This window comes from Pelophylax lessonae (assembly GCF_965119305.1).
Source record: "Pelophylax lessonae genome assembly, chromosome: 9".
Lineage (NCBI taxonomy): Eukaryota > Metazoa > Chordata > Amphibia > Anura > Ranidae > Pelophylax > Pelophylax lessonae.
The window spans coordinates 197,877,053-197,949,141 of NC_138776.1; positions in this window are offsets into that span (position 1 = coordinate 197,877,053).

Below are 72,089 nucleotides of genomic sequence, written 5' to 3' on the forward strand. Positions count from 1 at the left end.
ACTGAACGGAATGGACGCGAAACGGATGTCAGCGGATGGTCATCCGCTGACATCCACAATCCCATAGACATACATTATATCCGTTTTTCATCTGCAAACGGATGGGATGAAAAACGGACATACAGACCGCCCGTGTGAAAGAACCCTAATTTTCACACAGACTAAATAATATAAGCTAATTTGGGTTATTTTTACCAAAGGTATGTAGCAGTAAAAATTTTGGCCCAAATGTATGAAGAAAATTACTTTTTTGCAACATTTTATAATAGAAACTAAAAATAAGTGTTTTTTTTTTTCAAAATTTTCACTTTTTTTTCGCTTATATCACAAAAGATAAAAAACCCAGTTTTGATCAAATACCACCAAAATACAGCTCTATTTGATAAAAAATGATAACAATTTTGTTCGGGTACAGTGTAGCATGACTGAACAACTGTCATTCAAAGTGTGAAAGTGCTGAAAGCATAAAATTGGTCTGGGCAGGAAAGGGGTGAAAGTGCCCTGTATTGAAGTGATTAAAGACCAGGAGCAGTGCCATGTCAAGCTGACCAATATTTCCCATAGATGCCAATGAGCACTGAAAACTGGTCTAGGCAGGAAGGGGGTGAAAGTGTCCTGTAGTGGTTAAGAAGAATCCTATGACAACATTTTAAAACAAAACAGCGTGTAGTCTCTCCCCAAAATCTACACCAGGCCCTTTGAGTCTGGTATAGATTTTAAAGTGAACTCCACACCAAAATTTGTAAAAAAAAAAAAAACTGCGTGGGGTCCCCCCTAAAATTCATACCAGACCCTTATCCGAGTATGCAGCCTGGCAGGCCAGGAAAGGGAGGATGAGCGAGCGCCCCCCTCCTGAACCATACCAGGCCGCTTTCCCTCAACATAGGGAGGGTGCTTTGGGGTGCCCCCCAAAGCACCTTGTCCCCATGTTGATGTGGACAAGGGCCTCTTCCTGACAACCCTGGGCTGTGGTTGTTGGGGTCTGTGGGCCTGGGGCTTATCGAAATCTGGAAACCCCCTTTAACAAGTGGGCCCCCAGATCCCCGCCCCCCTATATCAATGGGTATTGGGCCCCCCCCTATGTGAATGGGTACTGAGCCCCCCTGCCCCAAAGCCCCCACCCCCACACCAAAAAAAAAAACGGCGTGGGGTTCCCCTTGGATTCCGGAATGGGGGGGGGGGTCTCTTTGCTGTTATTTTTTTTTTTTTTTTCATTTTTTTATCTGTATTTTCAGGAGCCGACAATACATTACAGCCGCAAGCAAGTTTAAATGACATTTTTTCCTTTAGAAATGTTAGTAATGCAGCAAGATCCATACATCGTACAGATGCAACACTTTGCAGGCACATTAGGAGACTCCCCAGGCACGATATTTAAAGGACTTTTTCATTTTTATTGTTTCACTTTAGGCATCTTTAAAATCACTGTTCCTTTAAAAACGATTGTTTTAAAAAAAAATTGCATTGATACATGTCCTCCAGGGCAGTACCCAGGTCCCCATACACTTTTTATGGCAATAACTTGCATATAAGTCTTTAAACTGAGGACTTTTGATTTTTCATGTTCATGTCCCATAGACTTTAATGGAGTTTGCATGTTCGCTAGTACCTTTCCCCTGTTCAAGATATTCTGGTGCGAACTGAACAGGGGGTTGTTCGACCGTTCTCCCTACTTGGGACCTGCATCTTACCCAGGGCCGGATTAAGAGCATCATGGGCTTGGTGCTGAGGATTTTGAAGGGCCTTAAGGGCCGTGCCTTGCCATGCACCCAGAGGAGGAAGGGTGCAGCCATACATGCCTAATTCAACATGGGATGCTGTCTCTGAAGCCCATAAACACATCCATGCATCAGCAACTGTCCCTCCTTGTCCGGCCTTCGCGCTGTGTGGGGAGGTTCTGAGGGTGCTGCCTGGGGAAGCGAGCATAGAAGCCAGACTTCTGTGTTTACAAGTGACAGAAGAGCGGTAACAGTGAATATGGCCAACCCGGGGCCTATATAAAAGGTAGGGGCCTGGAGCTGCAGCTCCAATAGCCCCTACGTTAATCTGGCCCTGATCTTACCCCCATATTTGAAAGGATTATAAAGATGCATGGAGATCACAGGAACAACAGGCATCCCACTGAACAGGAGAACAGAGCCTCCAGGTGTCTTTATTATCCCTTCACCATCCCATGTTTGGTCTAATGAATAAGTTGGGGACCTATCTTACTCTGAGTTCCAATCTTGGAGCAGTAGTCTTTATGAGGAATTAGAGTTTCCCCTAATACCAAGCTCAGAGCTCATCCCCTGGAATTATAGGTGACTGGCACATTTTAGGGAAAGCAGGAAACTGGAAGCTTTCACCAATGTGTTGTAAGCAAGCAACCTTTGGGCCCAACTGTCCATGCTTCATGACTGGGCTTTTCATTAGCTTTATAGGGAGCTCCGTCTTCCTCTTTCCTGAGGGGTTGGTTATATAGGAGAATTATACACAGTGTTTAGTGTTTCTTGTTTTTCTGCTTATTAGAACACTTGTTATACAGTACTCTTCTTTCCAACCCCCCCTCCCCTCTTTTCTTTTCATCCGCTGCTTACCTTTAGTCTACAAAGAGGAGGACAGGAGTTCTTTCCCTGTCCTTTTTTTTCTCTGTGTTCTCCCCTCCCATTCCCATCCCCTGCACCCACTCCTTTAGTCCTTCACTCCTACACAGACCATATCCTCACGTGACAGGACACACTCAACATTCCCATAATGACTTCTTAACATGCACAATCTCAAAGAGTCACCCCCAAATTACCTACTAAAATACACACCTGGAATGTAAAAGGTCTCAACATCCATGAGAAGAGATCAAGAGTGTTGGGTGATTTATGAAGAGCAAGAGTACATTCTTTCTTCAAGCATTTCTTTAAGAAACTCACTTTCTAACAAGGAAAGTGGAGAAACTCCCTAACATCTGCTACCCTCATGCCTATAATGGGACATCCATGGACTCTAGATCCAGATGCGTGAGCACTGTAATAGGGTGTTTTGCCAAATGGGAGTTCAAAGATTTCCAAGCGGACAATCAAGGCTGTTATGCTCCATGTACACGGGACGTTGTAAATGGCCGTTTAGGAGCAGTTGGGCGTTTTTTTCAGAAGCCCCTGAACCCACCTACATTCTATCTTATCTGTCCATGTACACAGGGTCGTTTACAGTAATTTGCAGGCAGTTGAGTTCATGGACGTTTTTTGGAACGCAAATTGCGTTCGAACGTGTGTTTCCCAGCGTTTCAAACGCAGAAACGCGGCCGAACATGCCCAAACGTGACCGAACGTGATGAACGTACGTTCAGCCACGTTATAAGTTTTTTTTCTTCCATTCAAAATCATTGGTTCCCTATGGGAGCCTATTGATTTGAATGGAAATCGCACCACAAGTCGGATCCGACTTGCGGCGCGACTTGCACTGTGAGAATCTTGAGGGGGAACTCCACGCCAAAAATGGGAAAAAAAACTGCGTGGGGGTCCCCCCCAGGTTCCAAACCAGGCCCTTCGGGTCTGGTATGGAATTTGAGGGTAGCCCCATGCCGAAAAAACGGCGTGGGGTCCCCCCAAAATCCATACCAGACCCTTATTCGAGCATGCAGCCCGGTAGGGCAGGAAGAGGGAGGGGACGAGCGAGCGGCCCCACCCCCCCTGGACCATACCAGGCCACATGCCCTCAACATGGGGGGGTGTTGGTGCTTTGGGGCAGGGGGAGCTCTGCACCCCCCACCTCAAAGCACCTTGCCCCCATGTTGATGGGGACAAGGGCCTCATCCCCACAACCCTTGGCGGTGGTTGTGGGGGTCTGCGGGCAGGGGGCTCATCGGAATCTGGAAGCCCCCTTTAACAAGGGGGTCCCCCAGATCCCGGACCCCCTTCCTATGTGAATGGGTATGGGGTACACTGTACCCCTACCCATTCACCCCATAAAAGGCAGTGTATGTAAATAACGACAGGAGACGTTTTGGAAAGTTTATTAAAAATCTTCATCTGTTCTTCTCTGCTCTGGTCTTCTCCCTCTCCTGGTCTTCTGCTCTTTTGCTGTCCGCTCTTCTGCTCTTTTGCCCTCTGCTCTTCTCTTCTCTTCTTCTTCTTCCTCCGGTCCTCCTCCGACGATGTCTCCGATGATTATGCCAGTCTCCGGTCTCTGCAGCTTGTTATATAGCCATTGCGGGCGTGGCCCCCGATGACGTCATTGGGAGGCCCTGCCCCCTCATGTCACAGATGACTCATCTGTGACATGAGGGGGCGGGGCCTCCCAATGGAGACATCGTCGGAGGAGGACCGGAGGAAGAAGAAGAAGAGAAGAGCCGAGGGAAAAAGAGCATAAGAGCAGGAATGAGCATCGCTCGAGGTCCCCATCAGGCTTCCAGCTTCAGGGGAAGGCATCTGCCTCAGCTGGCCCCTCGCGACACCCAGACAGATTGGGTTGTTGGGGTTGTGGTGCACGTGTCCCTGAAGACAATACGATGCGCGACAAGTGCTCCTCCCAGGCTGCGGGAGAGAGGGACAATTCAGACCAATGACTGGAGGCCCTAGTGAAGAGGGTCATCAAGGATTCCCTGGCAGAATTGGGAATAGGTCGGGCGCAGAGCCCATAAGTGAATCCTCCAAGCCCTCCCCCTGAAAGAGCACAGACTAGGGAGGATCCTAAAATCTCTCAGCCTTCCTGTCGGATAGTGACTCGGAAGTGGAGGACCCTTGCTTGGAATTTGAGTATGCTCTCGTCCCCTCCCTGGTGAGAGCGGTAAGAGAGACCCTGAATTGGGTTTCTCCGCCAAAAGAGAATAAATTCTTCAAACAGCGCTGCAAAGAGTGACTTAATTTCCCATTTCTAGGTGAATTGGGGGATATTATTATGGAGGAATGGAGTAAAGTGGAAAGGAAGAACTCCATGCTTTCCAAAATGTCCCGGCTGTATCCTTTCAAGGAGGAAGATATAAAACACCTAAAATCTCCTCCCTTGGTGGACGCCGCAGTCATGAGGCTGGTCATACATTTGACCCTTCCACTAGAAGATACAGCCTCCTTTTTAAAAATCCTCTAGATAGAAGAATGGATTCTGATCTTAAGAGAATCTATCTGACTGTAGGAATGGCATGCAAGCCGGCACTGGCCTTGGCCGCAATGTCCAAAGCGATGGAGTTATGGTCCGACTCAGTGGATGAGTCCTTTCGGAGTGTTTCTGAGGAGGCTGCCAGAAGTTCCCCCGATTCAGGAACTTGGATGGCTGACCCAGCTTCCAAGCAGATCTGGTGCCGTATTCCCTTTGGGGATTCCTCCCTCTTCAGAATTAAGCTGGACGGGGCTATAACACAGGCTACAGGCGGCAAGTCTGTTTTTTTTTCTCCCTCAGAATTAACGCCCTCTCAATCCAAAGAAGGGGCAGCCCAGGAGGTATGTTCCAGATCGTGCCAAGGTAGCACGCACCTATAGACCTGGCAGAGAGCTTGGTCGTAATTGGAGATTAAGACAAACCTCCTCTCAGGAGCCCTCAAAGAGTGTCCCTTCTGGCGACCTTGATACGACCGGGTCCTTTTAAGATTGGGCCCGCTCAGGCATGTCGGGTGGGGGCTCGGTTGCTACACTTCCCGTGTGTCTGGGAGGCCTCAGTACGGGACCTCTGGACTGTCAGGCTGGTCACATGCGGACACAAGTGACCTTCAGCAAAGCACCAACACCCAGTTTTTCTTCCTACCTCCCTGTCACCCTCAGGGGAGAAGCGCAAGGTACTATTTTTCCTTCATAGAGTTTCTGGTGTCTCAAGGGGCTGTCATCTCCGTACCAGAACAAGAGTGTGGCAAGGAATCTATTACCCTCTCTTTCTCGGTACAAAGAAAATCGTATCGTGGAGACCATTCATCGTTCTGACCTTCCTTAAGCGATTTATCAAAAAGAAAAGGTTCAAGATGGAAACTCTTCTTTCTATTCAACAGGCGGTTCAACCAGCAGGCTGGATGGTGTCCATAGACTTAAGAGACGCATACTTCCATGTCCCTGTTGCACAAGATTTCCAGAGATATCTGTTTTTTTCCTTCAGGCAATTGCACCTGCGGTTTACTTGTCTCCCCTTCGGGCTTTCCACATCTCCACGAACCTTTTAGAAAGTTTTTGCTGGTTGTGGTAGCTCTGTTGAGAACAAAGGGCATTCGTCTTCATCATTATTTGGACGACATTCTTCTCTTGTCCCAAGACAGAACTCAGCTGTAGATGCAACTGGACCAAGTCGTGTCCACCCTTCAAACGTTTGGTTGGCTGCTAAGTTTGGAGAAGAGCCATCTATTCCCACCCAGTCCCTCGTCTACCTTGGGGCCCTGTTCAAACACAGCGACAGCGACAGTGTTTCTTCATTAGGAAAAAGTCGCAGTGGTCTGGGACAGAATTCTCCATGCCCTCTCATCGCCTCACCTCCAAGCATGTCAGGGCTTGAGAATCATCTGGACCATGGTGTACATGGCTCCCATGGTAAAATGGGCTCTATGGAGAATGAGACCCTTACAGAAAGGTTTTCTTCAACAGTGGGATACCTGGCATCTGGATCAGTCCATCTTCCTGACTCCAGCCATGAGGGTGTCTTCCATGGTGGTGACATCGGGAACGTCTTCTGAGATGCCATTCTCTTGTGCCAACCTCATGGATTCTGGTGACCTCGGATGCCAGCAGCACAGGTTGAGGGGCCCATTGCCTCTCGGAAGTGGCTCAGGGCAAATGAAACCTTTCCTCTCGGGGAATAGTTACCAACATTCTGGAGCTACGAGCGGCTCTTCGAGCTCTGCAAATGCTCCTTCACTTGACAAAGGGGTTTTCAGTGATGCTAAGACTGGACAACACCTCAGCAGTCATATATAAGGAAGCAAGGAGGGACACGTAGTTGGTCCCTGCTGCAAGAGGTGGAACCGATTATGGCCTGGGTGCAAAAGAACTTGTCCAACCTGTCAGCAGTGTATGTTCCGGGGGTCCAAAATGTCCAAGTCGATTTTCTATCGCGTGTGCAGTTGGACGACAACAACAAGTGGTCTCTCCAGAAGATGTCTTCAAGTGGATCCTGAACCTGGGTTTCTCCCCAGAGGTCAACCTCTTTGTCTCCCCTCACATCCGCAAGTTGCAGAAATTCTATGCGAGATTCAGAGATCCTCAAGCTTCCGGGGTAGACACCCTCAAGGATCAGTGGAGGTTCCGCAGGGCATATGCCTTCCCTCCGGTTCCAATATTCCTGCAGTTTCTTTGGAGACTCAGGTCAGAAGCAGTGGAAGTACTGGCCGTGATACCACCTTGGCACAACAGGCCTTGGTTCCCTCTTATAACACTCTCAGTATTCAGGATCCAATTCCGCTGCCCTCAGGCAAGATCTACTATTACAAGGTGCCATACTGCATCCTTGCCCAGCCTGACTACACCTGAAGGCTTGGTTATTGAGAGGGGAAGGCTACAGGCCTTGGGGTGCCCCAAAAAAGCTATCTCTACACTTCTGAGTGCCAGACGGAGTTCAACCAACAGAGTGTATGAGAGAATCTGGTCAAAATTCTCCTCACATCTGGCCGCCAGGTCCAACCCTCATTCATCCATCAGGTCCCAGGATGTGTTGAGTTTTCTGCAGTCTGGTCTAGATCTTCCACTCTCAGTAAGCTCCCTTAGAGTCCAGGTTTCGGCTATTTCAGCTTTTTCCGGTTTTCCTTGAGCTAGCCATACTCTGGTCTGACAATTTTTTCAAGGGGGCAGTAAGACTCAGGCCCCAGAAGAAGCCAAGGTTCCCTAAGTGGGATCTCCCCTTAGTTCTGGATTTTCTTTCACAACGTATCCGTGATACAGATGAAACTCTTACCGTCAAGGAATTGACATTAGTAACTGTTTTCTTGGTATCCATTACATCCGCGAAGAGAGTCTCTGAAATAGGAGCCTTAGGGGCGCGGGAGCCCTTCCTAACCTTTTTTCCAGACAGGATAGTCTTAATCCCTATGTTGGAAGCAAGACCAAAGGTTACCTCTGGCTTTCATGAGAATGTGGAGATAGTTTTGCCTACCTTTAGGCAGGAAGAGGGCTCTTCTGTCCATCCGCTGGGTGTTGGATTTTGCCTCAAACAGTATCTGAAAGCTACGGTTTCCTTCTGGCAGTCAGATCATCTGTTTGTCACCTTCAGTGGAAAGATCAAGGGACTTCGGGCTTCTTCAAAGTCTATCTCTTCTTGGTTTATCCAAGCTATCCACTGCGCTTACAGGGCTGAGGGCTTGACTCCTCCAGTGGCGGTTACGGCTCACTCAACTCTGAGTGTTTCCACTTCTTGGGCAGTCTCCAGACATGTCGCGCCCGAAGTGATTTGTAGAGCAGGATCACGGTCCTCTATAATTACCTTTTTGTCTTTATGTTGAGCCGGCGGCTCTTTCTTCTGTTAATGTTGGTTTACAAGTCCTGTCAGTTGACAGAGTAAAGTAAACTTTTGTTCAGCACCTGCCCACCCTGTTTGTGTACGGCGAGTTATTTCCCGATACGTATGCTGCCATGGAGTCTGTCAGGAAAATGGAAAATTGATATCAAATACTTACCGTAATTTTCCTTTCCTGATGGACTCCATGGCAGCAGGAGTTCCCTCCCAGTTTCTATGGAGGATAGTTACAGAACACGTGTGCTGAACAGGTGCAAGGATTTGTGGGAGTGGACGTCCTATAGGGTAGGTTTGGAGGCGGGGCCAAACCCGATACGTATGCTGCCATGGTGTCCATCAGGAAAGGAAAATTACGGTAAGTATTTGATATCAATTTTCCATTTTTCCTGCCATCATCTGTAAAAGTTTTTTCTCTGGACTGGTATATTGTATAAAAATGAATATTGGTGGCTAAAGTGAACCACAAATGGGGTTAATTTACTAAAGACACATAGACTGTGCACTCTGTAAATGTAAATGTGGTGATGTGTTACTTTGTAGATGATACCCAATCAGGTTCAAGGGAAAAAGAAACATTTTTGCTTGCACATGATTGAATTATGCAAATAAGCAGAGCTTCACCACATTTACTAAGCTCTGGGGTAAATAATTGCAACTGCACTTGCAAAGTGCACAGTTTACTTACCTTAACCTCCCTGGCGATATGATTATGTCTGGAAGTTTATACCAAAAGCGGTACAATTTTTTGCATGGAAATTTGGTGTTATGTATTATAGGCCTACAATTCTTAGTAATTACTGACTTAAACCTGACCAAAACAAGACTCTAGTAGACATCCCAGATGTGATAAATTTTGAAACACAAAATCATGAATTATAATCTCATAAATAATGTAATTTTATTCAATAATGTAGTAAATAAGGAAATTTGTCAAAGAAAGAAAATTCAATACACATGCTGCGTGTGATAAATTTTGAAACAAGGAACTACACAAAGTCCGACGTCACAATCAGGACAATGGAACCTGGTTTCCTTTCGGACTTTCTTTCCATTTCTATCGCGTTTTGAGCAGCAAACAACACACATCCTGGTCGGTGCTACCTTTTTTGCAGTTGGCGGGATTTAGTCTGCAAAGTGACGGCCGGTCAGACGTTCTGGGTTGACCACGTCAACAGCGCGACGTCCAGGTCTATTTACAACTCCTGATTGTGTCTGGTGCTTTACAAAAATCTGCTCAGCCACCTTCCAGACAAACTCGGAATGAGCAAGAGGCTTGTCAATGTTGGCTTTGTGCAGGATGTAAGCGTTCCAAAGACATTGTTCCAGAAGGTGTCTGAATATTTTTTTATAATATTTTTTTTGCTGTTTTCGCATAGCGGGATAGAAGGTCATGGCCTGATCGGCTCTGTCGACACCTCCCATTGTTTTGTTATAGTCAATCACGACCTGTGGTTTCAGCACATCTGTCCCACATTTTGTGTGGACCATGGCAGTGGAGGTATTGTGCACAGTGCTCATGAGACACACATCCTTCTTGTCTCGCCATCTCATTGCCATCATCTTACCCTTCTGCCAGGCAACCATTTCTCCGGTTTTTAGTTTTTTTTTGGCAAACAAAGATGGCATGTCTCGTCGGTTAGGCCTAACGGTACCATATGCGTCGGTTCTATTTTGTAGCAAAACATCATATAGTTCCGGGGAAGTATAGAAGTTGTCCGTGGTCACACAATATCCCTGGTTCAGCAATGGCTCCAGAAGTGTCAGGACGGATTATGTGGCCATCCCATAGCCGCTGTACCTGGGGTTGAATTTAGTGCCTTTGCCGGTGTAAATTACCGAATTCCATATGTACCCCGTGGATGACTCGCAGAGCATATATGATTTGATGCCAAACCGTGCTCTTTTGGATGCGATGTACTGAATCCAGCTTAGGCGACCCTTGTAGGCCATCAAACTCTCATTCACACTGACGTCCCTTTCTGGCACGTAGGTCCGCTGGAAATTGGCCACAATAATTTGCCATACCTCCCAGATTTTTTTCAGTTTGGGCGCAGGATGCGTGGCCTCATCAAACTCCTCATTGTTTGTGAAGTGGAAATACTTCATAATCAGGGAGAAGCGATACTCAGACATCACGGTGCCAAAGAACGGAGTGGCCAGTAACCTGTTGGTGGTCCAGTACCATTTCTGGAACGGTTTCCCCACCAACCCCTGAAGAAAGAGGAGTCCCAGAAACAGCCACATGTCCTCTTTTGTCACTGGTTCCCACTTTCTTCTTCTGGAAAGCCTGGCATGCAGCGTAGCGGATTGCTGCTCTTGGTAGCGATTCGTCTCCATGACAATTATTTCAATTACCTCCTCAGTGAGGAATAATTGCAGGTATGCCAGAGGGTTGTCACGCTCGACATCTACCTTCATCCCGGGTGATCCGGTGAACGGGAATCTTGGGGGCGCTACCTGGTCTGCATCGCAATCAATAGCGCACCAAGTGCGCACATCGCTCAGGTCAGGTGCAGGGTCATCGCCGTTGTCACTTGCCAGATCCGTGTCAATGTCAGTGTCAGATGACAAATCACCCCATGACTCGCTATCGCTCACTTCCGCGAGCACCTCCGGGTCGCTGTCACTCAGCTGGTCCAAAAGCGCTTTAGACTGGCGCTTTTTTGATGCCATAATATATATATTTTTGGGCACAAATCACAAGTATAATGTCAGACGGGGCACTGTACTGCCAGATCTGAGGTAATCTTTGGTGATACAGTGTAATCCTCTCAGATTACAGTGTATCATCGCTGGATCGCCGGGACAAGGTAAGTGCATTACTCGGGGAGCCAAGGGGGCTCCGCTGGCACTCTGCAATACTACCCCGAGCGTGACTTGGGGTTACCGCTCCTGATAGAAAAAATTAACCCCCGAGTCACGCTCGGGATCACCGCCAGGGAGGTTAAGTAAATCATCCCCATAGAGTGCTTATGCTCTTAATATAGGTGGCCTATGACTGCAGGTGTACATGTGCATGCATGACCTCAGAATCCTGTTGTGTCATGCATTTTAAAAATGTGAGACTGTCACTGAGAATGTAAACCAAATCTGTGTATGCGAGCCCCCCAAGGTCTAAATCTGGCCCTAGGTGTGAAGTTAGAACATCTATGCAGATACCACACAGGAAACAGCCTTAGCTACATCAAATGTGTTTTGTGACCAGCCTTTACTTAGCATAGGTGAGGTTATTCATCCCACATCCATCCAGCTGTTTACACCCTCAAAATTTTAAATATATATATTTTTTTAAAGGTGAGAAAGCCTGCTATAAGATAATATACGATTATAGGTGTGACACAACATTTGCTACGATCAATGGAATGAAACATTTTATCATCAATCACATTTAGGATCTATGCAATGCATATGTATATTCTGTAACAATGGGTCCCAGCATTACATATGGATTTTGGTTACCCAAGTTTTTAGTATATTGATATTAAAAAATATTTAATTGTGTTTTATTTACATTGATGCAAACTTTATGGCTCAGCAGTTTGGGAAAACATTTTTTTTTTTTATTTACTCTATTACGATATGTTGGTAGGCCTCTTGGGATCCTTCCTGGAGGGATACTTGTCTGCTCTAGGCGTTTAATTATTTTAGCTCCAATTAGTAGCAATATGATTTTCTTGCGAGTGATATGTAGTTATTTTTCACTTCTTATTCCTACATTTTCTATGATCCTACAATTTGGTTGGCCCAACTTATCAAATATGTATTTTTAATTAGGGATAAGTCAGAAAATGTGACCCCCCCCCTCCCTTTACCCCGCCTCCTCCCTATCCCTCTAGCTACACTAAGGCAGCCCTCAGATTAGTCCATTTTTTTTGTTCAACCAGCAGGTTGAACAGAAAAAAACTGACTTGATTCCTCCCCGCTGAGCTATTGTATTCTGACAGTGGAGAGACTTCTCCACTATCCAAATACACTGATCAAAGTTGCAGGCTATAGCCCGCAGTGCTGATTGAGCAGGGAAAATCCAAAACAGCGGTTGTACAGAGGTCGATCGGTAGATTGACTTCTGTACAATCTCAGTGCCCATACATGGATTGAAAGTTATCTGCTCCCTGCTGAACCAGACAAATTTCAAGCCATGTATGGCCAGCTTAAGTCAAACTATCCCTTCCATAGGTATTTGCTTACATCCTTCAACAGTGGTGGCTTCCTGCATTGTCAACATCCCAACTGGTGTAAAAGTAGCATGGATTTCCTTCGGCTGTGCACTAACATCCTATAGACCTGAATGTGAGGATGTTAATATAAAACAAGTACATCCTATTTAAGCCTATTGGATAACAGTGCGCAGGACAACTGTGCACATTACATTTTTATTGGCTGGAATGTAGACAACGTGGGAGGCTGCTGCTATTGGTAAAGGAATGTAAGCACATGATTTGATGACGGAAGTCAGCAGAGCTTCACCTCAGTCACCAAGCTCTGAAGCAAATTTTCCTGTAAAGTGCAACTTCACTTGCAAAGGGAACAGCCTATTTGTCTTTAGTAAATAAACCCCACAGGAGGCAGAGGTCAGTAGCACATGATTCACAAGTAAAGGGTTCAGCAGTATGTGAAAAAGTACAGAGTGTAGAGGTCAGGAGTATGTAATTCACAAAGCACAGGGGTAAGTAGTATATAATGTACAGAGTTCAGGGGTAGGAGTATATAATGTACGGAATACAGGGATCATGAATGTGTAAAGTACAGGGGTCAGAATTATGTATTCCTCCCACCAAGTACAAATTCCCCACCCCTAGCAAAACCACGCCCCTTACCTTCCCAAGTAAAAAATTCTAGCCCCAGCATACATCCTTTGTTTCCCAAGCAAACTCTTCCTCTTCATGAAAACCTTTTCTCATCCACCACATCACTAAACTCCCCCCAAGAAAGCCCATCTGCATTAGCAAATCCACCCCCCCCCCCAATAAACTCCCACTAATCCCCTACTAACCAAAATTCCCCATCCCCCCAAAAAAACCCTTCTCACCCCCTTAGTAAAGTAAAAAACTGTGCCAAGAAAACCCCTCCTCATCTCTGAAGAAAAATCCCTATCACCCAGCACAGAAATCCCTACTCCCCTGCACAGAAATTACCCCTAGCACAAAAATCCTCTCTCCCCAGCATCCCCTTGCCAAGCACTCACCAGGCCTCATGCAGAGCATTGGCTATGCAGAATGGGGGAAGATTCGCCCAGCAGTGCCATATGAACTCAAGAAGAAGTTTCTTTTAGTTCCCTCAGCCCTACCCTGCTGCTGTGACCCGAGGTCTGACGGAGAGCAAGGTAGTTTGCTGCTATGCAGGAGCTAAAAAAAGTGCAACATATAAGTGGAGCACTGTCAATTACTGGAAAAACATGTAGATAACAAAATAAAACTAGTGCTAAATCATATATGTGATAAAAAAAAATTATATATGTCAAATTCCCATTCACAGAATTCCACTGTAGTGCAAATATAGTGACATAAAATGCTTGTATCCAATGTGTTCAGCGCTTACCACCTTCAGGCAAAATTCCTGCTCACCTCCAATATCTGACCCCACCACAGAGTCAAATAAGCCTTAATGTCCTCCACTTAAGATGATACTGGATGATAATGGAACATTTCCACTGGTAGCACCCCTGAATCATTAGTCCTCCGCCTCTTACTCACGATATTTATTGAATATGCCATAAAAACAGAAATGGAGAAATCATAGTGCTCTCTGCTATATATGGGCATCTTGAGAATTTGTGGATTTACTATGCATTAGGGTAAATGAAAATGAATGGTTCTGTATTTTAGTCTGTCACTTTAAATAAATAATTCAGTAAAATAAATAAATTAGTTTAAATAAATAAATGAATTAAAAAAAATAGATTGGTCTATTTATCTATTTAACACTTTCTTTTTTTTTTCTTCTGTGCTGTCCATTCCACTTTCTTTTTATGCTTTTTTTTTTTTTTTTTTTGTTCGTATGATCTTTTTCTAATTATTCAGGAAGTCAGATTTACATGCAACAGGCTACAGTAGTATAGGGGCAAGCTAGGGTAGTATACGGACATGCTACGGTAGTATATAGGCAGGCTAGGGTAGTATATAGGCGGACTAGAGTGGTATACGGACAGGCTAGGGCAGTATATGGAAAGGCTAGGGCGGTATACGGACAGGCTAGGGAGGTATACGGAAAGGCTATGGCGGTATACGGACAGACTAGGGCGGTATACAGACAGGCTAGGGCGGTATACAGACAGGCTAGGGCGGTATACGGACAGGCTAGGGCGGTATATTACAGTGGGATCAGTGGCAGTGCTGGTGAGGGATGGGGAAGGGACTTATTTTCCATGTTGCTCATGAGTAGGGCAGCCCATTGAAATGTATGGGCTGCCCTACATGTGATACATATAAAACAACTTCTGCACTCGTGTGCAAATAAAGCTAAACTGTGTAAATGCAAAACAACAGATTTTCTCTAAATATTCAGTGTTCATAAAACTGCACTACCATGTAAATAACTGTGAACACTGTGCTCTGCTCATTAAAGATGGTTAACTTGTATTGAGTATTTAGTTAATGTGGGGAATTTAGACTTTGATAAAACAGAGTTTGGATAACAGAGGGTTAAATGGAATGGTCATAAAGTGTGTTCACATTATCTGGACATACACAAAGTGTGTAGGGGGGGGTGTTAATATAGTGATATGTGGCGGCTCCAGAGATGTCTGTTAGTTGTAAACAAAGCTCCAGACTCGGCCGGGCCGACTCCCCCACACGCACACTCCCCTGCTCTTCCGATCCTTCATATTAGCTGAATCAGTCTCATCTCCCTGCAAACAAATCCTCCTGATTAGTCCTGATGTAAAACTGCCAGCTTACCTATCCAAATTGACTTTTCTTAGACTTCTAGGGCAGATAGAAAAAAAAGAGTTTGGGAGCTGTAGCGGGACAGTCACTGTCTGCTGTGGGCAATTATGTAACGTGCATTAGATGATTAGGGTATGCATGCCTGTGAGTTGTCTCCGGCTCTGTGGTGTCTGGCACTGGCAATAGTGACACCTATGCCGAGATCAGGAGATGGGATCTCCTCCAGCCTTTCCTTCTTCAGTCTTCACTAGTCAGCTAAGCTTTTAGTCTCCACCCCCCAACCATTCCATGAATTGAATGGGCGGCCGCAAAGAGGCTGATTGGGCGGCTGCGGGCTTCAGAGACAGCCCAGCTGCTGAAGCTGCTTTGTGCCCCCCCCCCCCCCCCCCACTGGGATGCACCATCTGCCCACCTGGATGGGGGAAGACGCAGAGCTTCCCTTTCCTTTTGGTGTCCCTAACCCGCACAGCCGGACAATAAAAAGGGGGCACCTCCGGTGTGATGTGTACTGATAACAGCGACTTTGCACACAACTGCTAGAAAGAAATGTGGTCGGCAATTTGCTGCCCCTTTAAACTGCCGCCTGGGACCAATGGACCCAGCAGGACCCATGGTAGGGCCGGCCCTGCCCCTGTATCAAGAAAGTTGATCCCTACTGTTCGAAGAGGTCTATTCACCAATCTTTTTGCCCAAGATTCACACACATTTCACCCAAGATATTCATATTTTTCCAATGTAATCTTCAGAGAAAGTTGTGTGAATCAGGTGAAAACATTGATTAATAGACCCCTAAGTAAAAGACCAGTCATTGATCATACATATAAATTGCAGCATCAGATAAAAGCAGCTTCAAACGCATTTAACAACCACTGTCTGCTGATGCTACGTTATAATTACAAGAGATTGCTTAACACACAGGGGTAGATTTACTCAAACTGGAGATTGCAAAATCTGGTGCACCTGTACTGTACATGGTAGCCAATCAGCTTCTAACTTCAGTTTTTTCAATTAAGCTTTGACAAAAAAAAAAAAAAAAACATTGAAAGCTAATTGGTTTCTATGCAGAGCTGCACCCTGCACCAGATTTTGCACTCTCCAGTTTTAGTAAATCAAGCTCACAATACAATTGCCATCTAAAGTTATATGCCACCATTAAAAGAGCAAATGGCCTAAATAGACAGTCACGTAAAATCAATGGCAAAATAGTTATTGAATTTGCTTCATTGTCCCATGAGTGGCCACAGTAACATAGTATACAGACATATGTAGAGTAAGACCACAATAAATTGGGGCCAACTATAGCGCTTGCTTCAGGTGAACCACTGCTGGACAATTGCTTGTCAATTCAAAAAAAGGTTAAAAAACGTGTGAGGTTGGTAGGCCTTAGAATATATATAAATGTATAAGTGAGGGTGCGCTGATAGTGGTGAGTTAAAGCCGCAACCTGTATTCAGTGCCTGAATAGAATAAATATAATAGTGATGTGATGGGTAGGTGCGCTAAAACAATATCCAAAAATAATATCCAAAAATAATAAAGTTACACTTGGATATATGTGGGAGGTGTTCGGTGTTATGAACAACTTAATTGTGACAAAATGGAAAACATAAGAAAAGTGCTCAACAACACAACAATATGTCCAAAGCATAAATCTTCTAAATGTCCATAAATGATGAATCAATCAAGTGCTCAAACAAATTGGAATAAAGCAAAAATCTTCAGCTTCAGTGTAGTGAACACCCACCACCAGGTTAAATTCCTCCTTACCAGACGGAAAAGTAAGATGTGCACAACTTAGCATATGTGTAGATCACTGCAACCGTGCATGCTGCCAAAATCCATGTGAACCACCCAGAATGGTCCCTTACCGGATAAATGAACAGAATACGCCTGTAGATATACTCCGAGTCCCTTTCCACTTCCTCCGTATGTATCTCTACACGGGAGTGCCTTTACAATCAGCTGATGGAAAGCGTTGTAGTTCCAAAAGTACCCACTGCTTGCTCCTCCACTCTGAACCTAAAGCTAGGCAGGTGTATGACCAATAGGCCAACACCCAATAGGCCAACTCCACAGCTTCCTTCCTGGTCACATGTTTCCTCCAGATGAAGCAACGTGTGATAGTGGCCTAACGCGTAGAGGTGGAGCCTGGTGGTGGGATCACATCAATAGAACACGTGAGAGCTGGGGGTGTGTGGTTCATTCAGCCATTTAACCCAGGAAGAAATGCGTCAGAGAGGAGGCGTTACCGTCATGAACGACCGCTCAGGACCCGCGCTGCAGCCGGACCTGAGCTCACCTTTAGAAATTCTGGAACAACACTATATGCTCGATTGAACTGCTTAAACTGTAAGTGTATTACTGCGCAAATAAATTGGTTTTAGAAGGTATCACACTATTGCGGCTTATTTTCTACACCCCACGCCTGGAGGGTGTTGGCCTATTGGTCATACACCTGCCTAGATTTAGGTTCAGAGTGGGGGAGCAAGCAGTGGGTACTTTTGGAACTACAACGCTTTCCATCAGCTGATTGTAAAGGCACTCCCGTGTAGAGATACATACGGAGGAAGTGGAAAGGGACTCGGAGTATATCTACAGGCGTATTCTGTTCATTTATCCGGTAAGGGACCATTCTGGGTGGTTCACATGGATTTTGGCAGCATGCACGGTTGCAGTGATCTACACATATGCTAAGTTGTGCACATCTTACTTTTCCGTCTGGTAAGGAGGAATTTCACCTGGTGGTGGGTGTTCACTACACTGAAGCTGAAGATTTTTGCTTTATTCCAATTTGTTTGAGCACTTGATTGATTCATCATTTATGGACATTTAGAAGATTTATGCTTTGGACATATTGTTGTGTTGTTGAGCACTTTTCTTATGTTTTCCATTTTGTCACAATTAAGTTGTTCATAACACCGAACACCTCCCACATATATCCAAGTGTAACTTTATTATTTTTGGATATTATTTTTGGATATTGTTTTAGCGCACCTACCCATCACATCACACTTAGAATATATATGGAGCAGTAAACCTTAATAAAGTGCTTTGTGCTAATACCTTAATTAAGTATTGTGCAAAGATGAATATGTATGTGTATACACACTGTTTGATGAATAACAAATAACCTTATAATAATGCTTAGGGTAGATAACACAATATAGGTATACAAGGTTGGATAATTAGATATATTATAATGCAATTTTAAAATTATAAAGGTGATGGAAGGAGCTGTAATTAAAGTGATTAAATCAAACAGGTGAAAAAAATGTTTGCAATAAAAGTTCATAAATAATAGTTCATATGTGACTCAAGTGCAAATATACAGGTAAAAAAGTTCATAAATAGTAGTTCATATGTGACTTAGGTGCAAAATATGCAGGTAAATCTTGAGTGCAGATAGGGGAAAAAAGGTGCAGGTGCTCTGTGTTGAATCCTCCAATGATCCAGTGCTGGTACTTTTTGGTGTCACCGTGGGGGATAATAGAAGAAAACACTCACCAGATGATGTGGGTCTTATATACCTTATGGTATTAAGACCTGTAAACGTTTGTTTGGCCACCAGGGCCAGAGTAGACACTGCTGGGCTTTGTAGTACCACAGTATTCGGGATTTCCCTCTCCTGGATAACCTCGATCCATGGGGTTCAGTCAGGGTATGAAGGATAAAAAAAGATCCAGATAATGTATCACCATAAAAATTGTTTTTTAATAGAATTGATAGGTAACCAGTACATGAAAAAGTAAAAAACCGCCAGCCGAAATGGTGCCTTGAGTGGAGAGCGGTGAATACCGGCTTGCGTTCCACTCAGGCACCCGTGATGTAAGCAGCGTGCGTTCAACCTTACGCGCGTTTCGTCAATGCGTATGACGTCTTCAGAACCTCCCCCATTAGTGTCCTCAAATATGTGTATTATCTATTAAAGTGCCAAGTGAAATAAAGTGCTTAAAAAGTCCCACAAATCCAATATAAAGCATAAAGTACAGTCCCACAGAGCACTTTATTTTAAGCACTTTATTTCACTTGGCACTTTAATAGATAATACACATATTTGTGGACAGCAATGTCCAATTCGTTGGAAACAAATATTTATTGAGAGCACGGTTAATTCATTTTTTTGGTTTGTTCGTTGCTAAACCTTTGCTTTACAACGTGCAGTTCTCATCATTGTATTTTATTTGTTTATTCCATATTTGCGCAGATGTGGGGTTCATTTACCTATTTTTTCAAAATTAACCTAACAAATGAATTTGAAATGTTTCTGTTGTGCACATCGCTAATAGTATATAATAAAATATAGAACACTTTTTTTTAAAGAAGTTTAAAGTTACTTATTGAAGATCTGCTAACTCTAATTGGACTGGGAATCTGAAAACCTTTGAACAAATCTCATGGTGAAATTAAGCAAAAAAACCCTTTGGGAACTCATTGTGAAATGAAAAAAAAAAGCTTTAGGGAAAAATGAAGGGTTATATGCAAATCACAAACAATATATGAACTCTGCAAAGTAGGCTTTCTTTACAGGGGAGGCTTGCATGCGTCACCTAAAACTCCACAGTGGTCCTTTTTAGGGAAAGCTAGGAATTAGAAGCATAATATCTTGTATCTTATTGCTACATTTCTATATTGTACTGGAGCCTGTTTGATAGAAATGTTAGTATTACTATAGTTCAAATGAATGCCATACAAATACCAAAGCTTTTAGGAATGAGAGAATTTTCTTCATCAAAAATCGCCATAGCTAAAAATGGCATTGTATGTTATGTTGGAAAACTCAAACCCTACAAATGTAGGAAAATTCATTCTTCTTGGACTTTCTACAGTCTACAGTCTGAACGCCGTCTTCTCCTTGTTGCTTTTTTTGATGTACATGGTGACGTCATTAGGAAATCTTTTACTGATCATTATGGTAAAGAATAACCACCAACTTCAGACGCCCATGTACTTTTTTCTGGCTAATCTTGCTGATATTGACATTTGTTATTCTACAACTGTGGTGCCCAAAATGTTGTCGTCAGACAGAAGCATTTCCTTCTTGGGATGTGCAATCCAGATGCACTTTCACTCAGCTCTAGCTGTTGCTGAATGTATAATCTTGGCTATTATGGCTTTTGACAGACGAAATACCGTCTGTAAACCTTTACAATACCATATGATCATGGATCAAAAACTGTGTCTTCATCTGGTTGTTGGATGTTGGATTGTGAGCTTTGCTGTTTCTGTATATCTTACATTGTATACTTTTAGATTGCCTTTCTGCAAATCCAACCAAATCAGTCATTATTTCTGTGAGATGCCACCATTACTTCATTTGGCTTGTGCAGATATTTGGTTTAGTGAGGTCTTAGAGTACATTGTAGCTGTAGCAGTTGTTGGAAACACCTTTGGGTTCATACTTGTATCTTATCTTTTTATCCTTTGGAACATCTTGAATATAAAATCCACAAGACAAAAGCAAAAAGTTTTTTTTACTTGTGCCTCCCACCTTACTGTGGTCTTCCTCTTCTATGTACCAATACTGTTCATGCACTTACGTCCTCCTTCCAGTTACTTCCCAGAGCAGGACAGGGTTGTGTCTATTCTATATACATTGGTGACACCAGTGTTAAATCCAATCATCTACAGTGTACGAAATAAGGAAATAAAAGCAGCTATAGAAAAAACCTTTTCAATCACAGTATCCTGCTGATATTTAATATTTGCTATCACCAGATAAAGATGATCATGGTACACCAGGCTGATTAATACTTAAAGTGGTTGTAAAGCTTCAGGTTTTTTGCTTTTTTTTTTTTACTAAAAATAACAAACATGCCTATACTTACCTGCTTTGTGTAATGATTTAGCCCATCCTCTTCTTCTGGGGTCCCCTGCCGGCTCTTCAGGCCCTTCCTCTTCATCAGGTTGTAATGTTCTGGTACCTTTGGGTACCCTAATTACTCTTTCATAAGTGTATGCGCCCCACCATTCTCTTTTGGTAAGGTGCGCATACACCTTTAAGACTGATGCTGTCATCACTGAGCGCCGGACTGGATGGCTATTTAGATCGCCGGCTCTCACTCACGTGTGTTCGTTCAAACTGCTTTGTGCCTTGATGCTCTCGTGCTTGCAAGCATACCTCGCTGTCGGAACCACGCTGCGCTGATCCCTGTATCCCGCTACCGGATCATCCGCTCTTGCCGAACCTCTCCTCTGCTACATTGCTATTAGTGATAAGTACCCCACAGGGGAAACCTCTATAACCTTTATACTAAAGCTTACACTATCTAGCTCTGCATACTAAGGACTATTACTACATCTGCATTATCTAAGATTGCTAGCTCTTGAGCCTACTACCAGCTGTTCTTGCACTGGGTTGATCTCTCTTGTATGTCCACCTGCTACTCTGTCATCTGCTACCATACATGATTGCTAAACCTATCTGCATCCCATCTGCTACTATCTTACTTTCAAGATGATTTCCTTTCAAGTGTCTGTCATCTACCATCTCTACCCAACCTGTCTCTTCAGCCTATCATCACTGTGTTACTATATACATAAGTCACTCTAGGAAACATCTTATTGAGTGTGTGTATTTACTTGCTGAATTGAGATCATCCACACATGATGAGTCATTGAGAGTTGGGAATGGTGTCTCAGCGTTTCTCTACATGACTACTGAAGTGGAATATTTCTGCAGCTGAAAATCCACATCATACGTAAAACGCAGGAGCGTTACACAGGTGCCCCCAGGGAAAGCCGATTTTCCTAGGGGCAACCATGTGCGCTCGCTCCTGAGTCCCGCTGCTGCGTCCATTGCCCCCCCCCCCCGTTCCAGCGTCACTGAGTTTGATTGACAACAGCAGGAGCCAATCGCTCCCCCTGCTATCAATCTGTCCAATGAGATAGTGGTGGGAGCTGCTGCACTTTTACACATAGAATGCATTAAGGTGAAAAACCTTAAGGCTATAGAACCACTTTAAAGGCTCAGTTCACCTGTCCCAAATTGCAATTATTATGGTCATCCAGTTTATAACCTCCCTGACAATGGTCCCAATTCCCTTGACTGTTTCAGTCTGTCTGTTGGGTCTCGTAAGCACCTTAGCACACCGCTGAGCAACCAAAGCCCTCATTGGTTTGTAGTTCCAGTATTCAATGTGCAAAAGTCCGTCATTTTAAAATGAAAGCAATCAGAGATGCCCTCCTTAAATTTCTGAAAGGCATTGGTCAATGCCGCTATTCCCCTATGCAAACCCACATACCGCTCAAGTGGATACCCAGCTAAATTTTACAAAAACATGGACTATCATTAAGCCCTTGCTCTATTTGTTTCATATTATTGTCACTGTTTTACTAGATTTAAAATCTCAGGCCTGGTACACACAGCCCCCTTAGTTTTAACATTGTATAAATGCTTTTCTGTTGCACGTGAAATAGCCTTGGAGGACCTCAATTACGAGGAACAACTACAAGCACTAAATTTATTCTCACTGGAGAAGAGACGGTTGAGAGGGGACATAGCGATTTACAAACACTTCAATAATGATCCCAGCGTAGGAAAAAAACTTCAGTCTCAGGAAGTGTAAGAGGACACGGGGCCACACAATGAGATTGGAGGAGAACCAGTTTTAAATAAACTATGCACTGTCAGCGGTGGTGTCAGCGGGGATTATTGATATTTTTAAAAGACTCTTGGACATGCATCTTTAGGAACACAACATACAGGGATATGGGAAATTAAATATGGGAAATGATTATAGACACTGACACACGTACACCTACACAGTTTGAATTGAATGGACTATTGTCTTTTTTCAACCTTACCTACAATGTAAATATGTACCCTATAGATGTATTATTCATCAAGCGAGAACGGGCAGCGATGTTGGTTTTAAGAGTTGGTTTCTGACCTCTTTATAATAAAGTCCATCTATTATTAGAGTATTTGTTTGATGTTTTTGTACTTTCCGAGCCGGGGAATGCCCAAAGGCTCTGTATTGTAATTTGTCTTTTACCTTCAAAATTCAATAAAAATAATCTACAAAAAGAAAATGCTAAGTTCACCTTTTCCAGAAAATAGCCTATGCAATAGAGGCCCCAGCAGATCATAAAAAAATGTTCAGCTTTGTAAAGTACTCATACCTGTACGCTATTTGGGCCCCCAGAAGCCCAAAACTCCCAGTTAGCTTGTCCCCATGTCCTGCTTTGGAAATAGTTTTCACATCCTAGCTGGTTGGTGTCAGCAGTTACCTCAGGTTTGTCATCTGGACTCACCTCTGGATTCTCAGTCCTTAGTCTGCCTTATGAATCTTCTGACCTTCTCCACTGCCCACCCTTCCCTTTGCTCTATTTTCCTTTAACGTGATTAATCTTTATGGGGTAATGTCACCCACTTTTTGGGTAGATGGTGATTGGTAAACTGTAGTTTGGTTGGTGTAGGATATTACTGCCTAAGCCTTGGTGACTAAGCATGTTGGACTGTTAAAGTGGAACTATAGGCAAAACTTTTTTGAGATTTTGGACAGAGCAAGGGAGGGTTTTAGCCTCTGTTAGATTTTTTTCACCATCTGTGTCCCATTTGAGAGATTTCCTTTGACTTCCTGCCCCATAGCCAAACAGGAAGTGAGAGGAAATCCCTGCTAATTAGAGGAATTCCTTGGGGACCCCCGGGTCACCAGAACTAGTGCCCCCAATGGAAGATTTCCCCTCTATTACTTTACTGGGATTTTCTTTTACTTTTACTTTCAATGATAATGGTAAACAGGACAAATAGAGAGGATAAATCTCCTTAAAGCGGAGTTCCGGCCACGAAAAAGTATTTTCAATAAAAATACCCCGGGACAGTCAGGGCTAGTATATTCCACAATGGATAGCCTCTGATGTGTCCCAGGTCGCACTTACCTTTTAGAAGAAATACTTACCTTGAAAATTTCTTCTCCAGCACTGCCATCTCGGATGTGGGCAGCTGAAGCCAGCGCGTCCTCTTCTGCGTCCTCTTCCGTGTCCTCTTCTCCCAGAATGCGCCTGCACCGGCCCCGCTCGTCACTTCCGGGGGGGGGCGCGCCATCCCTCCACAGCTTCTGGGCACGCCCAGAAGCTGTTTAGCAGGGAATGAGGCGCCCGCACCGGAAGTGACGAGCGGGGCCGGTGCAGGCGCATTGATTCCTGGGAGCGATGACGTTCAGCTCCCAGGAATCGATGCAAAGAGGAAGTGACGGCGCGGGCCACAGCCGCAGAGGGAGGAAGTGGAAGAAAGGTGAGTATATTTTTCTTCAATAACAAGGTAAGCACACAAAAAAAAATCGTAACTATCCATTAATTTTTCAGGTGACCAAAAGCAAGCGGATGGCCCAAAATCGATTATGTCGATTTTGTGGCCAGAAATCCGCTTTAACTGGGGCACAGACAACAATAAAAATCGAATAAGTGTTCAAACACCTCTCCATTTTATCCAAAACTAAAAAAAAAATTTACCTTTTAGTTATATTTTATTTGTTAACAGGAGTTCTATTTGGTAATAAAAGTCAAAGTTTATTTTATAATTATAATTTACTTAAAACCAATAAAGGGGCCACAACCTTTAATGTGTGTTTATTTTAATAATTAGGTATGGTAATATGGTATGGTGAGTGTTAATGGGGTGTACAACCCCAATAAAAGCAATGGGCTGGGACAAGTTAAATACTGCCAGGGTGTTTAATCACTTCTGGACCGGAAGGTTTTCCCTCTTCATCACCAGGCCATTTTTTGCGATTCGGCACTGCGTTACTTTAACTGACAATTGCGCGATTATGCGATGCTCTACCCAAATAAAATTGATGTTTCCCACAAATAGAGTTTTCTTTTGGTGGTTTTTGATCACCTGTGCGATTTTTATTTTATGCGCTATAAACAAAAAAGAACAATATTTTTTTACTTTCTGCTATAAAAAAAAATTTAAAAATCAAATTGTTTTCATCAATTTACGCCAATTTGTATTCTTCCACATATTTTTGGTAAAAAAAAAATCCCAGTAAGCGTATATTGATTGGTTTGCACAAAAGTTATCACGTCTACAAACTAGGGAAAATATTTATGTAATTTTATTTATTTTATACTAGTAATGGCGGCAATTAGAGATTTTTAGTGGGAACACGACATTGCAGCAGACAGATTGGACACTTAACTGACATTTGTGACAATTTTGGGGGGACCAGTGACATTACTACAGTAATCAGTGCTAAAAATATGCACTGTTACTGTAATATTGACACTAGAAGGAAAGGGGTTAACACCAGGGAAGATCAAAGGGTTTAATGTGTCCCTAGGGGCTGCTTTCTAACTGTGTGGGGGTTGGGCTTAAGGAATGAATACAGGGACTTGAGTTCCTAAATAGGAGGAACACAGGAGCCCTGTGTTCATTGCTGACAGAACAGCGTTCTGCTGTGTTTACAACAGCAGACCGCCGTTCTGTCTCCACGGGGAGCGATTGCGGGTGTACGGCAGCAATCGAGGCTACCGGACCCGCAGATCTGGTTCCCCTGTGGCGAATGGGAGCACCCACTCGCGGTCCTGATGTAGTTTTGTGGGAATATGTACGGCGGCTGATCGGCAAGTGGTAAATGATTTTGTTTTATTCTCCTAGATAGCACAGCTGATATACCTGTTCTTCCTATATTTTCGGATCGTTAGTATGGTGCTTTCAACAGCCGATTATGAATTTATGGACGACAAATACTGGATGTGCAGGCTATAAAATTTTTATCGTATTTGAACACAACGTCCCATTTTCGTTTAATCTGTAAAGTTTTCGGCAGAAAAAAATCGTAAGAGCAAGACTAGGCATGCTTGGAAATGAAAGAATACATACAAAACAATTTAACACATGACATCACTTCTGAAATTGTGATCTGTCGTACGAGAATTTTCATATGAAAGTAACTTCTTCACTTTCGATCTGAGACTAGCGTGCAACAAAAAACAGATGAACACCATTCTGATAATCTGATCGTGTGTACGAGGCTTTAAATTGGGGAAGGAGAGCGAAGAGGGATCATGTGACCACACAGCTGCGGTGTGAGAAAAGGTATTTAGCCTTGTCATTTGAAAAAAAAGACACACAATGTAGTTGATAAACCAGAGGGAATACCAGCAAAGTCCCAATGTACGTATATGTATTATTAAACATGATATTATACATTGATTTTTCATCACCTTTTAGCAGTGTGCTTCATTTAATGTCCGAATCTCCCTCCTCCTTTTTTTGACTTTACAAACACTTACAGTACAGTAGATGTATGGTATGTGTGTATGTATTTTTTATTACTTTATTTAACTTTCACTTTTTTAAATTTAGCTTCATTACTGTGCCTCTGGGTTACAATATACATTGGACTTACTCGAGAAGACATTAACCCATGATATCTCCCATGTGCTGTAAACAGAGAATAAGAAACACAGTTTCACTGATCTCCACTAACATGAACCTGGATCTGCTTGTTCACCTGAATGCAAAAACGTACTCCAGAGTTAGTTTTTCCTTTATTTTCTATTTGAAAGGCATCAGACAGCACAGAAAGTGAGGCAAAATTTCCAAAAACAGAAGTGTATTTATTACTGGTACTTATAGAGTGCTGTTAATTTCTGCACTTTCCATTTACACTGTACATTCACATCAGTCCCTGCCCTCAAGGAACTTACAATCTATGGTCCCTAATTCACATTCATACATGCACATACTAGGGCTAATTAACCTACCAGCATGTCTTTGGAGTGTTGGAGGAAACATGCAAACTCTAGGCAGGTAGTGCTGTGGTTGGGATTTGAACTAATAACCCAAGTGCTAGCTAGGCGAAGTGCTAACCACTCTGTCAATGTGAAATATAAATATTTTTTCAGTAGGTCAAGGAAGGGTTGGAACCTCTGTCATTTTTTATTGTGTCTGTGTCCCTGTTGGGTTAGGTGACTGTCCGTGTGACTGGTGTCCCTCAGGACATGAAATGAGGGGAAATTTCCTTCAAGGTAAAACAGTGAGTCCCTATGATACGGCCTATGAAAATCTTTGAAAAGTTTGTCTATCGTTCATTTCTGCAACTCTGCGTGCCTATTTGCAGCCACATTTGAAAAATGTATTGCCAAATAAAGCTACATATTAACCACTTAAAGCGGAGTTCCGGGCACAAAATCAATCTTTTTTTTTTGTGCCCGTCCGCTAGTTCTCCTTCACCTGAAAAGGAATTGGATAATTAGGTTTTTTTTTTTTTTTTTTTACTCACCTTGTAATTGAAGATCGAAAATACTCACCTCAGTGTACTTCCTCCCTCAGCGCCGCGGCTCCGCCGTCACTTCCTGTCTTGCGATGATTCCTGGGAGCTGAACGTCATCGCTCCCAGGAATCAATGCGACGGCACCGGCCCCGCTCGTCACTTCCGGGGCGACGCCGCATTCCCCTGCTTGCCCAGAAGCTGTGGAGGAATGCGGCGCCGCACCGGAAGTGACAAGAGGGGCCGGTGCAGGCGCATTCTGGGAGAAGAGGACGCGGAAGAAGACGCAGAAGAGGACCGCGTCGGCTTCAGCTGCCCACAAGAGAGATGGCAACGCTGTGGAAGAAATTTTATAAGTGAGTATTTCATCTTGCAGGTAAGTGTGAACCGGGACAGATCAGAGGCTAGCCATTGTGGAATATACTAGCCCTGACTGTCCCAGGGGTATGTTCACTGAAATATGTTTTCTGTGCCCGGAACTCCGCTTTAAGCCCCGGAAGATTTTACCCCCTTCCTGACCAGGGGGTATTTTGCGATTCGGCACTGCGTGACTTTAACGGACACGTGCGATGATGTTCCTAAACAAATTTGACGTCCTTTTTTCCCACAAATAGAGCTTTCTTTTGGTGGTATTTGATCACCTGTGCGATTTTTTGATCATGCGCTATAATCAAAAAAAGAGCGACAATTTTGCAAAAATAACAATATTTTTCAAATTTTTTTTATATGAAATCCCCCCCCCCCCCCCCCCAAAATGTAAAAATCTAAATTTTTTTAAATTTTTGGCCAATTTGTTTTCTGCTACCTATGTTTGGTAAAAAAAAAAAATCACCATAAGCGTATTTTGATTGGTTTGCGCAAAAGTTGTTGCGTTTACTAACTAAGGGAAAGATTTTAGTCATTTTTGTTGTTTTTTTTTAACGAGTAATGGCGGCGATTTGCGATTTTTTTGCGGGACTGCGACATTGGGGCGGACAGATCGGACCCTTGACTGACATTTTTGACACTTTTGGGGTTACAAGTGACATTACTACAGTAATCAGTGCTATACATATGCACTGTTACTGTAAAAATGACACTGGCAGGGAAGGGGTTAACTTTATTGGAGAGGGAGGGGTTAAGAGTGTCCCTAGGGGCGTGCTTCTAACTGTGCAGGGATGTGGCTGTGTGTGTAACAGCACAGATCAACGGTTCTACATAGCAGGACCGTTAGATCAGTGCTTTTACACAGGGGAGAGTGACAGGTGGCTTTGTTTACACTAGCCGCCTGCCTTTCTCCCTTCACAGCGGACGATCGCGAGTGACCGGCGGACATCGGGTCCACCAGTCACACGCACGGAGGTGTCTGTGAACGAGCCGAGGCAGGCGCGCGCCTCTGGCGGTGCGCGCCCGCCCGCTATTGGCGTACCGGTACGTCACTTTGCCTGGCCGGGGCTGACCGCCGCAGTATATGTACTTGCGGTGGTCGGCAACCGGTTAAAGCAACACTTCATTGACCAGACGCCACCAATGTGCTCCTGTGTAAATTTCTCACAGAACAGTCCACTCAGCAGACTGCATGCAGAGGAACTCTAGATCTATTCCTGGACTAATGATGGAATTGTCTCACTGTCTGTGAGGATCCATTCATGTAGATATTCTGCAGGAGGGCAAGTGCAGCAGCTGGTACAGTATTTTATCGAGAGTATTTTTGGACCGGATGGAGTGTGAGACCAGAGGAGATTTGCAGCATATACTACCCCAGAGGGGACCAGGAGTGACGGGAGGAAGAAATACCAATAAGAATATTATCATATGCTATAGAATTTTCAGCATCTGGTAAGAAGCCCTTTTTGAGAGGTGTGGGAAGAGAGTATATATGTTTCCTATCATGAGGGGTCTATTCTCTGGAGGTGGCTGCCTTTTTGCCCTTATTTTAAATCTGCTGGTAAGAAGCCAACTTGCTAGGTGGAGGGATATTGAATTGTCACATCAACACGGGAGCACTGTTTGAATTGTATCCAGCAACAAGTTCTTGCACGTTTATTTTGCACTCAAGGCTTTGGACTTTGAACTGGAAATTTGTTTTGGACATTTTCTTAGGGGAATTTGCGCAATATTTTATGTGGAGCACATATTTATGAATGTATTTTTCACTTTGATGAATATTTGATAGATATTTTGTATACTGTCATCTTATTTATTTATTTTTTGTCACTAAGTTATTTCACTTGGGAATGACACCTAGTATTTAGCGCACCAGACTAATGTTCACAAGTCCACTCAGCACGCCAAAGTGTGTGATGGATGTCTGTGGTACAAAGTTTCTGAGTTCTGGTTCCAGGGCCCTCAACAGATTCTGAGCAAAGAGGCACTCCCAGAAAATGTGCAAAGCAGTTTCCTCATGGATGAAGGGGCAGTGCCTGTATCTGCTCAAGTTTTTGGCAAGCATAAATGTCCTTAGTGGCAATCCCCCTTGGATTGCCTTCCATGCCAGATCATTGTGCCTGTTGGTAAGTCTCTTCTAGCTCACAGTCTAATGTCCAACTCATACTTACACTACATTACCAAAGGAATTGGGATGACTGCCTTTACACGCACATCAACTTTACTGCATCCCAGTCTTAGGGCCCTTTCACATGGGCCGTCCAGTCAGGTCCGCCTGTCAGTTTTTCAGGCGGGCCTGATCGGACCTTCCAATTTCCTCTATGAGAGATCCTGCTCGCAAAATCCAGACAGATGGTGGTCCTATTTTCCATCTGGCGAAATGGATCAGATGAAAACGGACAGGCGATCCATTTCCATCCAATTTTCCCATAGAGGAGGGCAGGACTGTGTCCCTATCTGCTCTGCTCAGAGGGGCTTAAAGGAGCGATCCCCTACGGAGCAAGTGGACTCCGTTGCACGGAGGCGCCTGTGTGAAAGGGGCCTTAGTCCGCAGGGTTCAATATTGAGTTAGCTTTGCATCTATAACAGGTTCAACTCCTCTGGAAAGGCTGTCCACAAGGTTTAGGAGTGCATCTATGGGAATGTTTAACCATTCTTCCAGAAGCGCATTTGTGCTTTGTGCAGTGGTCCAAATCATTTGGTGGAGGGAGGATTATGGTGTGAGGTTGTTTTTCAGGGGTTGGGCTTGGCCCCTAAAGTGGGGTACACACTAGTAGAAAATCTGCCGAAAATTTCCGCCCGAGGTGAAATCGTCAGATTTTCGGCTAGTGTGTACACAACCTTCAGCAGCCGATGCCGACATTTTCAACGAAAAAAAAAAACGGAGGGACAAACGCCAAAATTTTTATCGTCCGTCCCCAGACAACCAATTTTTGTTTAATGTTTATGCAGTACGTCCGTGAAAAATCGGACTTCACACCTAGGTGTTGCAATAAATCATGTGTTTCAATTAGAATGACATCCCAACACACAGAGTAGGAGGTACGCTGGCATTCACTGTCAAAACAAGTGCAGTTTTAGTTCATTTACCAAAATTGCCAGCATATTCTGAATAAACCTAACCCGCTGGCGGCCCCCTTCCTCTCCTGCATTTACCGGTGCCCGGGAATACGTGGCGTGGATGAGGCACAGATGAGCACCCTGACATGGCATGGATGTGGCACGGATGAGCACTGACGTGGCATGGATGTGGAGCGGATGAGCACTGACGTGGCATGGATGTGGCACGGATGAGCACTGACGTGGCATGGATGTGGCACAGGTGAGCACTGACGTAGCTTTGATGTGGCACGGATGAGCACTGATGTGGCAATGATGTGGCACGGATGAGCACTGAAGTGGCATGGGTGTGGCACGGATGAGCACTGACGTGGCACTGACGTGGCATGGATGTGGCACGGGTGAGCACTGACGTGGCATGGATGTGGCACGGATGAGCACTGATGTGGCATGGATGAGCACTGACGTGACACGGATGAGCACTGAAATGGCATGGATGTGGCACGGATGAGCACTGATGTGGCATGGATGTGGCACAGATGAGCACTGACGTAGCTTTGATGTGGCACGGATGTGCACTGATGTGGCATGGATGAGCACTGACATGGCATGGATGAGCACTGACGTGGCATTGATGTGGCACGGATGAGCACTGAGGTAGCTTTGATGTGGCACGGATGTGCACTGATGTGGCACAGATGAGCACAGATGTGGGATGGATGAGCATGGATGAGCACGGATGTGGCATGGATTCAGGTTCAGGAACGGCGTCTCAGAACTATACAACCACTTTGCGGCCGTATTTTTACAACGGCCGGTCGGAAAGTGGTTAAATTGTCATCTATGGGGATTTTTGGACACCATTGTTTTTGGCAATATCGCAGGTGCACGCAATATTAGGACATGGAATATTTGGTATCTATTTACTTGATGCAACCTCATCTATTTTATTTTACCTAAAAATGGGTATTATATAGTGTGGTTTTGCACTAAAATTGCAACCATCACCTTTTTATTCTACATGTCCTCTGCTATCAGAAAATATATAATGTTCTGGGGGTTTAAGAAGTAATTTTATTGCCAAAAATTAGGATTTTTACATATATGCAAACAATTAAAAAATATTGTTCTGGACCCGAACTGGAAAAACATGGATGCTCGACCAAAATAAATGTGCATACACTCAAGGAAAGATATTTTATGAGGAAAAACCTTGCAAAGGCCATCAACACACCTGCCATTTATTACCCAGAACTGGATAGTGATAAACACAAGAAGTGTTTTTTTTTTTCTTTCTCTGAAAATAATCAGTTCATGGGCACTATTATGAGTGTTTAGGAGAAAATACTATATTTTATTAAACATTATAGAAAATAGTCTATACACAAAGTAATGTGAATTGAAATACCTTTTTATTACCCATTATTACACTGTCCAGGCTACAAGCCTTAAGTCTAGGCACTGTAGCCACTCCTGTGTTTGCATTAACTTGGCCCAGCCATTTTCACACCTCTAGAAGCAAGGACAATGCCAAATTTCATGAAGTGTTTATTCACACTGTCTAGATGGCACGCAGCAGCAATGTTGTTGTCTGGAGACACCCATTACTAGCTACTTAGTTAATTGATTGCCAGTCATTAGAGCTAATTAACATATGTTTTCCGCTTTGATACCTCTTAATCATATGTTTGTATGTAATCTAATTGATGGTGAATATCATACTCAAAAGTCAGAATAATATATCATTAAATAACATTTATTTATCCAATATACAGTGGATACAGAAATGCACACATATCACAGCAGTAGTTATTTTAACAAGCAGGGTTTGTAGTAAAGTGTACTGTTTGTCAATAATTAGCAATTTAATTGCCATTTAATATGTCTAATGACTGTATTATCAAATTATCTAAGTGCTTCAGATTGTAACGATTTTGTAGAATGGAAGGTTTCATGTACAAGCTTTTATTGTCAATGCGCTGGTAACATATGAAATAGTTAAGTAATAAAAAAAAAACTAAAAAAAAAAATCCAAATAAAAAAGGTATATATTACTAAAACTGAGAACTAGTTTACCTATGATGTTATAATCATAGGAAACTATCATATGCAACACATCAAACTGATCCTTAGGTAGGTTAAACAATTTGCTTGCTCAATATATTGCTAAAATGTAATGTCCAGTACTGAAATAAATCAAAAAAGCAGGTCATCACTAACACAAGCTTCTGTCCAGCATGGCTGAAACTCATCTAGGAAGTTTTGCAATGAGAATTCCTGATATGCACTTGTACCAGGCTCAGAGGCTGAGGCACAAGCGGATGTGTGCTCTGGACTTTGTGTCTCCAGGGGGCTTTCGACACGGGCAGGTTACTGCTGGGAAACTGTTGTGGTTTCATATATGGCTGGAACTGTGTCTGGATGATGTCACAGGAGTTCCGAAAACAGGATGGTGCTAAAACACCTGTTGCCTCACAATAATTTGGCCACATATAACTGAAAGGTTGGGGACCTGCCAAACTGTTCATATGCAAGTGGATCCGTGTCTGCAGAGGAAGGGCACAGGTCTTGTAGGTATCTTCATATTTCTCAGTATATTCCACCCCATACAGTTTTCTTTCTGGCTGGGCTACTTGGCCTTTTTGGGAGATCTAAGTAAACTGTGGTCTTTCAATATCATGTAGCCGATCCTCTTCTTCCGGACTAATTTCCTTATTCTTTCTGGCTCTTCGGTTCTGGAACCAGACCTACAAATATGAAAAGAAATGGTCTATTTCTTCCTTCAACATAGAATGCATCAGCAGTGATGAGGCACATTTTCAATGTGTAGAGAATTGCTAATAGCTATTAGGGGAAAGCCCACAGTCCATACTTAACCACCGGAGTATTTTGCTGTCTTACGTCCAGGCCACTTTTTGCGATTCGGCGCTGTGCGATTTTAACTGACAATTGCGCGGTCGTGCAACGCCGTACCCAAACAAAATTTACGTCCTTTTTTTCCCACAAACAGAGCTTTCTTTTGGTGGTATTTGATCACCTGTGTGATTTTTACTTTTTGCGCTATAAACAAAAAAATAGCGTTTATTTTGAAAAAATAACATTTTTAACATTTTTTTTATATGAAATTCCCCCCCCCCAAAAAAATGTAAAAATCAATTTTTTTTTAAATTTTTGGCCAATTTGTTTTCTGCTACCTATGTTTGGTGAAAAAAAAAAATCGCAATAAGCGTATTTTGATTGGTCTTCGCAAAAGTTATTGCGTTTACTAACTAAGGGAAAGATTTCTGTCATTTTTGGTGTTTTTTTTTTTTAACGCGTAATGGCGGTGATCTGCAATTTTTTTTGCGGGACTGCGACATTGCGGTGGACAGATCGGACCCTTGACTGACATTTTTGACACTTTTGGGGGTACCAGTGACATTACTGCAGCAATCAGTGCTATATATATGCACTGTTACTGTAAAAATGACACTGGCAGTGAAGGGGTTAATTTTATTGGAGAGGGAGGGGTTAATGTATGCCTGGTGCTTACTGACGTGTGGGGGGGGGAGGTGACTTTGTGAGACAGGGACAGATCGGATGTCCAGCTATGCTGAACACTCCGATCTGTCAGTCCCTGTCACTTAGGAGATCCGCCCGCTCTGTTTACACAAGCGGGCGGATCTCCTCACTCGATTTCCCGACGATCGGGGCAGAGCAGCGGCGATCGCCGCTGCTCCTCCCCTGGCCCGACTCCCGCTGTGAATGAAAACAGCGGGAGCGCGCCTCCGGCGGCGCGCGAGCGCCGCCTACAGGGGGAGGAGTCCAGCGACGTAGGTCTACGTCGCTGGACGGATCGTGCCACTTTGCCGCAGTACGCTCAATGTGAGCGGTGGGCAAGTGGTTAAAGGATAAGTCCACCCTAAAACTAAAATCCCTGCATCTTTAGACATCCACGATCTAACATAGACCTATCTAGCCCTCTAAAGAAGAATTCAGTATACATACTTTATTTTAAGCCAATCTGATTCAATCTTAGGCAGAAGCTCTGCAGAGGACATGGCTAATAACGGCTGTAAAATGAACGAGGAGTGACGTCACCCATAGACTTACTATGGGGCTTCCTTTGTTGGATGTGTCCTCTGCACCCGCCTCAACAGCGAATCTACTACTGACAGCTCAGCGTGGGATCGAGTTGGATCGGCTTAAAAAGAAACTTTTTACAGGGTTAGATAGGTTAGTGTTGGATCGTGGATGTCTGTAGATGGAGGGATTTTAGTGTTAGAGTGGACTTCTACTTTAAAATGAAAGAACACAACTTTTTTTTTTTTAGTTTTGGATTAAGTGGAGGAAGGTTGGAACATCTCTCAAATTTTTACTGCTGGATGAGTCACTGTTGGAAAGACTAAATGGTTACCATTTTCACCAGCACAGGAAGTGAGGGGGAAATCTAAAAGTTTGCAGAAGTAAAGAGGCAGTTTTTCCAATAGGATAGCTTTGGAAGGTAGAATGACCTCATCCTTTCTTGCCTCTGGGACAAAAAGTAAGGGGAATAAATAAATAAATCCTATGTCAAAGCCTTTACTAAGTTCATATTACTTATAAAAGACCAATATTAATGGATTGTTGTCATACATCATAAAACGTCAAACTTACTATTTAATCAATGGAGCATGTGCACTACCACAGATCTGGGAAATGCAACAGCACTAGCCCATGTTTTTATTCTCATTATTCTCATGACAGCCTAATTCTTGGTTAATACAATAGTGAGACAGAACTGTAGCACTAGTCATTGGATGGTGGCATGTGCCTTTGTCCACGGAAGAGTCTTCCAGCACTGGTGACTTTATTTTACCCAGCAGTAAACATCAGCACTGTGGACATAACAGAAACTAGTACTGTAAAAAATATTGAAGTTGCCATTATTCCCCTTCATCTGAAAATGCTAGCCTCTGACACAGAAAACTCTGTCACTGACCTAGATCAAGGATGCAAGAGTATAGTCTGAAATCATTAACTACCAACTTATTCTGGGTAAATGACTTAACATATTGAAGCCAGTGGAGTAGCATGTCAGCCAAAAGACATTTTTCGGAAAAGTCTGCAATGGAAACTTCCATATTTGGCTTAGCACAGGTTTCCTTTAAGTTGATAACAAGCTACATCTGTGAAGAGACAGCTGTTTATTGGGCCTTTAGAGAAACTTTGTCTAAATGGTATAACTTATCCAATCGGCTGAATTTACAGAAGGTGTAGCACATTTAAGTAGCTACAAATATTGTCATTGTAACAATCATTCTGATTGCCAAACTATCATAAACAGAAAGTCACCCTGAACTTGCACTAAAGATGATATAAATATGAGCTCCATACCTGAATTCTGGATTCATGTACACCTGTGAGTTGGGACAGCTTCTCCCTCACTGAGATGCCTGGATAGGGGTTGGTTTCAAAGGTTTTAAGCAACAATTCCAGATGGGATCGGCTGTAGACAGTACGCCGTCTCCTGACTTTTCCAGTGATGGAGCCCGTGCCATTTGACAGAACACGATCCTTATCTAAAACAAAGCAAATTCCAAGTTAGTTACAATATACACTTGAAAAAACAATCAATATTAATGTGCAAGTAAATTACAAGCAATAATACAAATAAAAGCGGTTTGGAAAAATCTGATTATTTATCTATGTGACTTATTTCTCCAATGAACTCACCTAAATTAAAGAGGAGTTCCGGGCACAGATGTCATTTTTCAATAAGCATACTCCCGGGACAGTCAGGGCTAGCACATTCCACAATGGCTAGCCTCTGATCTGTCCCGGTTCGCACTTACCTTTTAGAAGAAATACTTACTTATAAAATTTCTTCCACAGCGTTTCCATCTCTCTTGTAGGCAGCTGAAGCCGGTGCGGTCCTCTTCTGCGTCTTCTTCTCCCAGAATGCGCTGCACCGACCCCTCTCGTCACTTCCGATGCGGCGCTGCATTCCTAAACAGCTTCTGGGCATGCCCAGAAGCTGTTTAGCAGGGGAATGCGGCGTCGCCCGGAAATGACGTGCGGGGCCGGTGCCGTCGCATTGATTCCTGGGAGCTATGACGTTCAGCTCCCAGCAATCATCGCGAGGCAGGAAGTGACGGGGTGAGCCGCGGCTCCGAGGGAGGAAGTACCCTGAGGTGAGTATTTACGATCTACAATTACAAGGTGAGATTTAAAAAAAAAAAAAACCTAACTATCCAATCCCTTTTCAGGTCATCCAGAATTAGCGGACGGGCACAAAAAAAAAAACGGAATTTTTGTAAAATCTTACCTGTAAAATTCCTTTCTCTGAGTCCTCCGACAGTCGCCGCCTCTTCATATTCGTCACAATGGGGTTATGACCTTTGCTCCGTAGGAGTAGCTAGGCAACAGAATATGTCAATATTAAGGCTTTTAACATATCCCACCCCCAGGGGGTGGTCCCCTCAGTCAAAAACCTCCTACTTCCTGTATCCATACCTCAGTTTCAGTGGAATAGCAGTAGAGTATACAACCAAACCCCAAAAGAGGGGCGGGGGCGGGGGCGGCGACTGTCGGAGGACTCAGAGAAAGGAATTTTACAGGTAAGATTTTACAAAAATTCCGTTTTCTCTTACGTCCTCCGACAGTCGCCGCCTCTTCATATTCGTCACAATGGGGACGTCCCAAAGCAGTGCAAACATGAGGGGTGGGAAACGCATTCGCGCCTAAGGCAACGTCGTCTCCACATCAGAGAAAGGAACCTTACCAAGGGAAGGAAACCAGCTGGGCAGCATGAAAAAAGGTGCTCAACAGGAGCAACAGCCCAGGAAAAAACAAATAACCTAGGGATAAAATTATATCCCAAACAGCCAAGGGCCCAAAACAAGGGACCCTAAGGAACTGCCGCACTAAGAACCTTGCGGCCAAAGGAAGCATCAGCCGATGCCTGAACATCCACCTTGTAGAACTTCGTGAAGGTGTGAACGGACGACCAAGTCGCCGCCTTACACACCTGGGTCACAGAAGCCCGATGATGACAGGCCCAAGACGTACTCAGAGATCTGGTAGAGTGCGCCTTCACAGGCATAGGAGGAACTTTTCCCTTCAAAGCATATGCCTGTTCAATGGTCCGTCTGATCCATTTGGTAGAAGCCGACGCCGCCATGCCCTTCCGAGGACCCTCTGGAAGGACAAATAAGGAATCCGACTTGCGAAAAGAGTTAGTCGATTTCAGGTAAACCCTGATCGCCCGAACAACATCCAGGGAGTGCAAATCCACCTCCTTCGGATGCTTAGGCTTCGCGCAGAGCGAAGGTAGGACAATATCCTCATTGAGGTGAAAATCCAAAATCCTCTTCGGAAGAAAAGAAGGGTTAGGTCGCAAGACCACCTTATCCAAGTGAACGACCAGATACGGAGACCTGCAGGACAAAGCTGCCAGCTCCGACACCCGGCGAGCCGAAGTGATCGCCACCAAAAAGGCAACCTTCTTGGACAACGAGATCTTTCTGATCTGTTCAAAGGGAGCATGTTGTAACACGGACAGAACAAGATTCAAGTCCCAAGGAGGCAGGGGTTCCCTCCTAGGAGGGACCAGACGTCGCACCCCTTGGACAAAAGTGCTAACCAAGGAGTTAGATGCCACAGGACGTTGAAAAAGAACGGCCAAAGCAGACACCTGACCCTTGATCGTAGCCAGCGCCAAACGCTGGTCAACACCCGTTTGAAGGAAGGACAACACCCTAGACACCGAGTACGTGCGAGGGGAATGCCCCCTGGACTCACACCAGGCAAAATAGGCCTTCCAAGTACGGTAATAGACCTTCCCTGAGGAAGACTTCCTCGCGTTGATCAAAGTGTGAATGACCTCAGGGGAGAGACCCCTATCCCTCAGGACCTCGGTTTCAACAGCCAGGCCGTCAAAGCCAGCGACTGTAAAGCAGGATGGAATATCGGTCCTTGAGACAGGAGATCTTCTCGAAGAGGCAGACGCCACGGGGCGTCGACCGCCAGATTCACGAGGTCTGCATACCAGGACCGGCGAGGCCAGTCCGGTGCCACAAGAATCACCGTGTGCGGTTCCGAGTTCAACCTGCGAAGGAACCTGGACAGCAGTTGAATCGGTGGGAATGCGTACAGCAGTCGGTATTGATGCCACGGAGCTACCAACGCGTCTGACGCGTCTGCCCGAGGATCGCGTGTCCGTGCCACGAACCTTTTCACCTCGTTGTTCAGATGAGACGCGAACAGGTCCACATCTGGAAGACCCCACTTCGCACACAACATCTGGAAGACATCCAGGTGAAGTGACCATTCCCCCTGGTCCAGGGTCTGGCGACTCAGATAATCCGCCTGCCAGTTCTCCACCCCCGGAATGTGAACTGCCGTTATCGCCGGGACGTGTGTCTCGGCCCAAGACAGAATGTCGGCCACCTCCCGAGCCGCCCGGGCACTCCTGGTGCCCCCTTGGTGGTTGATGTAGGCCACCGCTGTGGCATTGTCCGTCTGCACCCGAACCGGACGGCCCTGCAGCCTGTCCGTCCAACGTCGAAGGCAGAGATTTATCGCTCGTAGTTCCAGAATGTTGATCGGAAGAGAGGATTCCTCCACCGACCAAGTTCCCTGGGCGGACAGAATGCCCAGAACACCACCCCAGCCCGACAGGCTGGCATCCGTGGTGACCACTGTCCATGATAGAGGACGAAAAGACTTGCCCCCCGACACCGTCGGGGACTGGAGCCACCACAGAAGATCCCTCCTGGTGCGATGACTCAAGGAAATCTGGAGTTCCAGAGATTGCGGTCGCCGTCCCACCTGGACAGGATCTCCGCTTGGAGACCCCGCGTGTGAAACTGGGCGAAGGGAATCGCCTCGAAAGCTGAGACCATCAATCCCAAACAGCGCATGCACGTCCAGATGGACGAGCATGGAACGTCCCTGAGGGACCTGACCTCTTCCTGAAGAGACCTGAGTTTGTCTTCCGGCAGGAAGACCCTCGCCTGGACTGAGTCCAGAATCATCCCCAGGTAGGGAAGACGAACCGATGGGCACAGCGTCGATTTTGGAAAGTTTATCGTCCAACCAAACTCCTGCAGAGTCTGCATTGTGACGGACAGGTCTGACACCAGACCCTGGTTGGTCGCTGACCGAACCAGGATGTCATCCAGATACCCCAGGACAGAGATGCCCTGGGCTCTCAACAAAGCCAGAACCGGTGCAAGCACCTTGGTGAACACCCGTGGAGCCGAAGCGAGCCCAAAAGACAGCGCCACAAATTGGTAATGATCCTCCGCAATGGCGAATCGAAGGTACCTCTGGTGACCCTCGAAAATGGGGATGTAAAGATACGCATCCTTCAAGTCGATGGAGGCCATGAATTCCCCCGGAACCAGGGCAGCCACCACCGACCGCAGGGATTCCATGCGGAACTTGCGAACCCGCACAAAGCGGTTCAGAGCCTTCAAGTCCAGAATCGGACGCACCTTGCCCTCCTTCCTGGGCACGGTGAACAGATTGGAATAGAACCCCCGAAATCTGTCCCGATGAGGCACCGGAAACCACTACTCCCTGAGCCCGCAGGTCCCGCACCGCCAGGTGCAGATCCCGCAAACGCTCCGGAGACAGTTGAAGATTTGAGGGAAAAAATCTGCTCTCCAGCCGAGAGAGAAACTCTATCTTGGAGCCAGATCGAACGATTTCCTGAACCCACCTGTCCCGAATATGGGCCAGCCAGGGTTGAAGAAAACCGAGCAAGCGTCCCCCCACCCCAGAACCGGGTGAGGGCGCCCCTTCAGGCCGCACTGTTGTGGGCAGCGGATCCAGACTGGCCGGACTTCTGCTTACCTGTCCACGGCTTCTTCTGGGAGCCTTGGCCTTTGAACGGCTTGCCCTTATGGTGCGACCGAAAGGCACGAAAGGAACCCTGAGAGGGCCGAAAAGAAGCAGTCTTCTTACCAGGAGCCGCCTTAGCCTTGTGGAATTGGGGCAAGAGCGTGCTCTTACCACCCGTGATCCCTTTAATCAGTGTATCCAAGGAATCGCCAAAAAGGCGAGATCCGTTATAGGGTAGATTAGCCAAGGTCTTGCGCGAAGACTGGTCCACAGACCAACACTTCAGCCAAATCAGGCGGCGTGACAACACCGCCACACTGTGCATACGTGCAGCCAATGGTACTATATCCAAGTCCGCATCACACAAATACATGACACCCTGATGGATTTGATTCACCATAGCTAACGTCTCTGGAGGGGCAGAGTCAGCCACCAGGACGCGTCTAAGCACCTGCGTCCAATTTGCGACAGCCTGAGCTGCCATAAGTGAAGCAAAAATAGCTTTGAGCATAGAACCGGTAACCGAATAAGTATGACGGGTAAGAGACTACAGCCTCCTGTCAGTGGCATCCCGAAACACCGGCGTATCCTCAGCAGGAATTGCAGTAGACTTATTCAAAACCGCTACCGCGTGATCCACCGGAGGTGGCACACACCAACGTTCATCAGTAGCGGGCGTGAAAGGATAACGCAGCTGTGGGATTTGTAGTCCTGTGTTCAGCCATAACTGGACTCCTGAGTCTCTCACAAGCTGCTAAGGGCGATTATGGGAGAGGCTATTTAATCACTTGCGGCAGGTTGGCCCTGTCCCGCGAAATGACATAGCTGTACGTCGTTTTGCGGGACCGCTAGTGGGGGCGCGCACACGCCAGTTGACTACAGAGGGAGCCAAGCAGTGGGTCCGGTGGCTGCGATGTCCACTAGGCACCCGCGATCGTTTCCCATGGAAACAGAGCGGCGGTCTGCCGTTGTAAACACAGCAGACCGCTGTTCTGTCAATAATGAACACAGGGATCCTGTGTTCCTCTTATTTAGGAACACAGGTCTCTGTGGTTATTCAGCAAGCCCATCCCACACACAGTTAGAAAGCACCCCCTAGGGACACATTTAACCCTCTGATCGCCCCTGGTGTTAACCCCTTCCCTGCCAGTGTCATTAGTACAGTAACAGTACAAATTTTTAGCACTGATTACTGTAGTAATGTCACAGGTCCCCCCAAAAGTGTAAAAAATGTCAGTTAGGGGTCCGATCTGTCTGCCGCAATGTCGCAGTTCTGCTACAAATCGCTGAACGCAGCCATTACTAGCAAAAAAAATAAAAATAAAAAAGACATAAATCTTTGCCCTGGTTTGTAGACACAATAACTTTTGTGCAAGCCAATCAATATACTCGTATTGGGATTTTTTTTTTTTTTTACCAAAAATATGAAGCAGATGACATATTGGCATAAAATGATAAAAGAAAAAGGGGATTTTTACATTTTTTTGTATTGGGAATGTTTTATAGCAGAATGTAAAAAATATAGTTTTCTTTTTTTTTTTTCAGAATTGTCGCTCTTTTTTTGTTTATAGCGCAAAAAATTTAAATTACAGAGGTGATCAAATACCACCAAAAGAAAACTATTTGTGGGGGAAAAAAAAGCACATCAATGTTATTTGGGTACATCGTCACACAAAAGTATAACAGCCCGGAGTTTGAATTTTTATAATCTTTATGACTGCAGAAGTATAAGGGTTAAAGCCAGAACTGAACATTCAGTTTAACCACTTGCCGACTGCCTAACGACTATTTACGTCGGCATTCAGCCCCTCACAGGCAAAGTGACGTAGGGGTATGTCACTAGCCTGTGAGGCTCTAGGGAGCAAGCGTGCGCCGCCGGAGGCGCGTTCCCGCTCGCTCACGGACCCCCCCGCGCGTGTGAGCGGCGGACCCGATGTCCGCCGGTCACTTGCGATCGTCGGTTACACCGGGAGAAAGGCAGGTGGCTAATGTAAACAAAGCCGCCTGTCATTCTCCCCTGTGTAACAGCAGAGATCATACAGTCCTGCTATGTAGGACCATAGATCTCTGCTGTTACATGAAAAGCCACATCCAATCACAGTTAGAATCACGCCCCTAGGGACACACTTAACCCCCCCTTCTCCAATAAAGTTAACCCCTTCCCTGCCAGTGTCATTTTTACAGTAACAGTGCATATGTATAGCACTGATTACTGTAGTAATGTCACGGGTACCCCCAAAAGTGTCAAAAATGTCAGTCAAGGGTCTGATCTGTCCGCCGCAATGTCGCAGTCGTGCAAAAAAAAAAAAAAAAAAAAGACAAAAATCTTTCCCTTAGTTAGTAAACGCAATAACTTTTGCGCAAACCAATCAAAATACGCTTTTTGCGAATTTTTTTTTACCAAACATATGTAGCAGAAAACAAATTGGCCAAAAATGTTAAAAATTTTTGATTTTTACATTTTTTGGGGGGGGGGGGGGGGAATTTCATATAAAAAATGTGAAAAATATTGTTATTTTTGCAAAATTGTCGCTCTTTTTTTGTTTATAGCGCATGATCAAAAAAAAAAAAAAAATCGCACAGGTGATCAAAAACCGCAGAAAGAAAGCTCTGTTTGTGGGGAAAAAAAAGGATGTAAATTTCATTTCGGTACAGCGTCGTACGACCGCGCAATTGTCCGTTAAAGTCACGCAGTGCCGAATCGCAAAATAGGCCCTGGTCAGGAAGGGGGTAAAATCTTCCGGGGCTTAAGTGGTTAAGGCCCCTTTCACAACATCAAGTCTGCCTGTCAGTTTTTCAGGCAGACCCAATCAGACCACCCATTATTCTCTATTGGGCAGCGGATGTCAGTGGACATGTGTCTGGTGACACCCGCCAGGCATCTGATCCGATAAAGCTCCCTAAAAATAGACATATGGCGATACATTAGCCATCCGTCCAGCGGATTGGATGACAATCAGATGGAAATGGACATGCAGTCCATTTCCATCTGACAGCCCCATAGAGGAGAGCGAGCTTTGTCCGTTTACGCCAAAAACAAAAAAAGGATGGTGCAAACGCCTAGTGTATTACCTTTAACACCATAAAAGATTTATTGGAAATGCCAAAAACATACCTATAAACATGAGAAGATAAAAAGCATATCAGTCACAACTCCAGCATTGGGGAAATGAGATCACTGCAGTTGGAAAGCTGACGCGTTTCGGGAGACATGCTCCCTTTCTTAGAGCCCATGTGTCTGTGTACACTCTGCATAGTGGAGTGGACATGGACCTGTCATCCGCCCGCTCAGAAGGGATCAGTGGAGAGATCTCCCGCTGGGCAGGTGGATTCCGCTTGGACAGATCCGCTCCATCTGAAAGGGGCCTTAACCAGCTAAATATGTTTGAGGTGCATTAAAACAAAAGATGTGGAAGGGCTTACCCTTTGTTTTCTTTACAAAGCAGCCACAGCCTGAGTAGAAAGGCTGGTCCTCTGCCAGCATGCTGGGAAGAAGAAGGAGCCTTGCTCTCTGTGTGGAAGCGGTGCTCTCTCTGAAAAGGTCTAGCTTACCCCCTACTTAACTAGAGCTCTCCCTATGGATTGGAGAGCTCCAACTCTGGCTCAGCAGGGAGTGTGTGGGACCTCTGCAGAAAGTCCACTGCTTTCACACAGACAGCAAGGGTCCTTCTCTACAGCATGCTGGTATGGGGCAGGATTGCCATATAGACTGTGACGGTTTTATAAATAAAATTAACTGTAAGCGGCCCCTCCCCTTCCATTGCAAGCTTAAAATGCTTGTCATGTCTAGGGGGTAGAGGAGTTTAATTAGCCTTTACACACTGGGATGTAAAAAATAAATGTAGCTTCTACAAAATGCCATGCAAAATGAAGGCCTTTTTTATTTTCAATCTTTATTTATTTATTAATTACATCCAGAAATAAAACAAAAAAAAATGAACATTCATAGGAAAAAAAAAAAAATGGTGCAACATTTGTCGTGAACCACAAATATTCAAACAGCTTCACAGTTAAACTATTATCCAGTATGCTGAAGAAAATAAAGCTCCAAGTTGCTTTAATGAAAAGGTCATGACCAGGTGGGGACAGCCCAACCCCGACACCGCAGCTTAACTGTAAATGTGGCAGCGGGGCCTGTGGCCCCCGACCAAGATGACTGGCCAATAAATGTGCCCACAAAGTCGCCATGAAGGGGCTGCCCCATTGAGGTCAAACCGCGTCAGGTATTGGAAGCATACGTATTGATAAACCACCCTCAAATGAAGGCCTTTTTTAAGCTTCTTGATAGTGATAACCAGGTTCACTCCCCTGACCATTATATATTTGTTATAATGGAATATTTTCTGCTATTCTCAGAGGTCAGTAAGTCACCTTGCCACCACTGGAGTTCTTAGATGCCGCTATTGTGAAAGATCCAGCAATGATGTGCTGTTAAAAAACAAAGAATAATTAAGTGTTATAATGATGTAGCACCTTCCTAGGTAGGTGCTAGGAAAACACATTTGTGGCTCTGTTCTGCTTCTCAGGAGAGACAGATCTGTTAGTTTAGGTGCGCTAATCAATCAAATTGTGTAAAAGTTCAAATGAAATCACATGAATGATATCAAACATGAAAGAAGGGTCTGGAATAAAACCGACCAAATGTGCTTAAGGGTCATACATAACAGTGAATAAAATAAAAAACTGCTGGTACAAATAACATTGATACACAAATATTGCCGTGAATTCACCAGTGAATATCAAAAAATTTGGGTGACAACACAAATGAAATCGTGACAGAAACAGTCCCAAATAATATACAAAATGAAATCCAATTGACAATGTCCGTGATGAGACCGCTGAGTTAAGATGTGGAAGCCAAGTGAATAGTGTTCAGTATCCCACCACCAGCATAGCTTCTTACCAGAAAGATGAATAATAAGGGCATGTAAATGAGAAGATCCACTCCAGAGAACACACACCAAAAGCAAGCAAAAGGGATATCCACTAATGCCTCCCGGGTGAGGTGGGAGGAGGTAAGCCTCTTACCAGATTTAAATATGTGTAGGGCTGTAATCAAACGAACACTCCTCTCCTTACTAGAATGTGACAATGGATGGATCCCTGATGGGTAATCGCTGCTCTTGTCCTCAATAAAAATGGGGAAAGAAGAGGGACCACCAATAGTGCATTATCATAGATACCATTTATTGAAGAGTAAAATTGCACTTACATGCATGAAGACAATACACGCTTTCGGTCACCCTTGCGGGATTACAGATGACAGCAGTCGCCTGCAGTGCGGACCGCTGTATTACGCTGTGAGTGATGACGCGGCGCCTCCTCTCTCTAGAGGCACATGGAGATGAGTGACGCTTGCAAGAACCCTGTGACAGGTATCCAGCCATATAAATAGTTAAGTAAGGAAGGGCACTCTCATTAAAACACTAAGTACTAAGACACAAAATTCATATAAATCCTAAAAATGTGTCCTATTTCTCTCAAAGTGGCCCTCTTACAATACCAAAGCTTTAAAAATGAAAAACAAACACAAGGGCGCACTGGCCTAGTGCATTATCCTCTACAAAGATTTGTTCAAATAAAAGGTATAAAAATACTCACAAACGAGTTCTTGGTAAAAGCACATCAAATAGATACGTTGTCATCCGCATCAAGATCAAAGGCCAAACCCCTGAAGCTGGAAAGGCTTACGCGTTTCGAGGCTTAGCCTCTTCCTCAGAGCCTTCACGTTCCAGTAGTTTTAAAAATTGCTTTTATTTTGTTTTCATTTATTTTATTCTGCAACTTTCATTAACATAACTCCCATTGATCCTGCCATGAAGGCGCTTATTTGGACCTGTTATAGGGTGATAACATCCCTGTATACTGCAATATCAGTGTCACATGCTCCCCTGGTAGAGACTACAAGTGGTGGTGCCCACACACTTTGTGCAGGTATGGTCCACTGTTGCCAGTAGGGATGATCGAAGGGTTTGAGTCGACCATCAGTTCGACCCGAACATTGGCTGTTCGAAATTCGGCCGAATTTCAAACTTTTTGCCGGAAAAGTTCGGAATTCGGCGACCAGAATGGCCCAAAATGCCTGGGTCAGGAAATGGGCTTAAAAAGCCTGTGATTGGCCCAGAAACATTAGGAAAAGCGGATTGGAGTGACTAGGGGGTCCAGAGGCCAATCATTAGTGAATACGCCCCCCAGTATATAACCTAGCCCCGCCAAATCTCTAGCACAGTAATACAGGGGCTGTGGAATAGAGTGCAAGCATTAGTGTTACTCCTGCTATTCTTTTAGTGTGAGGAAAGGGATATGCAGTGTAGTTAGTGTTCTGTATAACATTATAGTTAGATTTAATAATTTCGTTTCTGTACGGACAGTAAAAGTGTTAGGGTGACCGTAGTGACCAGACCCTGCCATACCAAGGTGACCCTAATGAAGTTTAGCTGACTTAGCCTGCCATACCAAGGTGACCGTAATGAAGTTTAGCTGACTTAGCCTGCTGCCATACCAGGGTGACCGAACTCAGGGTGACCGTAATGTAGTTTAGAGTGAACTGACTCTACTATGCCAGGGTGACCAAACTCCTCCATGCCAAGGTGACCGTAATGTAGTTTAGGGTAAATTGACTCTGCTATGCCAAGGTGACCGTAATGTAGATATATATATGGAATCAAAAGACACCATTTTGAAGCCCTAAAACCCAATAAATGCCCCTAAAAAGTGCCTAGGGTTCTGGGTCATGCAGCTTGTTTAAATTACACTTTCATTAGGATTTAGGTTTTCCCTGCCCACAGCTTGCTTAACCACCTGCCGACCGCCCGCCGCATATATACTGCGGCAGGCAGGCTCAGCTGCGCGAATCGCCGTACCTGTACAGCAGTTTGTGGGAGAACTCCTGGGGGAAGAGCGCGTGTCCCCGCCTCCTTGCATCGGCCCCCACTACGCAGCAGGGATGCCAATCCACGAGGCCGGCGGCTGCGATTGCTGCTGTGCACCCGCGATCGCTCCCCGCTGAGAGAGAACACTGGTCAGCTGTTGTAAACACAGCAGACCGTTCTTCTCTCTGAAATGATCACAGAGCGCCTGTGATCCTCCTATATAGGATCACAGGTCTCTGAGTTCATTTCACAAGTCCCTCCCCCATACAGTTAGAAAACACTCACCTAGGCTCACACTTAACCCTTTGATCGCCCCTGGGTTAGCCCCTTCCCTGCTAGTGTCATTAGTACAGTAACAGTGCATATTTTTAGCACCGATTACTGTAGTAATGTCACTGGTCCCCCCAAAAGTGTCAAAAATGTCAGTTAGGGGTCCGATCTGTCCGCCGCAACGTGGCAGTCCTGCTAAAAATCGCCGCCATTACTAGTAAAAAAAAAAAGAATGACATAAATCTTTCCCCTAGTTTGTAGACTCGATAACTTTTGCGCAAACTAATCAAAATGCACTTATTGGGATTTTTTTTACCAAAAATATGTAACAGAATACAAATTGGCCTAAAATGATGAAAAAAATTGATTTTTACATTTTGGGGGGGGGGGGGGGGGGGAGAATGTTATATAGCAGAAAATGAAAAACTGAATTTTTGTAAAATCTTACCTGTAAAATTCCTTTCTCTGAGTCCTCCGACAGTCGCCGCCTCTTCATATTCGTCACTATTGGGGTTATTGACCTTTGCTCCGTAGGAGTAGCTAGGCAACAGAATATGTTAATATCAAAGCTCTTAGCATATCCCCCCCCCTAGGGGGTGGTCCCCTCAGTCAATACCATCCTGCTTCCTGCATTCCTACCTCAGTTTCAGTAGCATAGCAGTAGCGTACATAAACAAACCCCAAAAGAGGGGCGGGGGCGGCGACTGTCGGAGGACTCAGAGAAAGGAATTTTACAGGTAAGATTTTACAAAAATTCATTTTTCCCTTACGTCCTCCGACAGTCGCCGCCTCTTCATATTCGTCACTATTGGGGACGTCCCAAAGCAGTGTAGACCTGAGGGGTGGGAAAAAAACGCAGCCGCGCCTAAGGCAACGCAGTACCCACATCAGAAAAAAAGGAACCTTACCAAAGGAAGGAAACCAACTGGGCAACAGGAAAAAAACTTGCTCAACAGGAGCAACAACCCAGGAAGAACAAGAAACCTAGGGATAAAAACATCCCAACAGCCAAGGACCCAAAAATAAGGGACCCTAAGGCACTGCCGCACTAAGAACCTTGCGGCCAAAGGAAGCATCTGCCGATGCCTGAACATCCACTTTGTAGAATTTTGAGAAGGTGTGAACGGACGACCAAGTCGCCGCCTTACACACCTGGGCCACAGAAGCTCGATCATGACAGGCCCAAGACCTACTCAGAGATCTGGTAGAGTCCGCCTTCACAGGCATGGGGGGAACTTTCCCCTTCAAAGCATAGGCCTGTTCAATGGTCTGTCTGATCCATTTGGCGATGGTAGAAGCCGACGCCGCCATGCCCTTCCGAGGTCCCTCTGGAAGGACAAATAGAAAATCCGTTTTGCGAAAAGACTCAGTCGACGACAGATAAACCCTGATCGCCCGAACAACATCCAAGGAGTGCAAAGCCACCTCCTTTGGATGTTTAGGCTTCGCGCAAAGCGAAGGCAAGACAATGTCCTCATTAAGGTGAAATTCCGAAATCCTTTTCGGAAGAAAAGACGGGTTAGGTCGCAAGACCACCTTATCCAAATGAACCACCAAATACGGAGATCTGCAAGACAAAGCTGCCAGCTCCGACACTCTGCGAGCCGAAGTGATCGCCACCAAAAAAAGCGACCTTCTTGGACAACGAGATCTCCCTGATCCTTTCAAAAGGAGCATGTTGCAACACGGACAGAACAAGGTTCAAGTCCCATGGAGGCAAAGGCTCCCTCCTAGGAGGGACCAGATGTCGCACCCCTTGAACAAAAGTGCTAACCAAGGAATTAGACGCCACAGGGCGTTGAAAGAGAACGGCCAGCGCAGAAATCTGACCCTTAATCGTGGCCAACGCCAAACGCTGGTCCACACCCGTTTGAAGGAAAGCCAACACTCTTGATACCGAATACGAGCGAGGGGAATACCCCCTGGACTCACACCAGGCAAAATAGGCCTTCCAAGTACGGTAGTAAACCTTCCCCGAAAGAGGTCTTTCTAGCCTTGATCAAAGTGTGAATGACCTCAGGGGAGAGACCCCTATCCTTCAGGACCTCGATTTCAACAGCCAGGCCGTCAAAGCCAGCGACTGTAAAGCAGGATGGAATATCGGCCCTTGAGACAGGAGATCTTCTTGAAGAGGCAGACGCCACGGAGCGTCGATCGCCAGATTCACGAGATCTGCGTACCAAGACCGGCGAGGCCTGTCTGGCGCCACCAGAATCACCGTGTGCGGTTCCGAGGCTAACCTGCGAAGGAACCTGGACAGCAGCTGAATCGGCGGAAAGGCATACCTCAGACGATACTGATGCCAGGGAGCCACTAACGCGTCTGACGCGTCTGCTCGAGGATCGCGCGTCCTTGCCACGAACCGGACGGCCCTGCAGTCTGTCCGTCCAACGCCGAAGGCAGAGATTTATCGCTCGCAATTCCAGAATGTTGATCGGAAGGGAGGATTCCTCCTCCGACCAAGTTCCCTGGGCGGACAGAACGCCCAGAACACCACCCCAGCCCGACAGGCTGGCATCCGTGGTGATCACCGTCCACGAGAAAGGGCGAAAAGACTTGCCCCCCGACACCGCCGGGGACTGCAGCCACCACAGAAGATCCCTTCTGGTGCGATGGCTCAATGAAACCTGGAGATCCAGAGATTGCGGTCGCCCGTCCCACCTGGACAGAATCTCCGCTTGGAGACCCCGCGTGTGAAACTGGGCGAAGGGAATCGCCTCGAAAGCCGAGACCATCAACCCCAGACACCTCATACATGTCCGGAGGGACGAGCACTGACGGTCCCTGAGGGACCTGACTTCTTCCTGAAGCGTCCTGAGCTTGTCTTCCGGCAGGAAGACCTTCGCCTGAACAGAGTCCAGGATCATTCCCAGGTAGGGAAGACGAACCGACGGACACAGCATCGACTTCGGAAAATTTATCGTCCAACCAAACTCCTGTAGAGTCTGCATCGTGACGGACAGGTCGTTCACCAGACCCTGACTGGTCGCAGACCGAACCAGAATGTCGTCCAGATACCCCAGGACAGAGATGCCCTGAGCTCTCAACAAAGCCAGAACCGGCGCAAGCACCTTGGTGAACACCCGTGGAGCCGAAGCGAGACCAAAGGGTAACGCCACGAACTGGTAGTGATCCTCCGCAATGGCGAATCGAAGGTACCTCTGGTGACCCTCGAAAATGGGGATATGAAGATACACATCCTTCAGATCGATGGACGCCATGAATTCCCCCGGAACCAGGGCAGCCACCACCGAGCGCAGGGATTCCATGCGGAACTTGCGAACCCGCACAAAGCGGTTCAGAGCTTTCAAGTCCAGAATTGGACGTACCTTGCCCTCCTTTCTGGGCACAGTGAACAGATTTGAATAAAACCCCCGGAACCTGTCCCGAAGAGGCACCGGAACCACCACGCCCTGGGCCCGCAAGTCCCGCACCGCCAGGTGCAGATCCTGCAAGCGCTCCGGAGACAGCTGAAGATTCGAGGGAAAAAATCTGCTCGCCAGCCGAGAGAGAAACTCGATCTTGTATCCAGATCGAACAATTTCCTGAACCCACCTGTCCCGAACGCGGGCCAGCCAGGGTTGAAGAAAACCGAGCAAACGTCCCCCCACCCCAGAACTGGGTGAGGGCGCCCCTTCAGGCCGCATTGTTATGGGGAGTGGACCCGGACTGGCCCGACTTCTGCTTACCTGCCCACGGCTTCTTCTGGGAGCCTTGGCCTTTGAAGGGCTTGCCCTTATAGTACGACCGAAAGGCACGAAAGGACCCCTGAGAGGGTCTAAATGAGGTAGTCTTCTTACCACAAACAACTTTAGACTTGCGAGTCTGGGGTAAGAGCGTGCTCTTACCCCCGGTAATTCCCTTTATCAGAGTATCCAAAGAATCGCCAAAAAGGCGAGATCCCGCATAGGGCAAATTAGCTAAAGTCTTGCGAGAAGCTTGGTCAACAGACCAACACTTTAGCCATATCAGACGGCGTGTCAACACCGCCACACTTTGGACGCACGCAGCCAAAAGGACTAAATCCAAGTCCGCATCACACAAATACATGACACCCTGATGAATTTGATCCACCATAGCCAAAGTTGTCGGTGGGGCAGAGTCAGCCACCAGGATGCGCCTGAGCACCTGCATCCAATCCGCGACAGCCTGGGCTGCCATAAGGGAAGCAAAAATAGGTTTCAGCATGGAACCAGTAACCGTACAAGTATGACGGGCAAGAGATTCTAATCTCCTGTCCGTGGGGTCCCGGAACACCGGGGTATCCTCCGCCGGAATTGCAGTAGACTTATTCAAAATAGCCACCGCGTGATCCACCTGAGGTGGTACACACCAACGCTCATCAGTAGCGGGCGTAAAGGGGTAACGCAGCTTGAACCTACTCGGCACAGCAAAAGGCTTCTTTAAATTGCGCCATTGCTCATCAACAGCGCGCTGAAATTCCGCAGAGCAAGGAAAAACCTGCAATGTTTTGCGTTTCCTCTGCGTCCCATAAGAGGACAGCAAAGCAGGAGGACATGGTTCCTCCTCCAAATGCAGCGTGTGCTTGATAGAAGCAACCAACTCATCCATGAGTGCAAGCTCTTCAGACGAGCCAGGGGGGGAATTATCAACCCTTTCTACCTCAGCCTCCCCCTCAGACCCCACAAGGTCTAGAGATGAACGGAACCCTGAGAAGGGTCCACCAGCCATAGCAGCCCCATCGCCCTCTGAATCAGAGGAAATTGACACTCTGGGCCGTTTTGTGGATCGATCAGCCACAAGCATCTGCACCTGAGCAGCTAGGTTTGCCACAATAGCAGCCAAATCAGCCCCCTCGGGGGAAGCAGCAGCCCCTTGCTTTCCTGAGAATCCATGCCCCAGTGTTTTAGGAAAAAAAGGAGTACTGCCCCTTTAAGATCGCGGCGAGCGTAGCCCACCGCACCCACCGAACACACTGACCCCCACAGGGAGAAGAATACTAGGCAAGGAATACAGGAATATGGAAAGGTAAAACCTGGAGAGATCACACAGGCTGCTGCACCGATCGCTGTCCCAGAGCAAAAGGAAGTGATGCAAGACTGACCGCCCCTATAAAGCCTATGTAAGGCTACACAAACATGGCCGCCGGCAGGGGACTTCACAGGTAGATAGAGAACAGCGCTGACATGTGGCCTGAGTGATCGCCGCGCTTACCACACAGGACCGGCCACCTAAGCTTGCTGCAAAAAAATGGCGGATCGCAGCAGCGGTCGCCGCACAGTATGCCCAAAACATGTCTCACAAGCATGTCCCACACAGCATACCGCATGTCTCACAGATAACACAGCCTGTCACACAGAGCAGAGCAGGAGAGCCCCCCCCCCCCTTGCAGCCCACAGAAAGGCAGCTATACCTGACAGGGAGCTCAACATATTACACAGACATGCAGGGTCCCACAGTCCCAGACTGACACCCAAAATAGACAGGTCCCCACACAGAATACACTTACCATCCGGATGACGTGGGGAGCCCGCACAAGCGATCAAACCGCTGCACTAAGGACAGGGAGAGTAGCAGCCAGGACGCAGTGGAACTGCGGTGCGAAACCGCAAATGCCGTCCGGTGAGGTAGCCACCTCACCGCAGCATCCCTGCAGCAAACAGGGATGGGTCGTTCAATATGCCAGGGAAACCTGAGCTGAACGCTCGATGGCAGGCTGGGAAGCCACTGGCCCTGAGAACCCTGAGGATCCTGGAAAGCCAGCCCGAGACCCAGCACCGCACGATCATCTTCATCCGAAGAACTAACTAATGCTGAAAAATAACAGCTAAGTAAAAGAAAGAGAGAAATACTTGAAATAAAATAAAAAAAAAGGATAGAAGGCTGAGACTGAAAAGCCCCAGCACAGGAACCCAGCTAACTCCTAAGCTAGGCAAATTGAAACTGAGGTAGGAATGCAGGAAGCAGGAGGGTATTGACTGAGGGGACCACCCCCTAGGGGTGGGATATGCTAAAAGCTTTGATATTAACATATTCTGTTGCCTAGCTACTCCTACGGAGCAAAGGTCAATAACCCCAATAGTGACGAATATGAAGAGGCAGCGACTGTCGGAGGACGTAAGAGAAAATAGTTTTTTTTTCCCAGAATTATCGCTCTTTTTTTGTTTATAGCGCAAAAAAAAAAAAAAAAAAAAAAATCGCACAGGTGATCAAATACCACCAAAAGAAATCTCTATTTGTGGGAAAAATAGGACATTGATTTTATTAAGGAACACGACTGCGCAATTGTCCGGTAAAATAACGCAGTGGTGAATTACAGAAAATGGCCTGGTCATTAAGGGGGAAATCCTTTCCGATCCAAAAGTGGTTAAAGCCTTACCAATGCATAATAAAAGCCTGCTATACAGTCTGCTGTGCTGTCTGGCAGAGGTGTATGAACCCCAACTGTTAAAAAACATTTAGGAGAAGTAATGAGAACATTTGATACTTGATGGTTACTTTCTATATATCTCTATATTGAAACTACCAACATCCAGGCGATAGTTACTTTCTATATATCTCTATATTGAAACTACCAACATCCAGGCGCTAAGAGGATGTAATTGAGGGTGTGAAGCCGAAGAAAAGGTCACTAACCCAGCTGATCAGACTATTCCACATGAAGTTGTGGAATGACAATCCAAAAGAAACACACAACTCAGAGCGCTATATGAAAAATGACCACAAGATGGTGCTATAATTTATCGCTATGACAGTTCTCTGTGGTAAGATCTCATAAATAAATCATATGTTCAAATAATTCAAAAATAAATAAAATGTTAATTTCAAATTCAAAGACGACATCATGAGCCTTGTAGGGTAAAATATTTTACAACGGTAAGCTTGTGTAAGCCTGTATGATGTGGGAAGAGCATAAGATGTTGCATACCAGCCCATGGAGGTGGAGGAAACCCAGGAGGACTGTTGTATGATTCAATCGATGATATGCCCAGGGGAACTTAAGGGGGGCTCCAGGGGGGGTTCCCACCAATGGATGGATAAGGGGAGCAGTGGCCTACAAAGCGCTGGAGATGTCACAGCGGGCTTGAAGCGACCAATTAGGAACTGCTGGAGAGTTGGGAGGATGCCACACCCACTGGACCAAAACAAGGCTTGGATGGCATGCTACCAGGTTACCCTCATAGGTGGGGTTTCCTCCACCTCCATGGGCTGGTATGCAATTTCTTATGCTCTTCCCGCATCATACAGGCTTACACAAGCTTACAGTTTTAAATGATTTTACCCTACAAGGCTTATGATGCCGTCTTAGAATTCTAATAAACATTTAATTTAATCTTGGATTATTTGAACATATGATTGATTTGTGAGATCTTACCACAGACAACTGTCATATCGATACATTACAGCACCATCTTGTGGTCATTTTCCATATAGCGCTCTGGTTTGTGTTTCTTTTAGATATCTCTATATTGCCCAACTATAAGAGAGAATGATGAATGACTACAATGGGATCATTTAAGAAAAAATATTCATGTGTGGCTGTCTTCCAGCTTGCTATACACATACTGGCTGGGCAGAAATACAAATACTGTGGCAGGTGAACCCATTCATGTTTTTGTATTTTACAAGTGTATTTAGCTGGTTGAGAAAAAAATTAAACTAGTGCGCTCGGTAATTAAATGGAATAGAAATCAACACATCCAATAAAAAATGTTGAAAAAAAACAAAAAATATACAGGTGAAAAATAAATGTGCAACACCCCAAAAGTAAAGGGTGATGACATGCATTATACTAAAATATAATATAAGGTGAATAATTCCAAAAATAATTAAATGTGACACGTGAATCTTCACTGAAGTGTTCCATATATTATATATATCCTTTCTTAAAGGTCAGCAGGTTCAGACATCCCATGTAGCACAACGTGACCCAAACAATGCAGTGTGATGGCTCCTTACCGACTTTCCAGCGAAAATTAGCATATAAGTCTATATCAAATCACTGGAAAAAGGTCCACGAGCCACAGTGTCGTCCCAACACTCAATGTGACACCACGTGTTAACAAAATAAACGTGCCTCTTACCAAATAACCATAAAGGAAAGCTTGGAATAAAGGGACCACAGTGGGACCGCAGAGATGGATGAAGGTGGGTTAAGCTATAACTATCCACACAGGCGGCCTCGCAGGGGCTCTCTCATATAAACAGATGCTGCTCCCATACAGTAAACCTCATAGGCGCTGGGTAATAGACTACAGCACTGTGCCATTAACAGCTAAACCCACCTTCATCCATCTCTGCGGTCCCACTGTGGTCCCTTTATGGGAATCATTATTCCAAGCTTTTGTTTATAAATAGATATATACATATATAAAACTCCAAAGTGACTGTGCACTGTGTGCAAAACTGCAAATTAACTATATCAGTCCTTCATGCATATATCGTGACTAATCACAAGTGAGTCAATAATGTTCAATTGACTTAAAAAGTGTTCTTATGCTTGATAGGTGACAATACTTGGTGTAAACTTCTGTGGGATAATCCAAAAAAGTGCTCTTTGTGCTTGAAGAGGTTGTAAACCCATACAACTTTTTTTTTTTTGCAACCTGAAAGAGAAACACATAATGAGCTAGTATTGCAGCGTCCCACTCATGACACGTGGGAACTGCAAATGTATTATTTCTTTGTCATCGCTGTATTGCATGTCATTTTGCATTTGACATTTGTTAATCCCTGTTCATAGGCTGGTCAAGTGTGCTTCATACTTCCCACCACAAGATGGGGATAGCACCACTCTGGGATATCTATCCCAGCTCAGGTTTATCTGTGGTCAAGTGTTCAGTTCAGGAAGTGAGTGTACAGAGAGAAGCTCCATGTAGAGGTTAGTGAAGGTCAGTCCAGAGAAGGGACAAATTGGAACTGCTTAAATCAAAGGGTAAAAGCCACCAAACGGCAGCAAGACCTTTGAGAATAAAGGTGAAGGATTTCTTAGCCACTGGCAATCTCACCAAATTTCCCTGGATTCAAAAGGTACCAGAAGCCAAATCACTTACAAGTAAGCACTATACTGAGTCACAGCCTGAGTCCAGCATTACTAAAGCCTATTAACAGTGGATCAGCAGAATTCCTCTATTTACCCAGAGACTGTATTCTAACTGGATGTTTGTACTGCAACCAAAACCAGTCACAGTAAAATTTGTGAGTTGTATCCTACCACTGTCTACCTCATTCTTCACTATTGCTATTACAACTGGTTGTACCACCATTAACGGTACTGGCGTCACGACAAATACCATCAAGGGACCCAGCCACCACAAGCACTCTAAACACCCCTGTCATCACGGGCACCTCAACCACCATGTTGGCTGGCGTTTCCCTATCACAGAGCGTGCCCCGGAGGATTTCGTGCTGTCTTCCTCTTCACTGTGCGACCAGCCCAGGGAGGCTTTCTGCTAACCGTGAGTAAACCGATGAACTGTATTATTGCTGTCTCTCATCGGCCCACCGTGCACCTCACGTGTCGCCCCTGCGGTTCTGGCTCGTCGCATAAAAATTTGGCGTCACGAACAGGATATTAACCCCTGCGCCTTATCTAAAAGACTGTTGCATCAGAATAAGCCCCTTTGCTTTATTGAGAGACTGTTTACTTATTGCATGCTGTGTGGGGCCACAGAACTGTTTAAACTGTTTCAAAGTCGCATGGAAGTGTTTTCCCAGTTATCAGCATAAAAATCGCAGCATCCAAAGTGAGAAAATTGGACGTTTGTGTGTCAACAAAACTGCTTGCTGTATTTGAATTGACTGTTTCTATTCACTTAAAATGGCTGCCGGAGACCTTCTTGTTCAAAAATTTCTGCGCCATCACTGTGGATAAGTTAGTGACACCCCCTGAAGAGCGGGAAATTTTGGTGCCACCCAATTATGCAAAATTGTCCGGCCAGCCCACCTTACCTTTGCTGTGTCAATCCTGGGAGGAGAGTGTGACAAGCGCACGCACCAGGAGTCGCAAGACTTCGCATGCGAGCAAGAAGAGAAAATAATCGCATGGCTTGCCGTCCGAGCAGTAATCGCAACCTGTCATTTGCCTCTACTATCTATAAGGAGCACTGATAGCCGAACTTTGCCAGAAACCCAAAATCAACTTTGCTGCAGCATTGTATTCAGCCGGCATTAAATTCTTAAAGGGCCATACACCCGCAAGACAGCGGTCGCCCGTAGCAACACCGCACAAAAAGTGTCTAAAAACGCATTTGACTTACCTAACTATAATTCACCTGCTGTCACCATGTCTGTGCAGGAAGATAATGTGCAGCCTGTCCTCAGCGGACCCCCTGCAGCAGCCGCAGTCTGTCCTAGTGCAATACCAACCGCTGCAGCACCAAGCTTAATGCCTTTAACCATGCCTTATTATTTTGGGGCCCCCTGGTTCCCACGATATTCTGGAGAAATTCATACTTTAAGGGACTTTAAAGAAAAAATTCTTGCTGTGTTCAGATTGTACCTTGTATCCTCAGAGCAACAGATGGAGATTCTTCTTGCGCAATTGGAAGGAGCTGCGCTCAGAGAAGTAAAATCTTGGCCGAGCTCAGAGAGAAAGACCACGGAGCAGATTTTTGAACGTCTCTACACCACCTTTGAACCCAGAACCATGTCAGAGGTCAAGATGAGGTTCTTCAGCAAGAAACAGCAATCTGGTGAGTCACTCAGAGACTTTGCATTATCTTTGCAGGAATCCCTTAGAGCTGTTGTCCAAGTAGACCCCCGTGAGGCAGAGAATCAGGACAAAACCCTGAAAGAACAATTTATTGAAGGCGTCCATACAGACAATCTAAAGAGCCAACTAAGAATGTTAGCCGCCCAACATCCAGGAGCTACCTTCTTAGATTTTAAAGAATTAGCTATCAGCATACTGGGAAAAAGTCCACCAACAGAACCTGTTAGATCTGTTGAAGTGCCTGTATCACAGCTGGTTACCCCTGTAAAGTCCTTACCTATAGTCAGTCAGGCAACCCAAGCTCCAGTTCCTGATGCAGTTGCCGCCTTGACTGAGCAAGTCCATTTCCTGACTAAAAGTCTGGAGAAAGTCTACCAAAAGTTGGAACAATGGGAGAAACCATTAATGCTAGAGGATGAGAAACCTGTGTCCAGAAGACTCTTCCCCTGTAATTATAGAGAGACTTATTCCAGAAATTCTGGGGGACGCCCCCCTGACCGCACTAGTACCCCTAAGCGGCCAATCTGCACGTACTGTCACAAACCAGGCCATACAGAAGCAACCTGCTGGCAGTTAAACAGGGAAACCCCCGAGGCCAAGGACCACCCCTCGGGAGGTAAACCAATAGGTCCAGAAGATCCCCACTGGATGCCAAGATACGTTGGATCCCGTCCTGAAGTGGCACTTCAAATAAATGGAGTTCCTTTTGTTGCCCTAGTTGACACCGGATCCCAAGTCACCACTATCCAACAAGCAGCCTTTGAAAAATACTGGGATCAAAATCAGCTTACCCAGCCTCCAGAATCCTGGCTGAGTCTCATAGCCAGTAACGGCAAACCCATACCAGTCCATGGTTATTGGGAACCTACCATTCAAGTAGGAGGAACTACACTACCTCGACAAGGCCTTATTGTGGTACGAGTCAGAGACAATAACCCTAACCCTCCAATAGTCCTAGGAATGAATGTCCAAAGGAACTGTTATGTTGAAATGCTAGAAGCCTTGCACCAGTTAGTGCCTACTGCCTCTCCTGATTCTAAGAAGGTGATCCGACAAACCATCCGTGTACTAAATGCGCAACAGAGATTCACCAACAATAAAGGAGAAATTTGCTGTGCCCGCATCCGGGATAAGCAACCTGTGATCCTCAAACCCAACACCGAAACTCTCTTGTGGTGCCGAGCTGTAGTCGGAATTCAAGGTCAAGACTACCAAGCCCTGGTAGAGCCTGTTGTTTTGGAAGACTATCCTCTAGTTAGAGCTGCAAGGAGCCTAGTAACAGCCTCTGAAGGTAAAGTGCCTATACGACTCCTAAACTTGAGTGATAGCAGTGTAACACTAACAAAACACCGTCCTATTGCACAGCTAATCCAAGTCACTTTTCAAGATGTCATCAGTGTGGCTACAGCTACCACAGAAGAAATTACCAAGAGACAGAACCCACAGGACCAAAATGTAAACACATCCTGGTGGAAAGAACTTCATGTGGGAGATGCTTCCACACCAGCAAACCAAATTGAGGGAGTACTAAAAATTGTGAAGGAGCTTCACCGTGCCTTCAGTAAGCATTCCACAGACTATGGAGAAGTGGATATCATCAAGCACTCCATCCCTACAGGTTCACACCCACCGATCAAGGAAAGATATCGGCCTATACCACCAACTATGTACCAATCCGTAAAGCAAATGATCCAAGAGATGAAGGACTCCAATGTCATTAGAGACAGCCATAGTCCATGGGCTGCACCTCTAGTCCTTGTCCGTAAAAAGGATGGTAACATCAGATTCTGTGTGGATTACAGAAAAATTAACCAAATCACCCACAAGGATGCTTACCCTTTACCACGCATAGAGGAATCTTTGACAGCTTTAGGATCTTCAGCCTACTTCTCTACCCTTGATTTAACAAGTGGATACTGGCAAGTACCAATGGCACCTGAAGATCGTGAGAAGACTGCATTTACCACCCCTATGGGCCTATTTGAGTTCAACTGCATGCCTTTTGGACTTTGCAATGCGCCCGGAACTTTTCAAAGATTAATGGAACGTTGTTTAGGACACAAAAATTTTGAAACCGTCCTGTTGTACTTAGACGATGTCATCATCTACTCCAAATCTTATGAAGATCACTTGAAACATTTGGCCGAAGTTTTTCAAATCCTCATTAAACATGGACTCAAAGTCAAACCATCTAAGTGCTATCTACTGAAGTCAGAAGTGAAATACTTAGGGCATATTGTAAGCTCTGAAGGTGTTAAACCGGATCCAGAGAAGATAGCGGCAGTCCGAAATTGGCCTACTCCTACTACAGTGAAAGAAGTGAGGAGTTTTCTCAGTTTCGCCGGATACTACAGACGCTTTATTCCTCATTTTGCCCAAATTGCGGGGCCAATATTAGAACTTCTGAGAGGACATCCTAAGAGGTACCAAAAGTCTCCAATACCAGTTGAATGGAACACAGAAAGAGAAATTGCCTTCCAGCTCCTGAAGAAGAAGTTAACAGAACCACCAATCCTAGGTTATCCAGATTACCAGCAGCCATTTCATCTCTACACAGATGCTAGTAAGAAAGGTCTGGGAGCTGTCCTGTCGCAAGTACAAGAAGGTAAAGAAAGAGTAATTTCCTACGCTAGTAGATCTCTTAGAGGTACTGAAAGAAACGACCAAAACTATAGTTCCTTCAAATTGGAATTCCTAGCACTCGTGTGGGCTGTTACAGAAAAATTTAAAGATTACCTTGCCGCAACACCATTTGTGGCCTTCACAGATAACAACCCGCTAGCACATCTTAATACTGCCAAGTTGGGAGCATTGGAACAAAGATGGGCCTCACGCCTAGCTAACTACGATTTCACCATAAAATACAGAACAGGAAAAGCAAATGAAAATGCGGATGCATTATCCCGTCTGCCTACCCAAGAAGACCCTACTACACAGGAAGAGGTTTGGGAAGAGGTAGAAATGCCAGCTTTTTACAAAAATTTTGCCCAACAAGACATTATCACCATCAAAGGAAGAAAAGTTCTTAACCTTCAACAACAAGTGGATCCAAGATCCCAAGAGGACAAAGAAAGGTGGATCAAGCTGCAAAATGAAAGCAGAGTGTTGGGAGAACTGCAAGATTTCTTCACCAGCGGAAGAACACCTGAAAGAATTCGCAGAAGAAATGCTGATCCAGAATTGTCAAAACTTTGGAGACACAGAAAACATCTCTTCCTACAGAAGGGCCTACTATTAAGAAGAACTTTAGACCCAATTACCTGGGATCGTCTATACCAAATCTTAATACCACGCCGAGATGCAAGAATCATTCTTGAGATGTATCATGACCAATCAGGACACTTTGGCGTGCAGAAGACAGAAGCTACCATCCGTAGAAGATTCTATTGGATTGGGATGAGAGGAGACATTGAAAAGTGGTGTCGAGAATGTTCCACCTGTGCTGTTGGAAGAAATGAAAAACATGACCAAAAAGCACCCTTACATCCCATTGTAAGCCAAACACCGCTAGAAATAGTTGCAATTGACCATGTGAAGCTGGAACCAAGTCGCTCAGGTTACACATACGCCATGACCATCATTGATCATTATACCAAATTTGTTGTAGCCGTACCTGTCAAGGACTTGACCGCTAAAACAACTGCAGATGCTTTCTGGAAACATTTCCTATTGCCATATGGATGCCCAGAAAGAATACTTACAGATCAGGGATCTGCCTTTGAGTCGCAACTCTTTAAAGAACTGTGTACACTTCACAATTGCCAGAAAATCAGGACCACAGCCTACCACCCCCAAGGGAATGGACTTTGTGAGAAAATGAACCAAACTTTAATTGAGATGTTAAGAGCAGTACCGCCTGCTACAAGAAGTGATTGGCCTACTCTATTGCCTCAATTGATGTACACCTACAATAACACCATTCACTGTTCTACTGGGTATACACCTTACTATCTCATGTTTGGCCGACAAGGTAAACTACCTGCTGACCATACTTTGGGCGTACAAGTGCCTGATGAAATCAACCCTCTACCAAAGACTGATTGGGTGAGTGAGCACCAAAGACGTCTAATTGATGCACAAGAAATTGTTCAACATCGCATGGAACATGCTCATGAAAAGCAACAAAAAGATTATAACCAATCTGCCAAAGCAGAACCTCTCAAAATAGGTGACCATGTGTGGTTAAAAAACGACCATCGCACCAGCAAGTTAGATAGCAAATGGGAGAGAGAACCATACACCATTACAGCTATTCTCAATCCAGAGACTCATACTTATGAGATCACTAAAGAGAACAAATCACGTGTAGTACATCGCAATCGCCTTAAGTTATGTCTCAAGGAAAGTACTCAAGAAGAAACTCTTCAAGAAGAAGCTGTCCAAGAGGAAACTCAATCCATAGAACCAGAGCCTACAAAATCATCTGATTCAGAGGGTCCACTACAGTCTTTTGGAAAAGCATTATTAGACTCTGATCCTTTACAGTGGTTCCTTACACCATGGCTCAATATCTTAGTGCCTGCCAAGACCAATACAACCACACTTCAACCAGAAGAGCTATCTCAAGAAGTGTCTACTACAGCTCAAGAGACACCAAGTTCCCTTGAAACAAGACCTGTAGAAACTCAGCCGCTACGAAGATCCGACAGGACTACAAGAGGACAACCACCTGTCCGTTTTAAGGATTTCCTACACCAGCAGCCATGAAGACAACTACCAACCCTGCCATCTCATCGTTGAATGCATCCTTACATCATCTGAAGTTCCAGAGTGAGAAGAAGACTTACTTGTGATATGTTCATTTCCTTTAAAGGACTTTTTAAAAGGACTACTTACCTACTGTTTTGCAACGTTCAAGCCTGCACCCGGAGATGGACTTTCACGTACCTGAGCCTCCGTGATATTCGTCTGTTGACATTTTTCCTGTGCCCAGGGAACGGACTCATACCCTGTGAGCCTCCTGAGATGTTATTTTTGTTTTGTTTTTCCTTTTTCCATCTCATCGTGGACTATTCTGGTTTTGCCATACATCACCAGTCTTCAGAGGAAAAGCTACACCCCTTTTTGTCACCTTTTGACACATTTCGTTGTTGCCTGAGATATGTTTGCCTAACCCATTTTACTTGCAGATACAAGAAATACAAGATTTGGGTTATGTTGTTATTTCCTATGCATGCATGCTTTTCCCTTTCTCTTATATCTTACAGGAAGACACAACATCGAGTCAAAAGTGTGTCGAGGTCGACACACGTTTTACCATGGGGGTATGCAGCGTCCCACTCATGACACGTGGGAACTGCAAATGTATTATTTCTTTGTCATCGCTGTATTGCATGTCATTTTGCATTTGACATTTGTTAATCCCTGTTCATAGGCTGGTCAAGTGTGCTTCATACTTCCCACCACAAGATGGGGATAGCACCACTCTGGGATATCTATCCCAGCTCAGGTTTATCTGTGGTCAAGTGTTCAGTTCAGGAAGTGAGTGTACAGAGAGAAGCTCCATGTAGAGGTTAGTGAAGGTCAGTCCAGAGAAGGGACAAATTGGAACTGCTTAAATCAAAGGGTAAAAGCCACCAAACGGCAGCAAGACCTTTGAGAATAAAGGTGAAGGATTTCTTAGCCACTGGCAATCTCACCAAATTTCCCTGGATTCAAAAGGTACCAGAAGCCAAATCACTTACAAGTAAGCACTATACTGAGTCACAGCCTGAGTCCAGCATTACTAAAGCCTATTAACAGTGGATCAGCAGAATTCCTCTATTTACCCAGAGACTGTATTCTAACTGGATGTTTGTACTGCAACCAAAACCAGTCACAGTAAAAGTTGTGAGTTGTATCCTACCACTGTCTACCTCATTCTTCACTATTGCTATTACAACTGGTTGTACCACCATTAACGGTACTGGCGTCACGACAAATACCATCAAGGGACCCAGCCACCACAAGCACTCTAAACACCCCTGTCATCACGGGCACCTCAACCACCATGTTGGCTGGCGTTTCCCTATCACAGAGCGTGCCCCGGAGGATTTCGTGCTGTCTTCCTCTTCACTGTGCGACCAGCCCAGGGAGGCTTTCTGCTAACCGTGAGTAAACCGATGAACTGTATTATTGCTGTCTCTCATCGGCCCACCGTGCACCTCACGTGTCGCCCCTGCGGTTCTGGCTCGTCGCAGTATGCACAGCATACTAGCCTATTATGAAATACTTACCTTAGAATGAGCCCCGCCGTGCCGCCCGCTTACCTGTATGACGGGCGACATGTCCAGTATCTGATTGGCCGGATGCCGCGGTGACGTCACTCCCACGCACGTGCGTGGGAGCCGACAGTCACGGCACCAGCGGCCGTTCCTTCAGAGCGCATGCGCCAGTGATGTCACTGGCTGCATGTAAGGTAAATATCTCCTAAACGGTACATGTTTTGGAGATATTTACAGTACCTATAGGTATTCCTTAATATAGGCTTACCTATAGGTAAAAGTGTCAGAGGAGGGTTTACTTCCTCTTTAATAAAGTGACCATGAACAACACTTGATATAAGCTCCAGTGGGATTAGTGCATCTATGTTGCCTCCACCGCAATCACAGCCCACTTACCAGATGACCCCTTGAGTACCAGATGACATACTGAAGTATGTACTGTGACATACTGAAACAGAGCATGATCCCCTCCTATCGGAGACTGGGCCGCAGGGCAGTATTCCAACATGATAATGACCCCAAACACACCTCCAAGATGACCACTGCCTTGCTAAAGAAGCTGAGGGTAAAAGTGATGGACTGGCCAAGCATTTCTCTAGACCTAAACCCTATTGAGCATCTGTGGGACATCCTCAACTCGAAGGTGGAGGAGCACAAGGTCTCTAACATCCACCACCTCCGTGATGTCATCATAAAGGAGTGGAAAAGGACTCCAGTGGCAACCTGTGAAGTTCTAGTGAACTCCATGCCCAAAAGGGTTAAGGCAGTGCTTGAAAATATTGGTGGCTACACAAAATATTGACACTTTGGGCCCAATTTGGATATTTTGACTTAGGGGTGTACTCCCTTTTGTTGCCAGCGGTTTAGACATTAATGGCTGTGTGTTGAGTTATTTTGAGGGGACAGCAAATTTACACTGTTATACAAGCTGTACACTCAATACTTTACATTGTAGCAAAGTGTTATTTCTTCAGTGTTGTCACATAAAAAGATATAATAAAATATTAAAAAAAATGTGAGGGGTGTACTCACTTTTGTGAGATACTTAATATATTAATATACACACACAGGGCAAAAACAAAAAAACAGAAAATTGAATTGGAATGACGTGTGATGACGAAACCAGGACATGTGTATGTGTATACCTGATACGCATTGGGAAGGACAAAGGACAAAATTGTTCACCAGATCAAGTATGCTATAGATGACGGTTATGATTGGTGATTTATCCTTGACCACTTACGGACCGCCCACTGTGTATTTACGAAGCTACTTTGATGTTAATTACCGGCGTTATGGCAATGTACATGGTAATCTCTGTACATTGCAAGGATTTTAACATACATTGTTGCAGATTTCTAACGTTTATTGTTCTGAAGAAATCATTGTTTGTTCTTCTGTGCCTCTGTGATGAGTGGGTCAAATGGGAGTGGTTTCATAATTATCTGTCAGCTGTGGCAGCTGCAGGGCTCTAATGAGGAAATCCGCTGGACCTGCATCCCTTTAGACGTGTTCCTATTGGGAGTATCTCACCAAAAATGAAATTTTGTTGCAGGGGATGCCAGAAATCTGACTTGTATCTTATGCATACTTCTGGGAAAATTGGTGAGCCAATCACACAAGCAGGACATTTTTTTTCTGGGGTGTGGTCAGTACACAATCTGTGTACAAAACAGCTTCAGGTAGCCATATTGCATTGCATTTTCAGAAGATTGCAGATTGAAAAGGAAAAGTCATTTTTAATAACATTCAATTACAATATGAATGTGTCACAGTTGTATACGCTATATTGTTTTTTCTTTATTTGCTATTTTATTCCCCCCACGAAAGTGCAGTTACCCTTTAAGGGAGGGCTCCTTTCTCGACCAGCCCTGCCAAAAGGGGGCTACAAGGGCAAGAAAGGAGTTTAAAAAAAAAAATACGTCAAGTTCTTCCACCTCCGATTCGCTCACCCTTGTCTTTATGGACCTTGCTTTGTGCACTGATGCGCAGTCATGTTGGAACAGGAAGGGGCCATCCCCAAACTGTTCCCACAAATTTGGAAGCATGAAATTGTCCAAAATGTCTTGGTATGCTGACGTCTTGAGTTCCATTCACTTGAACTAAAAGACCAAACTTACCCCTAAAAACAACCCCACACCATAATCCCCCCCCCCCCCCTCCACCAAATTATTTAGACCAGTGCACAATCAAGGTCCATAAAGGCATGAATGAGAGAGTTTGGGGTGGAGGAACTTGACTGGCGTACACAGAGTCCTGGTCTCAACCCAAAGGGACACCTTTGGGATGAAATAGAGACTGTAAGGCAGGCCTTCTTGTCCAACATCAGTGCCTGACCTCACAAATGCGCTTCTGGAAGAATGGTCAAACATTCCCATAGACACACTCGGACTACTAAACCTTGTGGACAGTCTTCCCAGAAGAGTTGAAACTGTTATAGCTGCAAAGGGTGGGCCAACTCCATATTGAACCCTACTTACTAAGATTGGGATGACATTAAAGTTCATGTGCGTGTAAAGGCAGGCGTCCCAATACTTTGGTGATATAGTGTATGTCAACCATGACTGTCTGACAGGACTGGACTCACCTTAGCAACACTGTTATTCATATAATCTCTACCCTGGTCTTCTATCATTTTCTTTGCAAGGTAGACATGAATACCCTAAGACAGAAGGTAGAGTGTTAGAGTTACAGTACTGTGCAAAAGTAATTGCGCGGTCGTGCGACGCCGTACCCAAACAAAATTTACGTCTTTTTTTCCCCACAAACAGAGCTTTCTTTTGGTGGAATTTGATCACCTCTGCGATTTTTACTTTTTGCGCTATAAACAAAAAAAGAGCGTAAATTTTGAAAAAATAACAATACTTTTCACATTTTTTTCACATGAAATCCCCCCCCCCCCCCAAAAAATGTAAAAATCAAAATTGTTTTAAATTTTTGGCCAATTTGTTTTCTGCTACCTATGTTTGGTAAAAAAAAAAAAAAATCACAATAAGTGTATTTTGATTGGTTTGCGCAAAAGTTATTGCGTTTACTAACTAAGGGAAAGATTTCTGTCATTTTTGGTGTTTGTTTATTTTTTTTTAACGAGTAATGGCGGCGATCTGCGATTTTTTTTTGCGGGACTGCGATATTGCAGCGGACAGATCGGACCCTTGACTGACATTTTTGACACTTTTGGGGGTACCAGTGACATTACTACAGTAATCAGTGCTATAAATATGCACTGTTACTGTAAAAATGACACTGGCAGGGAAGGGGTTGACACTGAGGGTGATCAAAGGAGTTAATGTATGCCTAAAAATGATTGACTGGGGGGGGGGGGAGGGCTCTGTGATAGGCACAGAGAGATCGGGGTTTCAGCTTAGCTGAAACTCCTGATCTCTCCCTGCCTGTCTGACAGAAGACTCGCCTGCTTAGTTTACATAAGCATGCGGGTCTTCTATCAGTTTCTCAGACGACTGCGGGAGGCCAGCTGTAATTGCCGCCGCTCCTTCCATGGCCCACCTTCCGCTGTGTCTAAACACCTCATGCCTCGGCCTCGTGCACAAAATCACATAGACCTATGTGATTTTGCGCAGCCGAGCCGCCCTGCCCCAGTAATACTGCCGCAGTAATACTGCAGTTGCTGGTCAGCAAGAGGTTAAAGACACCCCAGCATTGGTGTCAGTGGACTCATTAAAACCCGCAGCACGGATGACATTGAACGCATTAAAACTCCCAGCATTGATGTCAGTGGACGCAATAAAAACCCCAGCATTGATGTCAGTGGACGCAATAAAACCCCCCAGCATTGATGTCAGTGGACGCCTTAAAGACCCCCAGGATTGATGTCAGTGGACATAATGACCCCCCAGCATTAATGTCAGTGGACGCATTAACCACTTAAGCCCCAGCCCTATTTCGGACACTTTTTGTGTAAAATTAAAACCAGTATTTTTTCCTAGAAAACTACTTAGAACCCCCAAACATTATGTATATTTTTTTAGCAAAGACTCTGGAGAATAAAATTTCGGTCATTGCAAAACTTTTTGTCAAGCAGTATTTGCGCAGCGGTCTTTAAAACGCCATTTTTTTGGAAAAAAATTGAAAAATCACATTTCACTGCATTTAAAAAATACTAAACAGTAAAGTTAGCCCATTTTTTTTTGTATATTGTGAAAGATGATGTCACGCCGAGTAAATAGATACCCAACATGTTACGGTTTAAAATTGCGCCCCCCCGTGGGATGGCGACAAACTACGGTCAATAGAGATCTCAATCTGCGACGCTTTAAATTTATTTAACGGTTACCAGTTTAGAGGTAGAGTGTAGCTCTTTTTTTTAAATTATTGCGCACGCTCCGGCGATCGCGGCAATACCTCACATGTGGGGTTTGAACAGCGATTAAATTGCGTATACGTTTCTTTTTGTGCGCGAGCTAACGGTGACGGGGGCGGCAAATTTATTTATTTTTTTTTTTCCTATTTATTTTTTTTTTTAAACTTTATTACAGGTTTTAAAAAAAAAAAAAAAAAAATCTGATCACTTTTATTGCTGTCACAAGCAATGTAAACATCCCTTGTGACAGCAATATGTGTGACAGGTACACTTTATGGAGGGATCGAGGGTCTAAAAGATTCTAGAGCCCTCCACTACACTTCCCTGTTTGCAAAACGCCAAAAACGGCATTTTTGCATACAGCCGTTTTTTAAATTTGCCGCCTTTTGCAGCACAGTAACCCGGAAGTGACGTCATGGACGCCGCCTCCGGGTTACGTCATTGGAGCCCCGATCGATGCCGTTTCCGGCATTCATCGGGACTTCATCCAGCCGGCGGACGTGCCGGCCGAGTGCTCTGGGCTCCCGGTGGGACGGGAGCCCCGGACAAAGCCACGGAAGGCGGCGGGAGGGGGGGGGGCGTCCCCTCCCGCCCCCCCCCCGGGTAACGATCGAGCGGCTCCCGAGCCGCATCGGTCGTTACCGACGGAATGCCGACCGTCGGCTTCAAACCACGGTACCGGGATGATGCCTCTAACATCCCGGTACAAACCCGCAAAGTGTACCGACGTATCGGTATGTTACTATGCGGTAAGTGGTTAAAGAACCCCAGCAATGATGTCAGTGGACGCATTAAAGACCCCCAGGATTGATGTCAGTGGACATAATGAACCCCCAGCATTGATGTCAGTGGATGCATTAAAGACCCCCAGGATTGATGTCAGTGGACGCATTAAAGACCCCCAGGATTGAGGTCAGTGGACATAAAAAAGACCACCATCATTGATGTCAGTGGACGCATTAAAGAACCCCAGCATTTATGTCAGTGGACATATTAAAACCCCCAGCATTGGATGCATTACAACTCTCCAGCATTGATGTCTATTGATGCATTAACCACTTCTGGACCGGAAGGATTTGCCCCCTTAATAACCAGGCCATATTTTGTGATTCAGCACTGCGTTAATTTAACGAAGAATTGCGCAGTCCTGCGACGCTGTACATGAATAAAAATGATGTCCTTTATTTCCCACAAAAAGAGCGACAATTCTGAAAAAAATAAAAAAAAAAACAATATTTTTCACATTCTGCTTTATAACAGCATTTTTTAACATTTTAGGCCAATTTGTTTTCTACTACATATTTTTGGTAAACAAAAATCACAATAAGCGTATTTTGATTGGTTTGCGCAAAAGTTATCGCGTCTACTAACTATAAGATTTATGTCATTTTTATTTATTTTTTTTACTAGTAATGGTCACGATCTGCGATTTTTAGCAGGACTATAACATTGTGGTGGACAGATCGGACCCCTGACTGACATTTTTGGGGGGACCAGTGACATTACCTCAGTAATCAGTGCCACAAATATGCACTGTTACTGTGCTAATGACACTGGCAGGGAAGAAGTTAACACTGTGGGTGATCAGGGGGTTAAATATGTACCTAGGAATGGGTTTCTAACTGTGGGGGGGGGGTGTGGCTTGTGAAATGATCACAGAGACCTGTGTTCCTATAAAGCAGGATCACAGGGGCTCTATGATCATTCCAGGGAGAAGGAAGGCCAGCTGTGTTTACAACAGCTGACCGTTCTTCTCTCTCAGCGGGGAACAATCGCGGGTGTCAAGACGGCAACCGGAGCCGCTTGCCCTGTGCATCGGCTTTCCCGCTGACGAGCGCTCGCCCTCTAGCTGCCTGCGCGACATATAGCTACGGCGGTTTGCCCAGGAGCGGCTGCCTGCCACAGTATAACTGCAGCAAGCGGACGTAAATTGGTTAAAGACCTCCAGCACTGAGATCAGTGAAGGCAATTAAGACCCCTCCCCCCAGCATTGATGTCAGTGGACGCATTAAAACCACCCATTATTGATGTCAGTGAACGCAGTAAAGACCCCCAGGATTGATGTCAGTGGACGCATTAAAGACCCCCCCAGCATTGATGTCAGTGGATGCAGTAAAGACCCCCATCATTGATGTCAGTGGATGCATTAAGGACCCCCAGCATTAATGTCAGTGGACGCATTAAAACTCCCCAGCATTGAGGTCAGTGGACGCATTAAAACCCCCAGCATTGGTGCCGGTGGACACATTAAAACCCCCAGCATTGGTGCCAGTGGACACATTAAAATGCCCAGGATTGATGTCAATGGATGCATTAAAACCCCCAGCAATGATGTCTATTGATGCATTAACCACTTCTGGACCGGAAGGATTTGCCCCCTTAATAACCAGGCCATATTTTGTGATTCGGCACTGCGTTGATTTAACGAAGAATTGCGCAGTCCTGCGACGCTGTACATAAATAAAAATGATGTCCTTTATTTCCCACAAATAGAGCTTTCTTTTGGTGGTATTTGATCACCTGTGCGATTTTTATTTTTTGCGCTATAAGGCCCCGTTCACACTGGGGCGATCCGACTTCCAGGGGCGACCTCCGAGGTCGCGGTGCGAGCAGCGCGCCGCGACCTCGGAGCGGCCGGCACGGACTTCATAACAATTGGAGCCGCTTGCCCTGTGCATCAGCTTTCCCACTGACGAGCGCTCGCCCCCTAGCTGCCTGCTCGTGAGGCGGGCGGTCATAAAGTGGTTAAAGACCTCCAGCATTGATGTCAGTGAACGCAATATAGACCCCCCTAAGCATTGATGTCAGTGGATGCAATAAAGACCCCCAGCATTGATATCAGTGGACATAATAAAGACCCCCCTAAGCATTGATGTCAGTGGATGCAATAAAGACCCCCAGCATTGATGTCAGTGGATGCAATAAAGACCCCCAGCATTGATGTCAGTGGATGCAATATAGACCCCCAGCATTGATATCAGTGAAGGCAATAAAGACCCCCCTAAGCATTGATGTCAGT